At 34.6% G+C, this 72,089-nt stretch overlaps 4 protein-coding genes and 1 long non-coding RNA gene across 6 annotated transcripts; 4 read left to right on the top strand and 1 right to left on the bottom strand.

The window, feature by feature from the left end:
- The first annotated feature begins 1,600 nt into the window (after window positions 1-1,600).
- LOC26529822 lies at window positions 1,601-1,991 on the top strand. Its single transcript, XM_015178195.3, has 2 exons — window positions 1,601-1,662; window positions 1,721-1,991. Exon 2 carries the CDS (start codon window positions 1,736-1,738, stop codon window positions 1,874-1,876), a length of 141 nt encoding a protein of 46 aa, XP_015033681.1. The 5' UTR covers window positions 1,601-1,662; window positions 1,721-1,735; the 3' UTR covers window positions 1,877-1,991.
- Window positions 1,992-2,011: 20 nt separating this feature from the next.
- Window positions 2,012-2,613, top strand: LOC6643601. Its single transcript, XM_002066260.4, has one exon. The coding sequence runs from the start codon at window positions 2,068-2,070 to the stop codon at window positions 2,437-2,439; it is 372 nt and encodes a 123-aa protein (XP_002066296.4). The 5' UTR covers window positions 2,012-2,067; the 3' UTR covers window positions 2,440-2,613.
- A 1,433-nt stretch (window positions 2,614-4,046) lies between these two features.
- LOC111518781 lies at window positions 4,047-4,763 on the top strand. The gene is made up of 2 exons (XR_002724084.2): window positions 4,047-4,450; window positions 4,517-4,763. It is a non-coding gene; the product is annotated as an uncharacterized LOC111518781 (long non-coding RNA).
- Window positions 4,764-24,824: 20,061 nt separating this feature from the next.
- Window positions 24,825-67,532, top strand: LOC6643554 (toll-like receptor Tollo). 2 transcript variants are annotated; one of them, XM_002066257.4, is made up of 14 exons: window positions 24,825-24,839; window positions 33,433-33,455; window positions 57,214-57,346; window positions 59,458-59,658; window positions 61,286-61,413; window positions 62,189-62,332; window positions 62,441-62,545; window positions 62,686-62,812; window positions 62,941-63,137; window positions 63,755-63,910; window positions 64,388-64,534; window positions 64,921-65,083; window positions 65,160-65,291; window positions 66,410-67,532. In XM_002066257.4, exons 3-14 carry the CDS (start codon window positions 57,214-57,216, stop codon window positions 67,078-67,080), a joined length of 2,304 nt encoding a protein of 767 aa, XP_002066293.2. In that variant the 5' UTR covers window positions 24,825-24,839; window positions 33,433-33,455; the 3' UTR covers window positions 67,081-67,532. The 2 variants fall into 2 exon arrangements, with proteins under 2 accessions (XP_002066293.2, XP_046866969.1); XM_047011013.1 differs by lacking the exon at window positions 24,825-24,839 and having other exon boundaries at window positions 33,437-33,455; window positions 66,410-66,634; window positions 66,695-67,532.
- LOC6643599 (eukaryotic translation initiation factor eIF1) lies at window positions 33,457-34,139 on the bottom strand. Its single transcript, XM_002066258.4, has one exon. The coding sequence runs from the start codon at window positions 33,968-33,970 to the stop codon at window positions 33,638-33,640; it is 333 nt and encodes a 110-aa protein (XP_002066294.1). The 5' UTR covers window positions 33,971-34,139; the 3' UTR covers window positions 33,457-33,637.
- Window positions 67,533-72,089: the final 4,557 nt, after the last annotated feature.

The following is a 72,089-nucleotide window of genomic DNA, read 5'->3' as shown; positions in this document are numbered from 1 at the left end:
ACCTTCAGCATTCGAATTTGTTGTTGCAAGGCTTCAGACAGGTTCAAAGGTTGTTGACCCAGCCACATAAGGACTAAATATTAAAAATAAAATGTTCGAGTGCCTTTTCGAAATAATTTATTAAAATAATTTTAATTTGATTCTTGAAAATGTCATCAATTCAACGTTCACCAACACTATTTAAAAATCTCGCCTTTTTCCTGTGTTTTCCAACACGTAAATCTAAAAGAGCTAAAGACAATATTTGGCACATCTAGTGCTCATATTTTCATTGTTAAGCTGAGAAAATTCCTAAATGTTTAGTTAACTTTTGACTTTTAAACATATAAGATCTAAATTTTTTTTGTAGGCGCTGCCAATTATCTTTTGAAAATGAGTGGTCAAAATGGATCTGCAACGGGAAATGCAAATGGAAACGGTAATCAAGCAGCAAATGAGTATCAAGACGCCTGTGAAAAACTTAAGCGGATTGGTGCAGCTTGCGGTATTGAGGTAATTATTGTGGATCCGCCACAAACACAAAACCAAACGAATGGTGGACAAAGCGGTGCTGGTTCTGGCCCTGCAAATGGCAATGGAAATGGTCATATTAATGGTCAAGCTAATGGTAACAGTAACGGAAACGGTCACACTGGTAATGGTAACGTTAACGGTAATGGCAATACTAGACCCCCTTGCCCAGAAGTGCCATTCGGATCCCGCAACGGTCTAGGACCTTGCCCCCCCTGTCCATCTAGTAATGCTAATGGCAGTGATAATAAAAGGACCTCTTCGGCATCTTCTCCATGCATGCCATCGTGCCCGCCTTCTAATCTAACACCAAATACACAGGGAAACGACAATCATGGAGAATGCCCTTAAATCATATGTCAAATGAAAGCGCCTACTAATGTTAAAAAACTCCCATTCGAAACCATAGTGGAGACAGATCTTTCATAAAATAATTCAGTTGACTCTAGACACTCACAGAAACAACATCCAAAATTTTCAGTTAACAATATCCTTGCCCGACCAATTGATTTTTTTTAAGTACACAATAGTTCTTCAAAATGGACGTACCCAATAGATCAATCGGCGGCAATGGATATGATAAAGTGGAAATCCTTCAATGCACACCTGGACTAGACATCATGTCAATCAATAATGTTCAGTATCCATGCTCGGCGGCGCCGGAGATTCCCATGCAATCGACTTGGAATATGAAATCTTCTGGTTTCGATGCTCTACATTGTTACTGCAAACCGAATACTAACGGTTCGATGGCTGCATACTGTTACTCCCCAACTGCCAATGGTAATGGATCGCTTCGTGCCAGTGGCCATGGCAATGGATCCGGTCACGCTTTTGGAAATGGAGGAGGGCGAGGAGGAGGTTTACGTGCATCTTCCATTAACGGTAATGGCTATCAGAATCGTACAGTTCCACAAATTCCATTCGGTTCTCGCAATGGTCTCGGATTTTAAGCGCCGCCTTGTCCGACTGCAAGCAATTCTTTTAACAATAAGAAATCAATTCAAATTTGTTATCCAATCAGAATGCTAAGGAGATTTACTTCAAATGCTATGATGAAGGAATTTTCATTTCATTTTTCTCGACACATTTCGTCTGTACGAAAGCAACACTCACAAGTCACGAATTTTTCGCTTTTTCGGGATTTGTAAAGTAAGTTGTATGCCATCTTAATTCGCGATTCACAAATCAATTGAATTATTGTTTATAGCTTGCGGTAGACAAAATGTGTCAATCTTGTTGTAATCCGTGCGGCTTCAACCCCTTCTATATTGGACCATATCCGGAATGTGCCTGCAGCTGTTGTCCCTATGGGTGTTATTCGGGATACACGCCATGCGGTTGGAATTGTGGACCCCGTTGCTAGTGTGAGACATTTTGTATACAGCAGCAGACCGAATAGCCGAATAAGCGAAAAATACCTGAAATGTGCTCCAAGTTTTGTTTGGTCAACCGGAAATAAAAAGTCAAAAGAAAAACTACATTTCATCAGTCGAAATTTATTGTTTATTGTGTTTGGTTTTTAGCCCTTCTCTTACTCTTTTCTATTTCCGTAATATGCCGCCCTTTCTTATAAATGGTGTCGATATCAGAAGAGTTCCATCTCTGGTGATGCGCAATACCCAGGAAATGGTTGCACCCTTTACGATTTATATCTTGGATCGAGTTGTGCCCTTTGTTAGAGATATGATATGCATATTGCACGACTCCTTCATAATAGATCATCGTGAACCGGAGCCCGTAATGAATGTGCAACTCTTGGTGCCACCAGTCCGCAGTTTGATTGTCATATTCTACGATTCACATATTGAACTACATCGTTTACCCGAGCCAGTGGTCGATGTGAATATGGTTAGAGCCGTGAGTAGTATTGCCCATCTGGCCCGATCGACTGTCAGTGTATTGGGATCTTTGGCCAATAACAACTAAACTCGTATGTTACAATATAGCATGGCTTTTCCCATCAAAATTTAAGAGCAACAAATTTTCTGTACACATCTTTTTAACCATCTTTATCGATGCTTGCAAATATGGATTTAGTGCATGACTCGATTGGAATATTGGGTGTATTGGCCTTTGTGATTGTGGTCGCGCACTCAGCCTCCCAGGTGGTTGTGAATTCCTCAGGGCCTCTGGTCACATTTGTTGATCGTGGCACAAATGTGGTAGATACATTTTCGCCTGGTGATGGAATGCTGCCACTTCTGGATGGCGAACGTGCGACAACTGCTTTCCATTTTGTGCGCAGCATATTTCGTCGTTTGTATATACTAATCCAGTATTTTGCAAGTTCCGAAACTGAGAGTGACAGCGGCAGAAGTACCACCAACAATAGGACTAACAATGGCAGTCGGAGATCATCGATAAAGAAAAGCAACCCTCGAGGTTCCAAAGGGGATACCAATGAGGGGGCACAAAATGGTACAGAAAAATGACAGAACTTTGATTAAAAATCAGATTTAGTTTTTCATTATCCAAGTAACCCTTGAATCTAATTTCGACGATGAAAATACTAGGTGCCTAGTGTGTTGTCACATAGAAGCTCATTCCATTCCACCTCTCCCTTTGGTTAACATCAACAAAATTCAGTTTTGCCCAGGAACCAAAAAATAAATAAAATATCAACCGAAAAAAAAACAAAAAAAAATAGTAAAATTGACTTTTGGCCTATAAATTTACCAGCAAACAATAAAACATGTTCTGTAAGTTCGATCCTTTCTATGTTGGTCCCTGCCCGCCTGGCTGTTGTTATCCCGTTGGTTGCAGTCCCTGTGGTCCTTGTAGTCCGTGCGGTCCTTGCGGCCCGTGTGGCCCGTGTGGCCCATGTGGGCCGTGCGGTGGCGGCGGCTGCTGCTCTTCTGGCCCATGCGGCTGGTAATGATCCGAGCCTGAAAGCCGAAAAAGGAGATTGCAGCCATAGAGGTCAAACTTATGGTAAGATTCAAGCAAGATTTTCCCGAATGGGATCCAACTTATATTCGAAATATTCCCTTTCTAAAGTTGAACCAAAGAGCATCGAGCAAACTGATGGGTGGAGTGAGTGGTCTATAACTTTGCATGGACATACAATCGCAATTGCCGCTTAAGTTACAGAATCCTGGGCAAAATAAAAGTATTCCAAACCAAGAAAGTATTCCTTAAAGAAAATAAAATAAATAACAAGCAACAGAATATAACATTTTATTTTTATACAAAAAAAAAATGCATTCAAAAGAGTTGCAGAAATGAAAAACTAGCAGAAAGAAATAGCGAAATGAAATTGGCTTCAGACTTGCAGCTTATTAGCCAGATATATAGTGGTGATATAGGGGGTCATTGGGGTGTGTGGATGGAATGGTATAGGAAGGGATAGCCAAGTATGTGCAGCTATGTAAACAACATTGAGAACTAGCCTCGAGTCATAATCGTTTGGTTGCTAGGACTAGATGTAGCAATGGAAACGATACCATGTCCCATACGTCACACATACAAACATATATTCAATGTTGCCCTAGGTTAGGAATTGCCGTACAAAACAGCTGTTCCAACTTCCAACGAGAGCGCAGACTCCCATCGAACCTGGCCAAACAATGAGAAGAGAGTAAAACATCGAATGTAGAGCATTGTGTCAGGTCAAAGGTTTTGCCTTTACGTTTACCTGTGTTTGTTTTTTTTTCCTTTTGGCCAAATGCGATTTATGTCGACCGGTGGCAAGGAGATGATGTCCTTGCCATGCCTTTTGTTTAGGCCTTGCTTAGACTCGCGGTATTTATTGCGGTAGGTCGTGTTTTTTTCATTGCCTATGACTTCCCCTTTTTAGTTTTTGATTATTTTGTTTCTGCGATTTAAGTGTCAATAAAAAATGTGAATATATTTGTTTTGACTTAGTTCGGTCTAGACCCATATAGAAAAATAGTTAATCGTAAATTTTTTAAGGCTCCGAATTTGTCTGTTTTTTAAGGTAGATTATTTTTCTTATTTTTTAATTTATATATTTGTCTAAAGAATTTTCATTTTCTTCCTTAAGCTGATCACGATGTCTTATATATTCAATCCTGGCTATGTGGGTCCTTGTCCTCCCTGCTGTAGTTTCAGTTGCGGACCTTGCTGCGGGCCTTGCGGTGGATCTTCCTGTGGCCCAAGTTGTGATCCCTGCTGTGGATCCTGTGGACCTTGCTGTGGGCCCTGCGGTTCTTATCGCCGATGCTGCTAAAGAATTTAGACAAATTTCGAGCCTTAAATCTATTAAATAAAATTGTTATCGCCTTCCTCTATATATTCCTCTATATACTGATCAGCAGTAGCTTGTAAAAACATCGCCTCAATGTAAGTTGGAAGCACACTTGCAACATGTTGCAAGCTCGTGCTCAACATTTAACCCTCTTGTGGCATAGCAAAACATAAACTTCGTATTTATCAGCAGCCGCTTTCATTCGGCCAACTTCAGTATTCGTTTCTCTGTCGGACCGCAAGGTTCGTTTACAATCCGTTTTGTTAGTCTAGCGCGGGCTTTGAGCCAAGTCAAGCTTTGGCCAATAGAACTAATAGATTTTCGAACGTGATTCAAAACCCGAATGTGGATGAATGAAAGAAGAAACGAAACCATCAGTTGCCATTCATCTGAATGGGCAAAAGTTTTCGTATTTGACTCGAATCTAATTTGATTTCCAGACCGTAGATAGAAAGGGAAAGAGACGTTAAATCTATCAATGCGAACAAAATCAACAGAAATTACGGTTCATTTACTAAATACACGCGTCAAGGCCCCCGCCCGAAAATTTTAGGGCCAAAAAGTCTGCTACCAAACCATCTGCACATCTTCTATGCTTTACTGTGGGTGTGCGTGTCAGTGTGTGTGTTGATTTTGGTGTGTGTGTGTGTGGCAGTGAACCCTACAACAAATTTCATTTATTGACATCGCCAGCAACTGATTTGAATATTCACACTCCTCTCCAACTAGGACTAGATTGTGAGTGAGTAAGTGTGTGCGTCTCACTGTGTATTTAAGTGTGTGTGCGGTGTGTGTGTTTTTGGTTGTGTACGCCATGATTTATAGCTGCCACAGCAGGCGCGAGATGATGTAAATTGACATATTTTTTTTTCTTGCTCTACCGTTAATTTTTCGATTTACATGCCGTTGTGCATAAGGTAAGTTTAGAGATGCCAACTTATTTGATTAAACAAATTAGATTTTACCAAAAAAAAAATTTATTAAATTTAATAAGAGCAGCTACTAAGAATATGCATTTATTTAAAAAATTTTGGACTAAACCAAACTCAAAAAAAGTCGAGAAATTTTTGAAAATTTCGAGATGTTGCATCCTGAACATCTTTTTTTTCTCTTAAGACCTTCTTGATAGCGTTTAACTTGTTTTTTGTGTGAAAGCTTAACAGAAACAATTAAACATATTGGGGATAACTAAATTTATTTATGTGACAGTCAAAAACTTATAATTTCTTATTTATGATTTGGAATAAACTGCTTAATTTAAAAATGAAATTTACTTCTTTCATGAGAATATTTTTTGTGTAATGATACTATACAAACTATTTAAGGTTTAACTATCTGTCAAATATGAATTTGTTGACACGAAAATTACGTTATTTGTATAACTCGTTCATTATGTATTTTTTAATTTTTACTGATATTCTCTTATATCCCAAAGTTAAGTAAAGCGGCATTCAAATATTCTGTCCAAGGTCATGATATCTGATATAAGAATGATTTTTTCTCCCATAATAGATCGCAGCTTCTGTTCAAGATCAAGCTCATGTGATTTAACTGATTCTACACCTGCAGTAGATCATTTTCCATTGACTTCGACTGAGAATCTCGAATTTCTTGCTGCTTTTCTGGTTTGCACTCTGTATGATATACAGTTTAATTGCTTTACTTTATATGCAAATTCGCATAATTTGTTTTACTACTTACTCAGGTTTCATCTGCTTGCTTAGCCCCCAACCCTTCAATGACTTGTCAATGGGAGGAAAAACTCATTCCAAGATCTCGATTTCAATTTCAGTGTGGCCTCTCGTTGGACAACCACATTTCCGGCCTTTAATTTTACTCTACTCAATTCTAATTTTCCTATTATAATTTTTGCCTTTGTGCTGTGAAAAGTCCATAAATTAAAGCCACTTCGCAACAGTGTAGCCCCCTTGCGACTCTCGCTCTATTGGCTCCACAAAATATTAAGTACATAAATTTGGCGACATTAAGCAAAATTTTATTGGTTTCGGATGGGCGGGCGTGGATATAATATTTTAATGCTTGGTTGGGGATAATAAATTTCTAAACGAGTAAGAAGTTTTTTTGGCAAAACTTTCGTCTGCACCTGTGGCTGAAAACAATTTTCATTTCATTTTAATAAAATCAGCCTGCAAAAAAAGTTAAAAAGATAAAGCCAAAAAAAAAGAAAAACCATAAAAAATAAAACTCAAAACTCATTCGTCATGCTCAAGCAACTAGGGTTAATTTGGTGAAAGAACAGTTTCCTTTTTTTCCATTTTTTTTTTGTTGCTAGTCAGCGAACCAGTTTTTATTTTGCTTTTGGCTACTTAATTATACAGACCTGACAAGAGAAAAAAAACTGCATCAGAAAGGGTTAAAAGTGGACTTTTCCCTCACCATTTTTGGCTCACTTTTGAGCCGCCAAAGTTAATTTGTAATTATAATATAGAGTTACAGTGCTTGATTATAATAAAAATATGTAATTTATAAACACGGATAATACATATTTTTGATGTACATATGAGTGTATTTTGTTTTGTTAAAGAGGGAGATAAAGTTTCAAAGATTATTTTTAAATGGTGAAGAAAACTTAAGGTCAAAGGGCTATTAAAAAAAAAACCGGGCCATTGAGGGATTCACCTTCAATTAATTATAGAAAGGTGTTTTATCAAAGCTTCATTTAATCAGAAAGTTATTTGTAGACTTAATTTGCTAATTAACATTTGTCCTCATGAAGCAAAGAAAAAAGAGTTTTTCAACTGAAATGTGTTTCGATTAAGATCCTGACCTTGTATGATTAAAACGAACTAAAATTCTTTAGCTTCTAAGCCTTGAGTTTTCCTTAAAAAGTCTGAACTTTTTTTTCCTTACTAATTTTTGGGATCAAGTGTAAGTATCATGATGATGACCTACTGATCAAATGTGACTCCTATGACCCCTTTTTCCAATCACTCATGAGTCACACTACTAAGTATAGGCGACACTTATCACATTTTTACTGTTTAAAAAAGTCATTTGGAGTCTTTGTTGATCATCAAAACATCTTAAAGAGAAGAGTATGTTAGCAATCCAAATGCTTAATGGGATAAGGGCTAGCGCTTCTTTACGAGCATAAATTTAGCTGTTGACACTAACTAACCATTTTCAAATATTGTATATTTCACTCTTTTAAGTTATAGATATCAAACAGACATTAGTTAGACATTATTCGTTCCGTTTAATTTACGAACATATGAAATCATCAAGGATTAACCGTGTGTGGCCATATCATGATCCTCAACTACTCTTTTATTCTAGATAGCTCTATCGTTTCGCCCCATCATTTGATTTACTCTTTAGCATAATTTTCAAACATAAACTCTCATTTTCATAAGCATAATCCGCAGCGTTGATGACAACTAAATAGAAAAAATGTTGGCAAACAAGATGGAAAAACAAAAAAGAAAAAGAAACGGACAAAAAATAAAATGCAAAGTGGGAAAAGGTGTCGTACACCTTGCACTCTATCCTGCTCGCTCTGACTGGTGGATGTGTGTTTGTTTGTTGTGTCTGTGTTAAATGTTCAAAAAATGAAGCGTAGAAAAAGTTTCAAAAGTATTCTACATACGCCATGTGTTGCGGGGCCACAGGAGACGCCGCCATGTATAGGTGTAGGTGGATGGAAGGATGGGTAAAGTAGTAACATTGGATTATATGCTTGATGCTCATATAGTTAATGACATGCAGCTGCTACTACTACTGCTGATGCTGCTGCTGCTGCTTGTCTCCTCTTACTTCAGTGTTTTACTTGCGGCTTTCCCACCCAGCCACCAGGCTTGCCACATCCCCTGCCACTCATCCGACTCATCCTGCTCACCAGAAAACAACCTTAAGGTTGTGTGTATTTGGGTAAATTTCCCCTGACAAACTTATGAATTTTAAGGTGATTCTCATGTCGTCGGGCATTAAGTGTGAGGGAATGAGTTGTCAGGAAAGGGTTCGTTTGTTCGCTCTTCTTCTGCACATCATAAATCATATTTTCAAATTTTCCATCTTAGAGGAGTGGGTACGGAAAAAGGATTTTGAGGAGTAGGAATCGTAATCAAAATCATTTTGCGGCTTTCAACATGCTGTGCCACACTTTTTCCTCTTCTGGGGGGCATCAATTGTAATTAATCATGGCAAAGTAATTGGTTTTCTGTATATGTTTTGATTTGACATTTTGAAAAATTGCACCAAACCTGTGACACAACTCAGACCCCAAATACCAAATCGTTTTTATTTAACCTATCTCTATGCATATATCTAGACACAATTTCTATCCATTTAAGTATAAATTTAATTTGCCAGTTTTTTATGCAATTGCATTTCATTTAATTTTGATATTTGATTTTTTTAAATTAAATTTGAAAGCTTTGATTAAATGAAATCATTTTTTTGTTTGCTCGTATTCAATTGCTAAATGATTTCGATTCTCTTTAATACTTTATTATTTCGAGATTGGTATAAGTTAAATTGAAGTTATTTTTATTTCAATTAATAGACCACAAAAAAAATTTTTAAGACCAAACTCAAATATATTTTTTTCTTTAATTTTCTAATTTTTTGATGAGCTGCATTTACTTTTGCAACAATCTAAATAAAATGAAGAAATTACGAAAATCCAAAAGACAAAGTTGTTGAAAATTTTCACTCTCAGACTTAAGGACAAGCCAAAGTTTCACCAAGTAGATCTTTGTTGACAATAATAAAAAAATAAAAATGAAAATGCTTAAACCAAAATATGAAAATGAAAACGCGTTAAAGTCTTTAAAAAGAATTATGAGTTACAGTGGCGCAATGGCATCATCCTCATCATCCTCTCCATCGTCATCATCATCATCATAATCATCTTGATCATAAACTTGACTTTGAGTTTATTTTACTTAAACAAATACACAAAAATATTCGAGATGCTCCACTTCAAAAGGAATAAAAAGCGCGCCGAGGCTTCTGTATTTGAGAAACAAACAAAATCCGTTGCGGCATGGGCTGGGACTGAGTTTTGTTTTCGTTGTTGTTTTTTTTTTTTTTTTGTTTTGTGTGTTTGTTTTTGTTGCAGAAGGGACATGAGGGCGATGTCGAAAAGTGGCTTCTCTTGCGGTTTTTGGACGCCTTTAGCTCAATAATAAAATTTATGTTTTTGTTTTATTTTTCTTTTTGTTTCTGGTTGTTTTTTTGCTTGTTTTCAAGTGGCATTCATCGTCAGCTGAAGTGGCCATTGCATGTGCTTTATTTCAAACAAGAATATTCTCACTTTGACGTATATTTACCCCCCTTATGAGGTATGTTTTTTTTGACCTAAAGTGGTTTATAATGTAGTTCTCGGCCTGTACAGGAACAGTCTATTAAACCATTTGAAAAACCCACAAATTCTTAAACCTATTCTAAACTATTTCGGATAATTTGAAATTAATTTGTTCACTTAAGCAATTAACAGATAAAATCATAAAAAACTATATTGCCTTTTGAAATCAAATTCATATCTTTGTCTTACCATAAAAGATGGACTTTTTTGTGTATAAAAAATTATATTTTTTATTATTTTTATAAATTTATCAATAATTTAATAAATTATGTATACTGTTGGATCTTTAACCAATTTTCGGTCATGATTTACATTTGCATGAGCAAACTTTAAATATCTTTTAAAAAGTGTTAAAGGATTTTAAGTTTTATATGAGAAGTTAACATGCAAAAATTTAATTTGATATATTAACTTTGGGTAAGTTAGTTACCGATATCACATTTGATCTGAATTGCTTTAGAAAAAAAACGTATTATGTTACTAAGTTTTTTTGAGCGGCAGAAAATAGGTTGAACATAATTTTTATTATTAAAAACATTAACTACTTTTCTATATAGTATATATTATATGTATATTTTATATACATATATAATGTATATTTTATTACACTTCTTTTTCTAGCATTGGGCATCAAATATTCGATTATTTTTTTTTGGAAAAATTCTGAATTTGTTTGTTTATACGGTAAAGCTGTTTTTTTTCTTTACTTGCCAATTAAATGCCACTTTTGGCTGTCATAAATGCAATATATACAAAACACAAGCATACAAACCTAAATGTATAAATAAATATGTTTAATCTGGTATATATGTGTATGTATATCCGTATCTTTATAATATTACTTACGCATGTTTACTTCCCATATACATTTGTTTGCTTTCGCTGTTTTTGCACATAAATATTTATGCGGCTTTTAATCAAAGAGGCGGGAAAAAAAATACGGAAAAGAAGATAAATAAAGCACGGAACGCGTTTAGCCCAAAATCATCATCCGATGGCATTATGTTCTTCCATATCTCTCAACTCGACCGATTTCATCTCAATTTCATGTTGGTTCTATTTGATGCGTTTATTTAAACATTAAACGAGCTTACATTTGATTAGCATCGACTGTTTATTTTTATAACTTTGCCTTTTTGGATTTACTTGCGAATGAAAAATGTAGAAATAATGAATACCCCAGAACCTTTTATGCTGCTCGACAAATTAAAAATGTTTTTCCTTTTAAATGAAAAGCGAATCGTTAATACATGCACAAACGAAATGAAAGAAAATTGTCCCTTTGAAATATAAAGCGAAAAATGTGCCCCAACAATATACTTTTGCAATTAAATGAATATGCAAATATATATACTTAAATGTATGTGAATATGTATGTATGTGTGTGTGTGTGTGGGATACATTTATTGATTCTTAATTACATGTATTTTTCTGCTCATCAAAGCCTTCATTCAATTTGAGTTTATTCCTTAATTGTTATCCTCGTATCCTTGAGGCTTAAACAGCTGTAACAACTTTGGTGACAATTTTACATTTGAAATAAATGAACTGGAAACTCAATTTTCTTCTGCTTGATTTCTTTTGCATACTTTCTTCACACAAAAACAAACCATGAATATTATGAATATGGTACTGAAATATGATACTTTAAGCCACAATACATTGGCATTTTATGTTTATGTCTTGGTTATATAACCAGAGCAAAAAAAAAAAGGCTGAGAGAACGGGTGGTGGGGGATGGAGCCTAAAAAGATATGAGCTGACGATGCTGTTGAGTGAAAAGTTCTTAACATTGATCCATGTTGACAATCCCGCCTTTTGTTTGATACCGTACTCAAATGAAAAAGTACATTCATTTTACCACCGGATTGTCAGTTAACCTTGACAGGAAAAGATTGGTTTGATTCCGTATGTTCTAAGCTATTAATATTTTGAATAAATATTTAAAATAATTTTAATTATCTCAAGTTCATAACTGTTGAAGTGATTTAACACTCAACTTAAAACAAAATGCCATAGTTAGGGTATAGATAATTCGATTAAGATAAAGTTAGATTCGATGTTTGTTCTTTTTTTTATTGAGAGCGACAAAAATAAATAAACATTGGCAAATGTTGGCTATAGCCTGATTCTGTGTATCGCTCTGGCTCTGATTGTGCCAACGTGTGTGGCATAAACCAGCTTTCGCAATTTTTTTCCCTTTTTTTGTTGTTGTTTTTTCGACTTTTATATTTTGTCTTTTTTTTTGGTTTTGGTTTTTGTTGTTCTTGGCTTTGTTTCCCATGCTGACACTAAGATGGAACAGTTTATTTTTATGGCGGCGCGACGACGACTTTTAGGATAACCATATCAAGTGGAGAGGCAAAGGCAAATGATCCCATTTGTCATTTGTGAAAATGTAGCGAAATCCTTTGGATAAAATTGATAGCATGAGAAAAAGAAATACACTCTCTCTCTCGCTCTGTTTTTTTGTTACACTTCATCACAAAGTGTAATTATTTAGCCAAGACTTTCATTAATTAACAAAAATATTGTCCAAAACACTTATTCTTTTAATTTTTTGTTTACTTTTTGGTGAATTTTCATTAAATTTTTAAGTATTTACCACAATATTTTCACTACACTTTGACCGAAAATTGTATCCACTTGAAGGCTTGCCAACAATTCAAAAGCTCAGACGACACACCCACAAACATACGTATATATACACGATTTCTATATATACATTCCCATTGTATGAAATGTATTGTGTTTTGGTTGAGTTTTTCAACCGAGTTGCCGTTTTACGTTTTGTTTGCGGCCACCGACTTTACGTTCTTTTGCCGCATTTTCATTTTACTCGGCCCCGCCCACTTTTCACTGTATGCTACCGCCCAAACAAATTGTTAGTATTTATTTTTTGTGTGTGCTTGTAAAAGAGAGTTTTGCAGGAAATGAAATTATATTAAGTTTAACTAAAAATAATAAAAACGAAATATTTAAAAAAGAAGGAAATTGAAAATGTTTTTCAGATTATTTAGGTTCTAAAACTTTTTACAATATTTTTTGTATAGACCATAAAACGGATTGTTTTTAGTTTTAATGTATCTTAAGAAATCTAAGGCTTTTCCAAAGAAGCTGTAAATTTTACCTCTTCTATAAATTGTCTAAAATATTTCTACCACAAAAAAAAATAAACAAACTCCATTTCAGTTATCTGTTTGTAGCCAAAAGTATTTCAATATCAATCTGTTAGAAATGTTTTCTGGCCACCGTCGCCGCCGCCGCCTTGACCTGACCACAAACACACACACACACACAGATATACACTCACCAATTTGGGCAAGTTTTTTAGCCAAAAAACTAACTCCGCTTGCCAAACACCAAGCCAAATTTAATTAATGCAAAAATATTTTTGGCACTGGTTGAGGAGTAACAAACCAAAGTGTCTCACTCCCACTTCCTTTCTCTCTTGCCGTTCTCTTTCATTATCCTTATTTTATCTCCATATATGTGTTCAGTGGCAGTTGGAAGACCACACATATCGTAGTTGACTCGATGTCAGCCAGTTCCTTCTTTCATCTTCGGGGAATGTTGTCTTTGACTATCGATAGCCCACAAAACTTTGTTTACTTGGACATGGACATTTTTTCGTTTTGTGTGGCAGGGAGAAAGTTTTTCTCGATAAATATCACATACAATTTCAGTTAGTGAACGCCTGGTCCTGCACACTTTGGTGACCTCGATTCACTTGGAATCTGCATAACTGCATAACAATAATTTTTTTGTACATTTCCTTTAAATTTCTATTTTTATTTTGCATTGAGTAAATATTGAATTCATCTTGTTCAGTGCTCAAAAGGTAATCCATTTAAGGCTTGCCAAGAAAAATAAAATTTTTCCCCTCTTTATTGACAGCTATTTATGATGGATGACCTCCGGGTTTTCTGGCTCTGAACTGTATCTCTAACTAGTTAGCTGCCTGTTTGAACTTTTTAATTAGTAATTTTAATCATCTTCTGCTCCTGATGCTGATGATGTTGCAGCTAGTAGAGCCTGAGGCCTGTCCATTTGAAAAATCCCACCACCATCTAACAAAAAAAAAAAACCCAACCGAATAGTTGCATAATTTGCCACAAATGTGCAAAATGCACAAAATTCTAGGTTTTTGTTGCCTTTGTGAGTATCTCGATTTGTGTTTGTTTGTTTGCTTGCGGAAATTGAGCGCCGAATTTGGTTGTGCATATACACACACACACAACCATACACACATACACATACCATGTGTGTGAGAAGTCCGAAAATGTTCAACTATTTGGGTCACACAAACAAACAAAATTGGTGGAAATCCAATGGTTAAATTGGCTTCTGTGGGTCCATCATTTGAGAGGGGTGAGAAATATGAAAACCAAATTTCATTGAATGTCGCTTATTAGCAATAGATATATGCCAAAAGGAAAATTTGTTCTAGCAGCAAGGGAAAAACTTTTTTTCCACAACGGAAAATTTATTCATCTAACAAAAAAAAAAATATATATATGTATGTATAAATAGTGTCAAGCGAAATGGATTTGTGATTGCTTTATGGATTTGGGTAAACATACTGATCATTATACAATATGCCAAATTAAACAATAATCTGAATGATGTCAGTATTATCTCAATTATTCTTATATATCTTCATACAAAAAACAGTTATTCCGATTTTCGTTTACTGATGTGTTCATCCATTTGAAAGTTGAGTATATACATAGATTCTAAAGCAATGCCAAAAAAGCCTCAAGGAAGATAATTATAACTAAGATTAACGAAGCTCTATTTTGGTCTAACTAATCAAGTTTATAGTTTTAATGTAATGTAATGTAATGTAAAGTAGAATTCAGTGAAAGAGTACGCCTTCTTTTCATGTCAACTCATCATTATAGCTAATGTATGACTTTTCTTTCTGTTAATTTCGCCTACAGCTCAGAGAAACTTTGTGAACATATTAAGAACTTTGTTCATTCGATTAATTTTCAGCTGTATTTCGGTTTTCAAATTTGTTTAATAATGTCCTCTAAAAGTTTATGCCCACTCATATATAGACTTTGAAGAATCGATATAAAAAATCGTGACACTTGTGCAAATAGTGAGCAAATAGGAGGAAGAGTTTTTAACACAAACATTTATCTCTGTGAAAGTTTGTTATTCTTTCAAGTTGTCCCCATCGTTTGCGTTGTCAGCGAATCGGCAGTTTGGCAGTTTATTTTATCAGCTGTGCAGTGTATACAGCTAAAAAGGAAATAAAGCAAAAAAAAAAAAGGAGGGTCACTTTCATCTGTTCAGTCTCTTTGGTAGTGCGAACAAGTTAATTACAAACCAAAACACAAAAGAAAATTTTTACGAATTGCAGAATTGCCAACATTTTCAAGTGCTCTGGCGGTTCCGCATCAAGCATACGCAACGTAAGCCACAGGAAAAAAACTTTTGGTCAGTCGTGCTGCACTAATTGCATGACAACACACACATATACACATACACCACACAGACACACAGTCAAAGTCGAAGTGCAGTGAAAAAAAATTATACAACTCAATTTACTAATTGCTATCAAAATAATGAAGTCTCTGGGTTTTCGTCTGGTTTGGTCTGGTTTGATTGCAAGCCGCATCAAGTATCATTCGAGTAATTTAAAGTGCACTCGCTGAGAGACAGAGTCAGAGACAAAGATAGAGGCAGAGATGCAAAGGCTGAGACCGAGTCAGAGGTAGAGGTAGAGGAAACCTCTTATGCTCGTTTGAGTTCCAATCCAAGCGTAGGGATCTCATCGACTGCAATAAAATCAGCAGCAGTAGCAACAACATTAGTTCGAAAATTCGAGAGAAGAGGGGATGAAAACAAAACTTTGATGCTCTTACGAGTCAAACAAATAAAAGTTCAACTTCAGTTGAGTTGAAAGTTCGTCTTGGGTTCTCCTTCTACATTTGCTCATCTTCAACTTGCTTGAGGTGTTTGCCTCAGAACTTTATTGTATGAGCAAGTTTTTGCTTTCCTTTTTTTTATATACTCTACAGTCGAATAGAATGTTTGGATATAGAGCATATGTAACAAGCCAGAATCAGAGTTGACAATTTGTTACTCCAACTAAGGTCTATTATAAAAGTAAGTCTGATGTTTTTGTCTATTTTTTGTAGATCTTTGCGATTTTAAGAGCCAGTGGCAAATGTACATTGTTTGTGTGGAAAATAAATTTTAAAATTTTTTTCGATAATTTAACAGTTTTAAAATTCAAAAACTTGATTGACAATTAAAGTACAACAAATAACCGTCTTGGTGTGTAATAAATCAAAGAAATGATTAGGTATCTCAGAACTTGCCACACTTCATGGCCACCCATTCATTAAGCCGCTTAAATGTTGCCATGCTCTCATATGTGAAAGAAGTTCAAAGAGACTCTGTTACAATAAACTCACTAGCAAAATCTTGCAGAGAGTGACAACTTCAACTACTTAATTATCTAATTGCCAATTCGATTTCGAGTATTTAATATTTTATATTCAATGATTATAAATTCCTTTAAGTGTTACGCGTAACCGAATACTTAAAACAGACTTTTACAATTATATTATTGTTAAACTTTAAAGGGAATGACGCATCAAGCTAAATATCTACCATCAGTAGCTAGACTTCAGAATTTTAAAGCTAACATACTTCGTTTTGAGTACAATTGGATAAAGTGTTTAAAGTATTTTCTTGTATGAAGCAAAAAAAATTAAAACAAAATGCAATACAGAAATCGCTTTATACTCGACCACAAGGAAACGCAAACGCTTTGTATTTATCATAAAAACATTTACGTATTCAAGTTTTATGGGGCCATCAACCTTTTTTTTTCCTAAACACACGGTCTAAGACAAATTCTAGTTGGCATGAGGGTGTTGCAGCGGAAGTGAAAGTGATTGAGTGGGATTTGGAATTAAGGTATCCTAGAAGAATGCGGATATAAGTAGCACTTAGCTAGGATTACTTAACGATTCTTTTAAGAAACAGGGTATTGCCAAGTCGACTATAATAATTCGCTCAGACATTTGCTTCATGTTGCTGCATTCCATTCTCGCCAATCTTTTTGTTTTTTCCTTTTTTTGCTAGCATTTATGTCTTGTTAAGAGTTTTATATGCTTAAGTCTACATATATTTAGTTGAAGGAACTTTTTCTAAACTGCTTGCTAACTAAGCTTTATTTGATTTTGTTTCTACTATATTTCCTGTTTTGATTTTTTTTATTTGTTCGCAAAGTCCTTAAACGTTTTTGGCTATGGTTTGGATTTAACAACTGATTAATTTGCTTTAGCTTATGAATTCAATTTTATTTTGGGAAAAACAAAAAAAAATTGTCATGCAAATTGTATGGCTGCTAATTTGATTTAAATTCACGCACTCATTAACTTGCCAAATATGCGTAATGACAATTTGATTAGGGTAATTTAATGTTGATCTTTAGCATGGCGACAACAGAAACAACAAGGATACAGGACGAGCGCTTCCTGGCAAAGGAGCAAAACACAAAACATATAATCCATTTGGGTATAATTTGGGCTGATGAGACGGCTATGATGAGGCGGCATTTATGTTAAATTAATATGCAGTCTAGGAGCAGAAATTACGACCATAAATTAGATGAGCTGACTGGAATGAAAATATTTGGCGACAAGCACCCACACACCCTGACATCCTTCTACACACACACACACCCATAGACATATCTGTATACAGAAGGGCAAATGAAAAAGTTAACCACAACTTGAGGTATGAAGTGCCTTAAAATTATTCTTCATCCGCTAAAGAAAAAGCCTTTCTTTTGCACTTTGAATAATTGCACGTACATCTATATTTTTGTTGCTTTGAATTTAACCGGAGGCAATGTCTTCACTCTTCTTCTCACTCTGGCACCCTAACTCCCTCTTTTGAGCCCTCTGGCTGGCCTGAAGCCTGTCTGGCTACGTGTTTTGGCAACTTAAAAGCCAAACTCAAATCTGTTTGTTACTACAGCTGAAAACCGAGTGAACGGGCCCACGCTGAAAAATTTCTATGTCGTCTGTCTGGCTTCTTAATTTTATGGTGATGAAAGGCAAGATTTTTCCTCTGCCTTCATCCAACAAGTTATTCAATTTTCTCTTTTTTCCTCTACATTCTCTTCATTTTTTTTCGTTTTCCCTTAGGGTTAACTGACTGAAATTTCTGTGAAATTTTCATTTCGTCTTTCCTGTCATTGCCTAACTTGGCTTTGACTTTACTGTCAAATTGGCTAATTGTATTAAAAGCATGATTGTTCGTTCATAGGTTAACAGAATAATTTTATCAAAAGAATGCACACAGTTTCTGGTTTTTCTACCTAGAATGAAATAAAAATTATGACGGAAAAGTTTGCAAAATGTTTTGGATATGGTTTTCTTTTACGGTTTTTATGTTTTGCTTTTAAATATTGTCAAGATCATTTTGTTGTCATTCAGTTATGAATTGAGCTTCTTATCACTAACCATAGAACACATAGATGGGACAAACTCATGATTTTTTGATTGCAAACGCTAGCCTAGTCATGGAACCCCAGAGAACTTCGGGAAAACCCGAACGCTCGTACTCTCAATGAGAGCGTAAAGTGGGGAGAGGGCCAAGCAGCTACGAAAAAATTTCAGTCGAGCACAGACTACAGAACGACGAAGGCAGGCCTATGTCGTTTGTGATTTCGTTCTGTCTATGTATGTGTACACTCGTCTGTACATGCTCAGGCTTCGTAGTGTGAGTGTGACGTGAAGTTGTACAACATCGCATTTCAACAGCTCGCTCGACCAAAATTTTTAATTTTCGACAAAACAGCGACAATGCGAATAGGATATGCCCCTGTGGAAAGAATATCAAGAAATATTGGCATCAGCTTCATATGTATCCCGGTGGCTGTGCTGATAGAGTGTTCGCTTGGAAATAGGAATGTCCATGGTTCGATTCCCATTTCGAAACCGACCATAAGGTTTTTTTATATTTTTTAATAAAACTAATTTTATATATTCTATAATAAAAAAGTAAATTAAGCAAAAAATAAAGAAACAAATATGTAAATCAACGAAAACAAAACAAAATTTTAAAATAGAGAAAAACCTTATTTAAGCCAACGATTTTGAGTTGGGAATCGAACCATGGACATTCCTATTTCCAAGCGAACACTCTATCAGCACAGCCACCGGGATACATACGAGGAAGATGCCAATATTTCTTGATATTCTTTCCACAGGGGCATATCCTATTCGCATTGCCGCTGTTTTGTCGAAAATTACAAATTTTGGTCGAGCGAGCTATTGAAATGCGATGTTGTACAACTTCACGTCACACACACACTACGAAGCCTGAGCATGTACCGACGAGTGTACACATACATAGACAGAACGAAATCACAAGCGACATAGGCCTGCCTTCATCGTTCTGTAGTCTGTGCTAGACTGAAATTTTTTCGTAGCTGCTTGGCCCTCTCCCCACTTTACGCTCTCATTGAGAGTACGAACGTTCGGGTTTTCCCGAAGTTCTCTGGGGTTCCATGACTAGGCTAGCGTTTGCAATCAAAAAATCATGAGTTTGTCCCATCTATGTGTTCTATGGTTAGTGTTCTTATCGTTAAAAAACTGAATCCTATCTAAAAATATATTATAAATATAAAAGTCTTTTGAGAAGAAACGATTAAAAACTTATAGACTATAAGTTAAAAGGGAATTTTTCCATGCTGAATAGAAGGCTTTACTCCTGAAAATTTATACATAAAATATTCAACGAACCATTTAAGATTTCTTTAAAATTTCCGAGCCAAGACAACAATTTTCTTTTAAAATGTATGCTTGCAGTGTTAGTCTTGGCCATAGAATTTCAAAAGCCAAGCCATATATTCGTTTAGACATAAAAGATTAACAATGCGTGGAGGGAAAACCAGACGATAAAGTTTCCCGTAAAGTCCTTAACACTCCTTTGGCACTTTTTTTTTGGCAGCAGACCCCAAAAGAGCTGTGAATTTTTAGCATAAATAAACAAGGATATTCAACAAAAAAAAAAAGCCAAAGTGCCTTGGTTGCATTCTCCAATGCCTGCATATGTATTGGCAGGAAAATTCCCTTCGTGTGTCCTCGTCTCTTCTCATGCATCCTCCCCTTTTCGATACGCCTCATTTGCTTACTAGGAAGAAAGTACAGGGCAGCTGCTCAGCATCGTTTTTGCGGTCACTTGGCTGTGAGACTCTGGGCTTTATGAGACCCTCCTATGGCCAAGAAATAAAAATATGCTCTTTGGATCCTCTTGAATTTTATATGTGAAACTTCCACAAGGCTCGTAAGTGCATTTGGTATGAAATGGAATGGGATTATGGGTGGAGTCTTACTTTTCGTATGCTCCTTAATTGTAAATATGTGTTAATGTATTCCCTTTTGCAAGTTAACATTTTATTTCAACATTTAAAATACAACAAAAAGGAAGAAAAAAATGCCTGTCCAAAACTGACACGAGTCGACCATAGAGCATCAGTGAAAAGCCTGAAGGAGAGTGGGCGGCCAGCTTGAGTTGTGGGCGTGACCCAACGTGACATTGAACACGTTTTAACGATGAGGAGGCTTCTGTGTTCTGCTCGGACTTGGTCTCAGGCTCATAACTTATGCACATAGATAAGCGACTGGCGAATGGCGGCCATGTCCTTGTGGTTACTTCGCCTGCTGTTGCTGCTGATTCTGCTCTTATTACGGTAACTGTTGTCCATGTTGTTGTTATTACGGTTTCGGTTGCTCCTGGCTGTTGCTTGGTGGTCTGGCCTGGGTGATTCTGTTTTTTTTCCTGGTCGGACAGCAGTTTGTTCGGCTTAACGCTCACGGCCATTTAAGGCAATTATGAAATTTTAATAATTTCACATTGTAATTATTTAAAGCCATCTTAAAGTTGAGGTGACTGAGGTTCTGGCAACATGTTTAATTGAAAGGTGACAGGCTACAAAATTTGTTGGCTTCCATATAATTAAATAACTCAAGCCCAAGAGGGTTAGCCAGTGGAGACATTGAAGTTCATAAAGAACTTAACATACATATCTTTAAGAAAAGATAAAAGATTAAATTTGGTATGAGTCAGAGATACAAGTTTATTAACTCCATGCTTAAGAGATGTACTGAAAACGTTAAATAAAATTTAATACAATATTGCATGTAGTTAAATTAAGTAGTGTTTTGTTAGTTAGTTTAAGTTAGTATCACTAGATAATTTATATAAATTTTAGCTTGGGTTCTCATTAATTCATGGATGTATTGTTTGTCTTTAGTAACATTTGTAAAAATGTTTTTCTTTGAATTCAATTCGCTACAAAAGAAGGCCGCAATAACAAGCTTTTGATTAGTTGCCATAAGTAAATAAATGACAATTCAACATACTTTCTAAACATTGGTTTTTTATCGATTTCGTTTGAAATGCCATGAAACTTTAAGCATACACAAAAAGAACCCACATGAAAAGCCAAATATTTTCTTTTCAAAAAATTACAATTAAAGACTTATAAATGTTAAGCTACAAATTTTATTTCCTTTTACTAACGTTTTGTCTACAGATTACTTCAAATGTTTTGCTTCAACAGAACTTTGTTAGCACGAAACTTATTTGCCAACAAAATGTGTTATTTCTTTATATATGTATGTGTGTATGTGTGTGTGTATGTCTGTAAGGAGTCATTGCTCGCTTATTTCTATTTCATTATTTGCTGTTATTTTCCTTTAATTTTTCTTTCGCAAACAAACAAGAGCTGGCAAAAACAGCAAAAGTTGAAAAATGGCTAGGCAAGAAAAAAGAAAACACAGAAAATGAAACGAAACCCAGAGAAATCGAAATTGGGTGAATGGAATAAAAATGGCGGGGAAGGGTAAATGAAGGCACTGCAGACAAAACTGAAAAAGTTCGCTCTGTTACTTTTTCATTTTTTCCACATTTGTTTGCTCCTTTTTTTGGGGGTTTTTCTTGTCCCAACTGTTTTCTTTTAATGCCAAAGCGTGAAAACAAAAACCTTTTTCTCTCTTTCTCTCACTCTCTGTTTTTTCAAATTTTATTCTTTTTTTTTGTGTTTTTTGGGTTTTGTTAGCTACTTTTAAACGCCGCGACACTAATGGCTGGAAATTGAAATGGCACACTATCACACACACTCACACACACGTATGCCCAGAGCAGAGCAAATTTATATTTTTCTGTGGGGAAAAATTGCAAAAAGTTGCAATAAGTTGAAATTTAAATAAGTTTTCGTTTTATGTCATGTTTTTGTGTCCCATTTTTACGAAAGAACAAAAAAAAAACACAAACAAAATTTAAACTATTTCAGGCATAAATCGACATCATTTATGGTAAATAGCTTCATCGATTTTATGCGAAATAAAATTAAGAAGATTTAATCAACAAAAGTGTTTCCATAAGTGAAAACAATTTAATATTAAAAAATAAAATTGACCAGATTAACTTAAGCAGTGTTAAGCGAAGTTTTTATACTCTTTAGTATATTTTTACATTTTTCTGCTGTCTAATTTTATTTGCTAAAAATGAATATTTAATTAATTTTCTTCAAGGAAGTTTGGTTTGCAAATGATACAAAATTTATCCGAAATTTTGCGACCCTCTTTTAAGATATAGCAATTTTTGGAATTGAAAGAAAAAATCGTTTAAAATGATAATTATGTTTAATGAAGTAGTTTCAATTCCTAGAAAAGATCATTAAAAATATTTGAGTTTCAATCGCTTACACTTAATTAAAAAGTTTACTTAAAAGCATTGACATTAAATTTAGCTTGAATTTAGCTTTAGTTGTGTTTCCGTTTTGTACAATTTCCAGCTAAGCTCTCTGAATCGTCAAATTCTTTTATATTAACTTAAATTGCGTGATGTTAGTCCAAACTTTGTTTTTCAAACTTAAGGTAAACTGAAGTTAATGAGCTAGTGGGCAAGTCATTGCTGATATACAGCTGAAATTTCAGCTTAACTTTGTGGTTTGTATTCAATTTGAAAAGAAAAACGAAAAAGGTTACGGGTTTCCATTGTTTTCCGTTCTATTCATTGTATGAGATATGTTTTCTTTCGTTTGCTGAGATTTACCGAAATTTTCACCAATTTGCGACTTGTCTGCCCACATAAGTATGCAACTGTTTTTGACTTAACCACTTATTGTTTTTTTGTCTTTTAGTACAATCCCCGAGAAGTTTTTGCCTTTTATTTAATTAAAAATATCTTTTTCCGGGCAAAGCCAAAAATAAACTTTATGATGACTAACGATGTGTAGAAGTGGCCACTCCCATTACTATGCAAAAACTATACACTAAGCCACGCCCACTTCTAAGCTTTCAGTAAGCCAACTAACTAGTCATAGAAGCATCAGCATCCACGTGCCGCTGGCCCGACTGAATCCTTTCTCTTTGTTGCTGTTGGCCAACCCCTCTTCATGTGGGTCAAGTGGGGGCGGGTCAAGAGGTGGGAGGCTGAAGAGTTGAAAAGAGTTGGGTTCTATGTGGTCTCTGTTGTCATCCTGGTCTGGGTTAAGTGGTTTTTAATGAAAGTTAGCAGCCGTTTTAATGCAACTTGTTGTTCCTAATTGTATTATAGGTTAAGGGGGGTAAGGCGGCAGGTCTGAATGAAAACCTCACCACGTGACCAAGAATCAAAGAGTAACCCAAACCCAAAAGTTTAAACTGCAAAAGAAGAATAAAAATAGAGAGAAACAAGAAGGCTTTAATTCCTTTAAAGAGGCATCACGAAGCTTAACACATTTTATTTTATTTCAATTGAATTGAATATTCGTTTTGTGTAACCAATTTTGTTTTTGGTATACATCCAACTGTTTTTTGTTGCACTTTGCTGGGGCTTCCTGCATTGGTTATGCCGGTATTTCCGTTACGTCCATTACGAATTTTAAATGTAATTCATATGGCCTTTTGTCCTCTCGGGTGATACTCTTCACTCAAATGGGTTAAACGGTTAGTTAAACGAAATCAAATTGAATGCTATGGGTTGTTTATATCCATTTGATCAGCAAAAAACAAATCGATGCGGCAGTTGATGACGCTTTGATATGGTTAAAAAGCAAGCAATTTTATTGTCAACGATTCTAGAGATGTCAAATGTTAAATGTTCTTCTCGACTGTCCTTTTCGTAGTTTAGTGAACTCAGTTCAGATATTTTTACTTGATACAGAGTATTTTGAAGTCATTAAAAGGCTCGAAGTATAAATATTTCGGTTATTTCTTTTCTGGAATTCCTGTGCCATTTTTTTTGCATTACAATTTCTTTAGACTTTAACCATTTTGCCAGTGTCATAATTTGTGGTGGCAAATTAATTTGTTGCCAACTTTGGTAAAATATATGTTCGGCTAAAGGGAAATACCATTTTTGCCCCTTAAACCTCAGATTTCTTCTTAGTGATTTTAATTAACATTTCTGATTTTGTGGTTTACCACACATTACCTCATCTTTGTCTCACTGCGTGTGTATGCCAATCTACTTATGTACGTGTGTGTGTGTGTGTGAGGAGCGTGTGTGTGTTCTTTATTAGCACACACCTGTGTCCCCAGAGTTTTCTGTTTTACTTGTATCCCTAATTGAATTGCTACTTGTTTAATTAAGTCTACAACTTTTGGTTGTCGTCTCATTTAATAAGTTTAATACAACCAAATGTATATGGAAAATCTTTTATTCTTTGCAGACAAACTAACTGAAAGAGAGAGAGAGAGAGAGAGAGTGAGTGAGACACACACAGACAGAGGAAAGACTTAATAAGATATACAAAAAATATTCAAGGTAAGTTTATATTGCTGATATATTTATCAGCATTCTCTGTCGGTGATGACATGTTAGTTGACAGTTTTACTATTGCTTTGGCAGTATTAAAACAACTATCACTCAAATAAATTGCAATTGCTTTTCAAAACATTTATTTTTAGTTGCAATATTTATTTTAAATTTAAACTATGCTAACAGATTTACACAACCATAACTTGACTTAAACGGAAATCAGTTTAAAGAACGGAAAAATGAAAGAAAACTAGAGAAATTATCTTTAGTACTTCAAGCAATGCAATCTATTTCATCATAGGCAAAATCAAGTTTTTTTTTGTCCACCTTTTCTTTAACCTTTAACAGATGTTTCCTTTCCCTCCTTCTGGTATGTTAAATGTATTTTCTTAAAGAAAAACCCCTTTTTTCTCTTATTTTTTCTGCCTAACTGATGAACTTGTTTGAGATGATAACCATCAAAGTAGAAGAAGAGGCGCCTGGGAAATGCCTGAGCAAAGGGAAAGCAAAGGAAAATGACAACAAGCACGGAAGAAGCAAAATAAATTATGAAAAGAAAATTTCACGCATGTGCATAAGGGAAAACGTAGAATCCTTCGCCTTGGTGTTTCTTCAGCCTCATCATCATCATCAACCTCATCGTCGTTTCCTTTCTTTCTTTCTTTTATTATTATTTTTTTCCTGTGCCTTTCGTAATTAATTTGATTTCATTCATTCAAGTCAAGGAAATGTTCACAGAGAGAGAGAGAAAGGAGAAAAAAGAGTGGTTCGGTGACATCAGTAAGAAAGCAGTTAAATTCATTGAAAGGAATAAAAGTGAAAGAAAAACGAGTGGAATTTTCAGCTCAACCATTCATAATTTTCCAACAAGTTGGATCCTTTAAGTGAGCTACAACAAAAAAAACAAAAACAAAGCCCGATTCAACCCAAACTAGAAGTGTCGACAATTCGGTAGTAAAGACCTCACTTGCATTTGTCCAGTATATGTGTGCGAGTGAAATAAAAACACACACATTCTGTCTCTGTCTCTCTTGCTCTATATCTTCGAGCTTGGAATGAGGTTAAGAGCTTAATGAGTGCTGACAAGGCAGCCTGCAGTTGACATATGACATTTTTATGTTGGCATCGGCCCCAGAGGCTGCTGGCATGGACCTGGGCAAGTAGAAGATGAAGATGAAGTCTCAACGCCCCCAAGGTAAATGCTAAGGTTTCAAGTTAATTAGCACAGATTTGTTGTCTCCTCCACCAACATACAAAACGCACAACAACGTGGAAAATGTGATACAATTTTCGGTCATTTCGTTGTGGGCATTGGAATGCTCGTTTACCCAATATGAAAAGGAAATACCTTGTTCAAGGCAAAAACGTTGAAGCAACTAAGAGGAACTTAATGAAGTCTTTTAGTATAGATATAAATATTGTTTGTCGAATTAATGAAATATTAATTAATTTGTGGCAGACTGAAATTGATCCTTAATTTTTATACATAAATATTCATATATGGATTTTGGAGGTATGTTAAAAACACTGACCTATTCTTGATTTTCTGTTTCTTAAATGGCAGAGATATAAATAAAATGTAAAATATTAGTAGCAACAAAGTTTTTAGTCACTCAAATCAATACGTCACTCTTTTCACTAGTTAACAATTCATTTTGTAAACTTTACAATTAGTCACGAATCCCGGGCAACTAACTTGCACCATAGTTTTTGTGTTTTTATTTACCAACCAATCGCTGAGGATAGCAAACAGTATGCAAAATACACATGCCGCACCCTCAACCAAACTGACAGCAGTCTAAATGAACCCTCGTCCTCAACTAGCCAGAATGGCAACACTTGGCTAACAAAAACACAATGGCATTGTTTGGCATTGTTAACCAAACCACTTTGAATCATTGTTGTTATTTATCTGACTAAAATGCTTCATGTTGCCAGCTGATGACATTAATTGCTGCAATTTGTTGGCTTTTTGTTCAGCTTTACCTCTTCCACTGGCTTGCAATCGCTCTGTCTCAGGGGTACCTTTAAAAGCTCACACTAAACTTGAGCAGTTTTAATTAAATTTCAATTAATATTTCATAATTTCTAAGTGCAAACATTTGCAAGGAATACAAAAGAAGAAGAAGCATAAGATTAAGAATTCATATGAAATATGGAAAATGCTTTAAAGAGTTTGTTGCCTCTTCACCTGTTGGGTCGATGGAGCGAGATACAGGTGACAAAGCAAAAAGGCAAGTTTGAAGTCTTTAATGAACTAACTTGGCTAATTAAATAGCCAACAACATTGAAGTTCAGAGCCAACAAACCGAGTGAACTGGCCAAACCATTTAAAATCAACAAGTTCATTGAAAATGTAATGGGAACGGCTTTTCGAATACCTTGTAGTTACGGATCATTTCTAAGTGTTTGACCCTTTGGTGACTTCAGTTTGACTCTTTACTTCAATTACGATTTTCGAAATATGTTTTTCTAATGCTAAAATTTTGTATAGTTTTTAATTCTTTAAAAAGAAGATGCCATGCTTCATTTACTAGAAATAATTCAATAGAGTAGAAAACTCTTTGAGATAAAGCAGTCATAATACTCCGTTCATGCAAAGAAAGATAAAGACGAGCCTAGAGCAAGGGTGGCCACGGAAATTTAACTTGGGAGCCGGCTCTTTACCGGCAGAGGCTGGGCAGAGAAAAAGGTCACTTTTGCGAGTCGACGCACACAAAAATTTGTGTGCCTCGAGTTTTATGACGGGTCATAAAACGACCTTTTTTGGGTCGAGCGAGCGATCGTCGTCGAACTTGTGGGCAGAGGGACGGACAAGTCCCGAATTTTACGGGGAGGGGGAAAAAGGTCGCGATCTCGAGCTCGCAACTTGTGGGCAGAGAGACGGACAAGTCCCGAATTTTACGGGGAGGGGGAAAAAGGAACGCGATCTCGAGCTCGCAACTTGTTGGCAGAAGGAGTGAGGGACAAGTAAAAATAAGGGTTGTTTTTGATGAGTGCTCGAGATCGCGTTCCTTTTTCCCCCTCCCCGTAAAATTCGGGACTTGTCCGTCTCTCTGCCCACAAGTTGCGAGCTCGAGATCGCGACCTTTTTCCCCCTCCCCGTAAAATTCGGGACTTGTCCGTCCCTCTGCCCACAAGTTCGACGACGATCGCTCGCTCGACCCAAAAAAGGTCGTTTTATGACCCGTCATAAAACTCGAGGCACACAAATTTTTGTGTGCGTCGACTCGCAAAAGTGACCTTTTTCTCTGCCCAGCCTCTGCCGGTAAAGAGCCACGGGAGCCAAAAGAGCCACTACGTGGCCATCCTTGGCCTAGAGTACTTAAAGTTTGAAATACATCCACTAAAACTGTAATTACAGGGTATACCAAGTTAGCAAACCAACACAACAAAAAATTGTCTAAGCGCTTGACTGGACACTAAAGCGAACGGAACCCAGCCAAATGTAACGCTTCACTTCAACTTTTCTGCAAAAATTGTTTTATTTTTCCCCCTGTCTTTGTGTGTTTTTTTTTTCTTTTTTTCCTACCCTTTTCTACTTTTTTGTCGTTTTTGCCCTTCCATTTCCTCATATATGCCATGTTATCTGCACACTCATTTGGTTAGTTAACCTCCTGTCTTTGGACTGCTTCTTTTTTTAACAACTCAGCACACCTTCGTGGTAATTGCAAGAGTGGAGAAGGAGCAGGGAAAAAAAACAGAGCAACCAGAACGGAAATGATGCGGCTCATTTGTGTGCGACCACTGAAAAAGGGAGAAAATAAAAGAGCAGACCAAAGAAATATTTAAAAGCTTCGACCTTGGCTAGGAGAAAGTTCCATTTAACGAGCTGTAAAACTTTTATAAAAATTCTGGAATACTGCCAGTTTTTAGTAGGTTTTGAAGTATGCTTGTACCTTTTCAACTACTATTAAGTAGTTAAAGGCTTCTATTCTTATAAAGACTTTAGTTCTAGTATTTGTAAACGAATAAGTGATAGAAAATATTAAAGGAATCAGTCGTTTTGTCTAATAATAACTGCGAATATCAGAAATAAGCAAAGGACATAAGGATTAGTTATTAACTGCCCTGTTTTGACTGAAAAAATAAAAAATCCAAAGGTAATGTGTTTTTTGCGGCAAAATTTGGTATTTCATTGTGGATTTTTATTCTATTTGCAGAATTTTAGATATTTCTTTCTTTACCAACTAGTTTTTAGTTTTGTTTTAGCTTCAAGAGGTTAGAATGTCTTCTACAACATCAAATGTCAAATAAATTTTAGTTTCTCTATCCATTAAAGTCTAATAAGAAATATGATTTGACTTGAGTTTATGAGTGAATTACAAATGATTCATATCCGTTTTCCTTTGTAATTTATAATCAGCTTGCTAGGAGGGTTATAAATATTGGCAAATCATTTTTAACAGCCCTCTCAAAAAAATGCAATCATCATTCCGTTCATTCCTTTCAGTCAGTTCCCCGATTTTATTCCCCCTTCTTTCCATTGAATAGACATCAAACCGGAAATGACGTTGGCAATTGAATTGTGTGAATTCTGTATACATTTCCTCAACCAAGTCAAGCCAAGTGTGTCCATGTCCGAAAAGGAATCGATGAAAAAATGCAAAAAAAAGTCGAGTTCACTCCGTTAACATTTTCTCTTTGTTATGCACATGCACAGTGCTTTTGTTGTTGTTGTTGTTGCTGCACGGTTTTGTTTGCCGGAAGTTTGTGGTGGGAAATTTCATTTATGCTGACACTTGACTCACAGGGTGTGCTCGGAACTTTAATTTGCTGCAAATAAATAATGGCAACAACCGTTATAGTCAATCGACTGAGTGTGTGTGTGTGTATGTCTGAGAGTTTGATACTTTTGGCCTTGGCATGGAACTGAAATTGGAACTGAAACTGTAAATGTAACTGTGACTGGGTGTCGGTGTCCAATGAAGTGCCATATTATGTTTTTTTTTTCTTCTCATTTCCTTTTCGATTGGGAAAAGTGTATATTTGTGTGTGTGTATAGTGGGAAGGAAACGTCGGCGAAACAGACATTTGTTCTTTTGTTGGTTTTTCTTTATTTTTTTCGCTTTTCTTTTTCTAGTCCTTTGGCAATGACTTGGTTTTGCTTTGCTTCTGTTGCCTGTTTAAATGTGACAATTTAATTGTTTTATAATTGTTAAGAAGCCAACTATATCTTTGTTTTATGAAGTGAATTGAATTGAGTTTAAATTTCTCTTGTTACAGACACTTGACCCAATTTATCGAGCAAAAGGTTAGATCATAAATAATAAAAGATAAACACAATCAGGCTGTTTGACGTGAAATGGACAGCAGAATTTTTTATTTTTATCTTGAGTAAATTTACAAGCCATACTGAATTTGATTAGCTTTGGCAGAATATACTTACATACGTATCAAAATGTTTGCTGTGGACAATCCCGAACTAAGAACTAAAACGGACGGTTTATTAGAGAATTGTGTTCTTTGCATTAGAAATGAAGGACTTGACCTATCAGGTCCATAGCCAAAACACTGTCATCTTTATCCCTTTGAGTTGATAGCTCTTAAGGATCGATGAGAAGATATTAACAGGATCAGGTCATTAATTGTGTTATTCCAATTAGCAGATGGTATTACCCAAAATGCCCGCCTATTGAGCTGGAAAGTGTGAAATATCAGAAAATGCAAATGTCTAAACTCTTAAGAATAGACTAGGACAAGAAATCATCTAGTTGTAAGTTGCATATTATTATTATGGTTTATGAAAATAATAAATTTGTCCTTCAAAAATTAATAAATACTGGAAATTATGAACAACTTACCTTAAAAGGAATCTTCTTAAGCTTTTTTACTCAAATATTGAGTCCACTTTCCTATTATATAAATAATAATTATAAATAATTATTTCTCTGACATCTGCTTTCCTTTAAGTCTCTTGTTATACCCTTGCAGAGGGTATTATAAAATTGGTCAGATGTTTGTAACGCACAGAAGGAGACGTTTCCGACCCCATAAAGTATATATATTCTTGATCAGCATGAGAAGCTAAGTCGATATAGCCATGTCCGTCTGTCCGTCTGTCCGTCTGACCGTCTGTCCGTCGGTGCGTACGCGTTTTACTCAGCCATCTTAAGAGCTATCGGGATGAAATTTTTTTTGGGAGCTTTTTTTTACCCGGGTGAGATAAAGTATGAAAATCTTTGGGATCGGACCACTATATCATATAGCTCTAGAAGAAACATTTTTGCAAAAATTGGAGTATCCCCATGCAATTTACCAATATGATAGTAATAGATATAAAATCTCAGATCCCAAAATTTGAATCTGATCCGATAAATAGAACACAAGTTACAGTCAATATAAATCGGTTCAAACGCTGCCGGCAGCGCTGCTTGCTGCCTACTACTGCCATCATCAAATCAACAGAGCACACGCATACACACACAGACGCAACGCTACATGAACTGTATGTGTATGCGTGCCGTGCTTTGCTTAGAAAATGATGGAAGAAGAAAAACTTGTGGTAAAAAGAGAAATAATATTTTGTTTGTGTATTGATGAATTGAGTTGCAGGGAAAGAAATTTCAAAAAGGAAAAATATTATTGCCAAGTATACTGCAAGGGTATATAAACTTCGGCATAGCCGAAGTTAGCTTCTTTGATATTATTTTTGCTTAATTTCTTTTTGTTCCATCAAATGAATTTTCTATGCGTCTGGCTCAGTTTTCAATGCAGATCGATAAATTTTCAGCAATCTTCATCAAATAATTAACCGAAATTTGCCTAACTATTCCAATTCATATGAACTAAGTGAAGCAGAAAATTTATAGACATGTTAAACAAAAAAAAACATTGAAATTGTTCAATAAAGTTGTTGTTACTATTTAACCAAAATGAAACCATAAATTTAAATCGAAACATGTATCGGACAACTGGGTTAATGTGGTTTAACCTAATCCAACCTCCCGCAATTTTCCAGTTCCACAACCTATCCAAATGCTTTTGTCTGGCCATAAATCTCGTCTCTTTTCTCTCCATGCATGCTGCAACATTTATCCTAGGCAACTTTTAGGCGCAGCAGCAGCAACTACGTTCTCTGAGTGCATGTAAACATACAACTCAGTGTAATAGTATGGCAAGAGAGGGGCAGGGCCGTAGTAGTGAAGGAGTGTGGGGAAAGTTTTTGTAAAGGATTGCAAGTGAATGCCATGAAATTGCCTGGTAGATGAGAAGCTTAAAGTAAGAAGCAAGCTTCCGTAGCATCCTGCCAACATACAAAAAACTTCTTTACGGCCCCTAAATGAAGTTAGTAAAACTGATTAACTCTCGGCAGCTTGGCTCGATTTTGCTACCAGAAACAAGGATAATTGAATTTTCAAAGAAGCCAAAGTTCTGCTATCGTTCTTTTACTATCACACTCACTGCATCTCTCTCTCTCTTTCTCTCTTTTTCTCTGATTAAGCTTTAGTCTCTTAATGATGATTTTAATGGCATATCTGTTGCAATTTTCATTAAATTGCAATTACTTGACCTTTGCCAGTTTACTTCTTACGTACATATATATAAATAAATCTAAATCTTCCAAGGTTGGGCAACGCCTTCATTTGCTTTTAAAATGTTTACCCAGGCAAAGGAGATTCCACTCTTGATGCTTCAATGTCACCATACAACCAGTGTCCTTCTCAGCGTTGGCTTTGCCCTGAGCTGTTGTCATACCATTTTAGTTTTACTTAGTGCTTGCCATTTGTTTACAGAAACGCCCTAGAAATGCTTAGACAACTCTATGTAAATGCCACGCCCACAAATGGGGTGGTAACAGACAGCAGAAAGTTGGTCGCTGTTTGCGTTTTTGTTCAGCTAATTCTGGGTTTGCTCATGATGAATGGCCACAAAACCGCAACAAAATTTATAGAGATCTATGCAAACAGAGATAAAACAAAAGAGGGGTATACAAAAGTTCCATAAGTCGACTAGATGCAATACTCTACATGAGTTACTTGATGTGATTTCCAAAGTAATAAATCTTTTATTACTAATTTCGAAAATGCGTTGATTGTATTTTAGAAAATGGCCTTAAAATTTTAAATTGTTCATTAAAATGCGTTAGAAATGAATTTTATATACTATAATTTGGCAACTCCTTGTGTCCCACTTTGGTAAACATGTATGAAATTTATTGCTTTTTACTTTTTCCTCTTTAAAGTTTTTTGCCAACTTTTTTGCTTGTGGCCAATACCAGCGACAATTTCTCACTAGCTTGTTTACGTATGTAACCGATTTCACCTACATACATAGGTGCATACTATACATACAGTGACCTAAGGGCCAACACACTTGAGCTTGAAAAGTTTTCGTTGCCTTGGAAATTTAACATCACATTGATACCCCATGTATGCCTAGGGTGTATTTACTAATGTATAAACATATCAGCATCAAAACAAAAAGAACAAGTTAAGTTCCAAACTCACCTAATTAGTAGGTATCTTGGATACGACTAACTGACTTTTGATTAACATTAATATTTGTTCTGCTTACTTGAAGTGACCTCAAGTTGTTGTAGTAGCTAACCTTTTGAAACAAATATTAATATGTGGTTTTTCTCATTACTTTCTTTCAGCTCGCATAGAAACCATAGTAAAGGTAAGTGGCATTTTCTCCGTTTTATTAATATCAATAACGAACTTATTTGGTTAATTTATATATATTAAGTGATTATGTATTGTGCTGCAGCCCAAAATGTTTCTTAAAATGTCATCCTAACAAATTATTTACCAAGTTTTAGTTGAATTTGGAATAAAATTTTGAATAGTTTTCGAGTATTTTTAGAAGCCATGCACCTTGAGACGATCAGCACGGGCCAGTCCAGCCTTGGTTAGCCATTGACAAATATTTTCACGTTGATCACCCTGTAATTGAATCACCTCACCATGCTCAGGATGCTCAATTATTGTGCCATTGCAGGCGAATTCCTTTTTGCAAGATCGAACAATTTTCTTTAGATCATATTCGGTGGACAAACCCTGGACAGTGGTCAATGTTTTACGTCCATTCCTTTGTTGTATACGAATATGCACTAAGCCATCTTGTATATTATCATCGTTCCCATTTTTGGCATCCGCAAAGGGATCGCGAGTATTTAAATTCTGAATGGACATGCGAGTTACTAAAAAATGCTAAATATCTCTCTATAGACAAGCGCTGGAAATCCTTGAAAAGGTCTTTTACTCCACAAATTCAATATAACAGTACAATTTTTTTATTTTTTTTTATAAATATGACTCTGTGAATATTACTACTCTGAAAATAATACGATTGTAAAGACAAAGGCTACTTCAAAGAGCTTAGAATATATAAAGCTAAATTTAATAAGCTTACTAATGAATACAAATTGCCATTGGCTCATTATTTCATTACTTAGCATTCAATTAGTCGTTTAGATTTGCTCAATTTGTGGAAATTATCAATGCCTGCGCACTCATTGAAAGTTAAATAAAATTTAATTTAAGAAATGCCAATTTTTTGATTTTCATTTCTTTTATTTTCTTTTTTTTTCTTTTTGTGGTGATGGTCTGGTTTTCTGCTTGATTGATTTTGGCAATGCAAACAAAGTTGTCTGGCAAACAAAAAAATTTGCATATCATATGGCACAAAACAAAAAGTTTGTGTTTATTTCGTTTATATTTGATGATGATATTGTATACTAAAGCATAGGCGTCGGTAGAAACTAAAAAAGTATAGAGATACATGGATTAGAATCACAACTGGAATGATTATATAACTCCTAAGTATGGGCTTATATCTATTTATAAAAAGTCAAAGAAGTGTTGAATCTTTGTTAACTGACTTAATATTTAATATAAAAATTAAGTCATTAATTACAGTTACATAATTTAAAATGACAAAAAACCAGAGAAACAGTTTTAGCATAAGAATTATAGTAGAGAAGATCGATTCAAACCTATGAATATAAGCCCTATAGATTTTCTAGAATATCCATGCCTATTTTTTTATCCCCTTAGTTCCGGCCATGTTTGATGGATTTTTTCTTGGTTTGATAACTAAAAATTGAAAAACTTTTCCCATTGGCCCATTGGCCATTTCATTTATAATGAGTTTGTCATGGCCAAAAAAGAAAACTAAAAGAAAGAAAAAAAACAAAACGGTATGAATATAAAACAAAAACTTCTAAAATAGAATTTGTGGCAGCGAAATTTGTGTTAAATGTTGTATATAGTTCATTTTAATTGCCAATATCTTCCGAATGGAATGAAAAATGCCACACCATATGAAAGTTTTTCCAACCGTATGTATGTATGTGTGTAAGAAGCGTATGATGAATGTTCTCTTTCAAGCGGAAAACTGTGCGGGCAAATAATGAAATATTACCTCCACTGACTCGCTCTCACTCTTACCCCCTCTGACTAACATATAATTTCTCGCTCTCACACTAAATAACTAACAACTGTTGTGCATGCTGACACACACTACAAGGCAAACAAGCAAAATACATTCCCAAATGTTGCCATTGCATACTTTTGGGCGTTGTTAAATATAAAATTCTATGAATTTGTACGTACATCATTTGAAAATCGTAAAACTTGCAAGTGTTTCGCTTGTTTAGTCGCCCACCACTCCACCATCCCCCCCTCCACCATCACCCTCTTCAAATGAAAAGTGAAAATGTTTAAAGTGTGGGAAAGTCTGTCGTAAACAGAAGCCCAGGCAGAAGCTAAAAGATGACTAAAAAAAAGAAAATATAAAAAGGTAACTTTACCTTTCGTCTTTTATTTGTTCGCCTTTTTATTTTTATATAATTATGATGATGAAAATGCTGGCTTGATGATGATTACCAGAAAAGCCTCTCGAGCAATTTGTTCGCTGAATGTGTGAGTGTGTGTGAAAAGTTTATGACTATGCAAAATAAACATTTTATATACTGCGGCCAGAGCCATGTGTAAAAATTAATCAACTTCTTCACTCAGGCAAATTAAATTTTGGCAACAACGCATTTTCTAAAATAAAAAACAGCGTTTTAAAAACGAAAATTTATATATACTAAATGTATATATCTTTGCAATTTGCCATAAACAAGTTTAGCGAAAACGAAAATAAAAATCATTTTCTGCAAAAAAAAATCACCGCAGGCATCGTAAAAGTAAAAAAAAAAACACAAAACATAACAAACAGAAAGAAGTAAGATGAGAAGAGCTCAACATACCAAAAGATGTTGAAATGTGCAAAACATAAAACTGCCACCAATTGATTGAGATGTAATCAAAAAAGGACCACACCAGGAGAAAAAAAAAAAACAAGAAACGAAAGGACAAAAGAGCTCGATACTTACAAGAAAAAAAATCAAATACAAATGCAAAGAGAAAAAAAAGAAATGTCTGGCTGTAAACGCATAAAAATCATGCATGGCTGAAAATCGGAAGGAAGAAACCGAAGAAGAAATGAAAAATCAAATTACGCATACGCAAAAGAAAAGTTTTGGTCCTCTCGTTATGGAAATTTGAAGGCTCCTTTCTTTGTATACCCTTTGCCAAAGGGCTATCTTCATTTCGACCAGAGGATTGCTATTAAATGTCAAACTAAATTTGTTGTTTTTCTTAACCAGTAGAACGGCTCCTTCTTTTTTATCAGTTGAAATATTCATCTTTTTTTACGAAATTCAGCTGAAATCAGTTTTTCTGGTAATTGATAAGGAATATTGTTGAATTATTAATATGTTTTCCAAAATTTAGTATTAAATTTCACAGAAATTTGTCGTCATTTGACAGCAAAGTATATTTTAGCCTATTTTTCAAGTGTATTGAATATTCGCCTTTTTGCTTGATTAGTCTGGCCTTCTGGGTTTTTCTTTTTGCCAACATATGCATCATTTTACAAATGCTAACTGAGGTTAAATGTGCTTGCTGTTTGGCTTACATACATCAACATGGACATAAATTATATATGAGCATGACTAATTTGGTGACTGGTTTTTGCTCTGCCACATTCAAGTCCTTTGATGCTTAGAAGTTTTAGCATTTCATATTTTATTACCAACAAAGTCAAGTCTAAACAATTTATTAATCAAATGGTCCAAAGAGAACTACAAAGACACAAGCCAGATAGACTGAGAAACAGGGACAGAGATACAAAGAGTAAGATGGAATAAAGTTGATCCTTGTATGTGTGTGTATATATATACATATATATGATTTATCTTCGTTTGTATGTGTGACAAATTGTGTGGCAAAGGCCAAGTTTGCTTCAAGCTTATACGGAAAAGTGTTACAAATTTATGAGACATTTTCCCTTTTTCTATGTTTCTGTTTTTTTGTTCCTTTTTGCATTCGACCTTTTAAAGCCAAAGCCAAAAGGCAGCAAACAGACAAACAAACAAATGAAAGTTGAACAAAAAAAAAAAAAAAAGAAAAGAAAAAGGTCAACAAAATGCTCGAGGTTAGACGACGATGGAGACCATTCAAGTTGCTTGTTGTTTCCAAGGGAAGTAGTAAAAATTTTTTTTTTTTTTCTTTCGTTTTTTTTTTTTTTTTACTTTTACGGTTTTTGGTTTGAACATTTACAAGAAAACGCAGCGGTATCAGCAGTGGCAGTGGCAAAACCAAGACACTAATGTCGCTCATCTTTTATTAATATTTCTTAGAGATTTTTATGCTGCTGCTCCTGCTGCTGTTGGCGCTTTCGGGTCCCTGCCCTAGGGTAGGGACATTATCTATAGGAATATGTTTTCTTTTTTCCAAGTCCAGAGTCTGGTAGACATGTGAATGACCTTTTTGGTTAAATACTATGTTAAAAGTGCTTAGTTAGCAAACATAATACGATGTTTTTTTCTCAAAGAAAATAAAATTTAATTTGACACCTTTTTTTCTGTTTGTCAAGACTTTTTAAAATGTTTTACTAATTTAAGCAATTTATGTATTTTAAATTTAAATGAAGTTTTAGGGGCGTATCAAACAAATTGTTGGTTAAAGGAAGTGTCCTTATATCGGATAATAAACCAGAGTGAGCTTTTTTTTTGTTCCCCAATATCCTTTTTATTATTTGAGCTTTGAAGTAATTAAACTTGATAGTTCAAAATAAACTGCTATAAAACAATGTTTTCGATAATTTAATATACTTTAAAGTTTTAAGATTCTCTTCTCTGTTTTTTTTCGAATCCCTTTTTAGTAAGAACAAATATGGAACAAATATGGAATTTTTAAGTCCTATTTTTTTTAATTGTTTGGACTTCAATCAAAAAAAAAATACAATTTAAATGGTCCCTTGTTAAACATAAAATTTTCAAAGGATAGCATTTTTCAAACGCCCTTCTATGCTTAAATATTTATAAATGATTTAAAATCAAATCATTATATTAGCGAAATGCCCGAAGAAAGAGCATTTTCTTACTCTTCTAGAATATAAACATTCCATAAACCATTCGCCAAAAAATATGACAAGCAAACAACAAAAAAAAAGGGGGAGAGAGAAAAAAAAGTCGGCGGGGAAAGTAAAATAAACCCTCTGGCACTTGATTTGTTACATAAGGCTGGTCTGCTTACACACTTTACTGTCAGACTTTCTTCGTCTTCGTCGTTCGTTTTTCACTTTGTTGGGGTTAAGGAATTTCCGCAAGTGTCAGCTTCCTGTCTTCCCTTCCCCCATTTTATTCTTTTTCCTCATGCTCTTTCACTCGTTGGCCTGAAAAGTGATTTAGCGGAAATTGTTTTTTAATGTGGCAGACATTCTGAAACTATTTAACCTGTGTGTCTGTGTATGTGTGTGTGGTTGTTGGGGTGTGTGTGTTTGTGTGGGTACGGAGAGTCAGGCAGATGAGTCTTCAACGATGACAAAAAAATGTCAACCATTTGTCAATGGAAAATCAATAGAGACCTTAAACCTTTTTTTATGCCCTCTAATACGAAAGGTATATTTAGTATGTGATGAAGTTGCTAAAGATCTAAAGAATTTATTACTTCTTGTAATAAACTGAAAGCCTTTTGCCTTTGACTTTCAACTTCTTTGACTTTATCATCATTTTGATTTTATCTGTAAGTTTTTATACTTTCTTATTGTTCAGACCAATTTTCACTATATACACTTACTTTATATATAATGTAAATTTGTATACTTTCTTATGGTTCAGATCAATTTTCACTATATACATATAAGAAATAAGTGTAGCTATTGAAAAAGGAAATAAGTTTAGACAAGAATTGTGTAATGATTTCAATATTTCAAGAATAAAACTACAAAAAAATAAATCATACCTTGATTTTTTTAAAACAAATTAGTATAAGTTATGATTATGGTATTTCGTGAAAATATTTTTAGCAATCCTTCTATGTAGTTAGAAACCATTGCATATACCCAAAACTATACTCTAATTTAAAAAAAAATGTTACTTAAACTATAACCAGGAAAGAGTATAAAAACTATGTCACAGCTAGTCCTTTGCTTTTGCCATTTTTTTTGTACGCATTTGATAGCTGTAAAAGAAGAAAGAATAGGCCAACAACTGCGTGCCATGCGATAAAACGAACAGGTGAACCGCACAATACACCCACAGAAAACACACAAAATACATTCGATACACCCGATGAGATAGGTAAAAGAGTTCTTTCGTTTTTTTTCGTCTCGGCAATGCAATGTTTTGACATTTGCGGATTACAATAAAAACGTTTTTATTTGTTTGCATGACTGACATTCTGAGAAGGGATAAAGGGCGCGGCAGTAGAAAAAGACATGGCAATCATGTCCATTGGCATTCATTAGTCGCTGGCACATCGTCAGTTTTGCGGCCTCAGCTCTCACATGTCAAAGTTCAATTTAACCTGGTTTTTATTGATTATGTCATTTAACTGCTGCCAAGAGTTGAAGGCAACTGAAGGCAGTTTAACAGTTTAACATGAAAATCATCATCAGCAGCAACTACAGCATCTATTTTTAGAAATATTTCTCTAGGTTTGGCTTGATTTCTCAGAGTAATAGCCAGTCAACGCTACAGTTAATACAGAATTCAGCCAACAACTGCTAATGGGAAGGTCATACTATATTTAAATTGTATAAATATTTAACCAGGAAATTGCTTGAACAAATTTTCCTTAACGCAGAAACTTCACCTAGTCCAAAAGCAACAAAAAAATTCAAAAGAAAGAAATGAAATGGCCCTCGAGCCAAACGTCAGTCAAAATACAATTCAATTTTTGTTTAGGCAAAAGTTCACTGATCTGTAAAACAGAAAAGGGGCCCAAGTTATTTTATACAAAATATTGTGTACTCAATATGATGGGTCGACTTACCCAATACCCTATACCAAGAAATTCTGCTTTATTTCTTTGCGAGCTCTTAGTTAACTTCTTACTTAACTCATACAACTTAATCTTGTAGCTTTATCAGAAAGTCTTTCGACCATATAATAGAAAACTTAAGAAAATTTCCTGAAATGATTTTGAGTATACCCCAATTATCTTGGCAAGTCAAGGGTATAAATATTTTTCAGCTTTGGCTCGTGCAGGTCATCTGCAGACTGAGAAGGACTGTTGGCATAATTTTCATTCAATTGCGTTCATTCGTTTAGCTAGGTCCTTTTGCATTTATATATATATATACATATACATATATACTATATATTCCTAGTTCCAGTTTCAGTTCCATTATTTGTGTGTTTATCCATTTAGAAGGGAAAAAAGCCATTTGATTTCATATTTTTTTTTTTACCCTAACTTAAATGAGGCAATGCGCATTTTTTTCCCCCCGACTTGGTCTAACTAATTCTGTTGCAGCATCTTGCCCGTCTGCTATAAAAATATTATATATAAACTTTTGCCTCTTATTAAATCTTTTGGTCTGCTGTTGTGGTTCTCACTTTGTAGTGGAAGTGCACTTTTAGCACGAATTTCCTTTTCTTGTTTCGCAGGTTTGCTCTTCACTTCCTTTTGTTCATCTGGCATGAGTATGATGACGCAGTGGATGGAAGATGAGCTAGAGAATGGTCTTGGGAATGAAAATGAGGATGGCGATGGACAGGACGATAGAGATGGGATGGCTATGATGTTGGCGGTTTGTCGGTTGTTCCACTTTTCCACAACACTAAAGTGTTAAATCGCATAATTATGTCTCTCATAGTGCGCACTTCACTAAACTGGCAAAAAAAAAAGAAACCTAGGGACGGGAAAAAGTTTTTCTTTTTGCCATCTTCTTTCGTTTTGGTTTGCTGGATGCCTTTGGCTTTGGTTTTGTTCTTGCAGGTTTTCCTTTTTACTTTGAAGAGTTTCAACTAACGGGAAGACTCTATTTCCTGCAAGTTGTGGTTCAGGAACAAAGAAATGCGACTTATTATTAAGAAAGAAATTGTTAAAGAATGGTTCACTTTTATTTATTCTTGAATAAATGATTAATCTAGGTATATTCAATTACCGAAAAAAACTATTTTATCTAATATCGAGTCCGGATTGTTAGGATTCTTAAAAGAAGAAGTAATGAACACAGAAACTTATTTGGGGTTCTTTGAGATATAAAGATAGCAGAATCAGCAGAAACTTATCAGAACAACCTTCACTTCCCCAGTTTAGATTTTGTTCTTAGGGATCTCCTCAACTTTTGTCACTTGCCGTAAATAAACAAAATGGTTGGTTTTAAGTAATATAGTAATTGCTTTTAATAACTTAAATGTGGGTCTCTCAAAATTCTACAGTATCGCATAGTCGATTTCTTGGCTTCCTTAAATATTATTTTATTCTTTTTTCATAGTTTTTTGCTTTAATCTCATATGATGCCACTTTCTTTGTGCCACATGCTCTACGTCTTATCTCCTCCTTTCCTTTTTAACTCTTGCGGCATTTTTTCCTTGCACTTTGCGGAATTTTCTGTAGCCTTCTCCATGTGTTTGCCTTTTGCTTGTCGCTTTTGTCATAGCTTTAGCTCGACTTAATTATATTATATGTATAAGTTGACTAAGAAATATTTACCCAAGCTGCAATACTTGAAACTTTATTTTTCTCTATGTTAAATGAATAAAATTGAGAGTAAAGTTTTGAGTAAACTTTTTGTAACACATTAAAGCCAAATAATTTTGCATACTTTTGGACAACTATTTAAAAGATGTGTGGAAAGTGTATAAAATTGGCTGCTACTTTAATTGAAGGTACCCCAAATAAACAAAAAAAAGAATGCCTTGGTAATAAATCTCGGCAAAGGGGCGGCATACGAGTATCCTTAAAGAGAGAGATAAGTCCCAACTACAGGCGCTTATCGGACAGCGCAAGGAAAAGTAAAATGCCATGAAGCCAAATCCCTTGTTGGCAATTTGAAACATTTAAAGACAGAGACTCGGTGATTTCGGCTTGCTATTATGACCATCATGGACCCCAAACACGGACACTGATGCGAACGCGTACGGTTGTTAATCTATATATACAAGTATAAAAGAAGAAAAATTTGCCCAGCAAAACCAAAACCTACACAAAAGTGTGGCAAATCCTGACAACCAATGGGATGATGGTGTGCCTCCAACTGTTGCATGGGCTGTTCATTTTACTTGTTCTTTATTCCTGGAACCGAGCACATTAGAGGTATTAGGTTCTTTGTTTATTTTTAGCATTAACAAAAAACGAGTGTATGTCATCTACACGAGGCAAGTGTCGAGATATTACCATTTAAATTGTTCAACATTTAGCCACTTTGTCGCTCTGTCAACTCAAAAATATTGGCTGGCAATTACAAGATGAGAAAAATCATTTAACCAACTGTCACAAAATACAAAATGATTACAACGATGATGACGATAAAGATGATGATGACGATGATTCTGTCACTCGTGCGTAAAGACAAACAGAACATTAAAAATATCTACAGCCAATAATTTAAGGCACCACTAGCTCAGCTCCCCTTTTGAAGAAAACACTCCGGATTCAGTGAATTGTAATCAAAGCATTTTCTCATACCAATTTAAGCAAATTCATCAAAAGAAATTGAAAAAATTAAACTGAATGAAATTTGTGTTCTACAAACGAGAAGAAATGGAATTGAAACAAAAGTGAAATAGGATCTTAAAATAAAGGGCTTTAGGCGTGATTAAAAAATATTTTTAGAGTTTAACTTTAAAATGCCTAATGACGTGGATTTTGAAGTTATAACTAACGTTAATTAAAGTAATTAAAAAACAAATACAATAATATTAAAAATATTTAAATAAAGCTATGGTTATTGAAAATATATTCAAAAATTTAGTTCAAGATTGAATTTAGCAAAAGTTAATCACTGATCTAACTTTTAAATACAAATACCTAAAACCGAAAGTGCCACCATAGCAAGATTTAGTTAACCAATCAGTTTTTGCATAAATTTTCGACTCAAAAAAAACCATACGAAACAATTCGGGCCAATTCTATTTATCTGCTCGCAGCTTTTATTTTCATTTTTTTGTTTTGCTCTTGTCACAAACTATTTAGATGCTTCGTTCGTTGGTCTTTGTATGTGCGTCATACGCTTAAACAAACACTACACTCACTGGCACTCACACTACATATAGTTCTACCTGGTGGCACACGCGGCGTATACTTAATGCATAAACGTCAAAGTAAATTTTGCAGAATTCCGCTTGAATTGCGATGATGACGACAACGACGACAAAAGCTGCCATAGAGAAAGCAAAGGAGCAACAACAATTCCAACTCAGTTAGCGGAGGAATCGTTGAAATTGCAAAAACATGTTAGGAGCCGAGCTAGAAAGAAACAGCAAGAGACAACTAGACAGAGAAAGAGAGATAGGAAGGATGTGTACTATATGTATCTGCCTTTTGGAATGACTGATGAATGAGTTAAAGTGCAGCGAAAAAGTTAGAAATGCGAGAGGAGACTGAGTTTCATGTGTATATGAACTGTGAGTCCTGTCACGGCATGCAAACAATGCCTTGAGAGGAGAAAAAGAAAAATGAATAAATGCAAAACGGAAATCCTATCGGGACAATGGATGGATATATGAACGTAAACGTTAAATGGTACATGATACATTTCAGCCTTTTGATGTCAGACTTGCCAAAATTTCTACTGCTTGAAGGCAGCTGGGATACCTTTCTGCCTAATTAAAAAATATTTGACAACGCAACACCAAAGAAACAAAAACCAAGAAAATATAAGAGAAAAAAAAGTTGAAAAATGCTTGCAAATTTACACAGAAATATTGGCTTGGATTTTGGCTTGAGAAATTCGAGGTGTGTTTATTAAATGAGCGTGTTATTCTAAGGTATTCAAGAAAACTTGAAAACCTCTTAGAAATTTATTCCATAACATTTCCAGGTTATTTATATTAATTTACTATCTGAAATCGCTATTTTGTTAACTTTTGAATAGCAAAAAAGATACAAATTAAACTTTTACTTAGTTCCAAAGCACACCTCGACAGAAAAGCACAAAGTAGAAATATAAATGACATTGCATTTGTTTTCAAACAAATTTCCCTTGTTGTAGAAAATTCTTTAAATTTTCTTCATCATAAATAATGCCATTTTAAGCTTACAGCGAAATTGAATTTTTAATCATCATTTTCCTCCTCGTCTTACACACAGTTTCCACCCACTACATCTTTAAGAACGTGTGAGTCATAAAATGAAATAATTTCCTTTGTGATGGCAAAAAGAAAACCTATGAATTGTAGTTTTTAATTAAAACTGAAAGCTGGCTAATGGCCAACAAGCTAACAACCAGCAGCAGCCAAGCAGTTAGAAAAGTGTTAACAGTTTCCCAGACCAACCAAAAGCTTCTCATCCGCCACCACACACAACTGGAGTAACAAACTCATTTGGCTGAAAAACAGAGATGGCTAACTAGTTAACAGTATATTCAGCGAAGTTTGTTGAATGGGGGAGGGGAGGGTATAAGCAATATGAGCAATGATATTCTCTGCAAAAAGGGGATTTTGTATCTAAGCTTCGCGCTTTGACACAGAACTCACCATCCATACCACAGAATGGATTATTGGAGTAGGAAGAGGCGCACACATGTCGTATGCGCAACATTTCAAGCTGTTATGATTTCCAAAGGAAGACAACATATATAAGTAAGTATGTACGTATGTATATGTGTTGCTTATCTGTCCATCTGCACAATGCGAGTAATAAATGTGTGTAAATTAGTTATCAAAGTCTATGAGATAGTCAACTTGAACACAGAATGAGTCGAAGTGAGATAGCCACACAGCTACGCTTAATCATAAACTCATCTTAATTAATATGTGGGATTTGCTATATATGTGCTTTCTGTGTGCGTGTGTGTTGGATTTAGGTTTTGCTTTCAACTTGGTCTGGAAGCCACATTAAAGCTGAAGGGCTTACTCTTGATTAATTTTAGCTGCAATGCGGTTTTTGCCCAAGCGTATGATTAGTTCCAAATAGTTGACATACTTGCCAAGGTAAATATGAGAAAATGAAAATGAAATTGAACAGAAAATTTGTATATAATTTTTACCATGAATTTTTGAAAAATTCATAAATTTTTGCCTTATCGAATGGCCTACAAACACTTAATACAAGTTATTCATCACATTTTCACAGCCAATACATTTTATTACTGCAGACTTCATCGAATCAATGGCCGTTACTTTGGCCCTCAAACCATTTTTACGGCTGCTTCAATTTCATCACTGCACACACTCACACGCACACACACACCCCGACACCCACACACACACCCATCGCCACACATATATCCATTCAATACACACTCACTTTTCCAATATTTATTATTGCCTATTGACTTTGGCACAGGTTGAAGGAGCAGCTGAGGGGTCCTATATACTTTCACCATCTTCCTTTTTGTCAGGCTTTTTCATCTGGCCAACGAATGCAGTGCAAATACTGACGCAAATAGCAAACATATTATTGACATTTTATGGTTGAAAATTCATGAAAACAACGACAGCAAAAGAAAATCAAAAAAATAACCAACAGAATTAACGATTGCTTACAACGAAATTTCGATACATTATAGAAATTTTCCTACACTAAGTTGTTAATTTTATAAACCAACCGATTTTCCGGCAATTTCTTTTAAGTCGTATTTAAATTTTCATAAAATTTGTTTAAAAGTCTTCTAATAATTCCTTAACCAATTTTTTCTACATTTTTTATCTGATCAACCATTATTAAAAAACTTGAAAATCAAATAAACCATCCAAAAATTTAGATACGACTACTGCTATATAAAAAATTGAAGTGGTTAAAGAACAAGAAGATCAAGGCTTTCATCCTTTTTTTTGATCTTTTTAAAATTTTGTAGTCTAAACATTTTTTTAAAAGTTAAATATTTAATGACAAATTTTTGGAATAAGGGTATCGAAAATTTATTATTAATATAAACCGATTACAGTATTAAATGATTTTTGCTTGCCTGATGAAATGTTATTAACGTTGGTAACCAACTTCTTGCCGGAATCGGTTGACTTTACACACTTCTTAGAGTATATAGGGGGAAAAAAAAGAAAACAATCAGAAAAGGGATTCAACCCAGAGGCACGCACGAATTGACCTAGAGGTAGTATGGGGACAAGTCGATTAACAGTTTGATTGAGTTGCGGTATTTGCGGTTGATGTATTTAAAAGTCAATACAGACACACACACAAACAGATACATTTGCAAAATGCCTACAAATACACACAGCAAGCAGGAAGTGTGCTAAAAGAAAACTTCGTGGTTCGAGTACCTTAAAAAAAAATGTAATTAAAATTCTAAGACAATTGGAAGAGAGGGCAAAGTTTAATTATAGGCAAATGACCTTCAAATCGTTGGAAACGCAACTGAAAATTTACAATGCCATAAATATTAAAGCGCGGACACAATAAGCTTTCAATCAACAAAAAGTCGCAGTAACGAGTCCTTGGCAAGCTTTCAACTCTTTCTACCAAATGGCAAAAGCGCAACGCGGAGGACGAAATGGAAAAATTACTTTCCATTACAAAAAAATATTTGCAAAAAGCAAATGGCGGCCATTGATAAATTAGCTGCCGGGCAGCGAGAAGAAAAGTATTTTCTTTTCACACAAACTTGTCCCCAGGACCCAACCACACGATGAGGGTCAGGACACAGAGTCCAATGCAAAACGGTTCACTGATTTTTGCCATTTCCTTGCTTCAATTCAATTGATTGAAATAATAAGCAATGAAACGAACAGACCGCCAGTCATTCGGGTAGCAAATTGATAAATGGAAATTTAAATAAAACTGTTTGTTGGTTTCATTTTTTTTTTTTTTACCATTCGATTTACCCAACTTAAAAGTATGTCATATAGTAGTTCTTTTATTTTGTGTCATCCCATCTGAAGGGTCATCAATGACAGTTAAATTGATAAATTAATGAGCAAATATTTGTTTGTCGGATTTCCTTTTTTTCGATTTCGTTACGAAAGGGAGAAAATTTCACGGTTTTGACATTTCAATTGAAAAATCTTCATTTTGAAAATGACATCGTGAGATAGGCAGAAAAGGGGAGAATGCAATGGAATGGGATTGAAGTTTCCATTCAGAAAAAAATATGATTAATTATGGGCGTCATTTTGTGGGCAATCATTTATGATTGATTTCCAAATGGTATTAAAACATTTAATTGTTTGGATTTGATCCTAAAAACAATTCGCAAAAGTAATCAATTTTAATTTATAAATTTGCTTAACTTCAAAAGCTAACCAATAGTAAATAAAATATCTAGTTATGGTTTGTTTTTGCAGAAAGTTGGAAGATAAAGTAATGTATGCAAAAAATAAGTAACTGTTAGCTAAATATTAAGAAAAGAAATTTAATCTATGATTGAACGGTAAACATGGCTTTGAGCTTACTATTCGTTCCCTTAGGAAGTTCATTATAAATGAATATTCGAATCATTTGAAGTTCCAGGATTTAAAGTCTCCAAGACAAAGTTACTTCTACTTAAATATTTGAAGAATTTAAATTTTAAGTTAAAGCGGTTTTAAACTTTTGAATTCTTTTACAATTGGGAGTTTCGCCTAACAACTTAGCATCATGGGCTTTAAGCCCCTCCTATTCAATTTTTCAGTTTTCATTTTTAGCAGCCTCCCAGGATCTTCAACTTGGTTGTGGTTTTTAGGTGGGCTGCCAGCCCACACGTGGCTAGTTGCGGCTTCGCTCAAAAATCTCATGCATTGCACGTTCTGTAACTAATCGCTCAAGTCTTTTATGGCCAGGCTATGGAGCATTTCCGTGACCATGTCTATCATCCTCAACTCAAATTCATCCGCCAACCTTTACCCCTTTGTTACAGTCCCTCGTTATGGCCGGGGCATAATCACGCGTCGCTTGGCACTTTGCTCAATCCGGACAGCTTACTGAAAGATTGCCTACCGCTCTCTCACACAGCTAGCAAATTGATAAAAATGTTGGTCCTGTTGGTCGTGTCTGGCCATGCCTGGAACATGTGAATGGCTTCTAAATGGCAAAATTGTGGGGAGGAAAAAAATGCCAAGTGTGGCAAAAAGTTCGTAAATATTTGTGCGAATGGCTTAAATATTTAACTTTAGCTTATTTAAACAATTTAATTGGCATTGAAAAACGACTCATTCAATTACCTTTTCAATGAGAACATCAAGAATGGTGTAAAAATAAAAAAAAACAAACTATTTCCACTGATTTATTTTAATGCACTTTATATGTGAAAAAGTATTAAAATATTTATTTAAATGGTTTTAAATGGCACTTCAGCTGACAGGTGGGAAGCACATTACTGTGAATTTTTATTCCAATGCGAAAAAACGAACAAAAATTTAACATTAATTTTACCAATTAATTGAAAGTGCAGCGAGGACAACCCAGCAAGCAGTATTCGACATATACATAACCATATAAAGGTTTTGCATTAACAATTCACAAAATATTAGAGGACAAGGAAAGATTCAATCTAGTTTGAGCAGTAACACAACAAAGCCTGAAGATGTGGTTTAAACATGCAATAAAATTTAAAAAAGTAACCAAGATATCAACAATATGTATCTTGAACATTTCGACATTTATTTTAAAATTTTGCACACCATAACTGTTTAATATAAGTATATTTAATATAATATACTTATGTACTTGGCTGGATCTAATTAGGATCGAATAATAATCGAGGCTATTTAACTTATAGATACGAATGGGTTTCAAATATAAGGTTTGATTTATTAAATTATTTGTTTTTTTGAGTTGTCGCAACTTAATTTTTATTTTAGTTTTAAAGTGTTAACATAAAAATTTTATATATTACATTTACTTAATTTCTATGGAGTTATTTGGTTGAAATATTTCTCTCAAAACCACTTGAGACTGTCTGGGCAAAGGTAAAGGTAAAATCATTCATTCTATGGCCAAAAGATGTTTTTCCATTTAAATTTATCATTTTTTAATGAGTCTCTTAATTACAGAATGAGCCAGGGCAAACATTACACAACACAACGCTAATTGTTTCCGCTTGTTCATTTTGGCCAAAGACGTCGACAACGACGACTCAAAGTTAGACCGAAATGGCCGTTAATGTTGTTTTGTACCTAAAAAGGAGGCAGTCTCTTTCCCTCTCTCTTTCTCTCTCTCTCCCTCTACCTCTCTCTCTCTCTCTCTCTTTCTATATCATTTTGAAAAAAAGGTAGACCAGAAATTACATCATTGTCTTGTATTTCCCTTTCTCGGTCTGTCTCTATGTGGTTGTCCTGGATAAAGACAAAGTCTTCTATATATATTTTTTTTCTCAACATGCCATTCTGACATGGATACTTCACTCAAGCACACGTCCACATATACACTTACATACATACATACATTCATCTTTCGCATCACACACTCTCAGTCTCTTCATTAGATTCATTTAATTCAACTTATTTTCCTCTGACACTCAGTCAGACATTAAATCACACACTTTAAGTTGATTTCTACTTATTTGGCAGACAATTGAAATCAAAGAGACAGAGATAGAAACGGACAGTAAGAGAAATAGACAGAAACGACTCTTAATTCAATGCCAAAATTTAATTGATGTCAATTGTTGTAGAGATGGATGAAGAAGCAATGCTTTAAGGGCAATTGAAAGTTGTGTGAATATGATTGACACAAACATCTATTAAGTGATGGAGTGAAGAAATTTTAATTATTAATTAATATGTAGTTAAGAGAACTCTATAAACTATGCATATTCAATAAGGCAACATTAAACATTACAAAAACGAACTCTCGAAAACCATCAGCTGATTTATTCAAATCGTTTGATAGTTTCAGATCCTTGACGATTTAATGGCCAATTGGTAATACATTGGACGTGTATAAAATGAAATATTTAATTATTTTTATGATGTAATATTCAAGTTTTATTTTTATAAAAAATTGTACAAATCCGTAAGAGTTTCGACTATTTTCAAATACAATCCAAGGAAAATCCAAGTAAAAACTGTTTAATCTATTGCCTCTGAAGTAGTTAATTTGAACTCACTACATTAACCAATTATGATTGAAATCATTAAGCAACATTTTTTGATCAAAATTGAAAGATACACTGAAATCTTTGTGAACATATTTTACCCAATGCTAACCCAATATTAAAAGCTTTACAAGGATCCTATGACTCCCACTAAAGGGTCTTATTAAGCCAATTGCTATATTATGTATCAAATATATTTCTACTTCAAATTATTTTTCAGTGTAATAATTTTGTGTAATTGGTTAAAAACATGTTGTTAACACAGGCTTTTTGTGCACTTGTAGTATTTTATTTGATTTATTTCCACACTCAGTAAATGTAAGGGGACGAACATTTTATAGAAATTACCAGGATAAACTTCTCCGCTCATTTCTCTTACCCCACCCTATTATATTTGTGCGTGTGTGTGTGTGCAATCAGCTGCAGATTTTGTCGCTTGCTTTTTTTATTTTGGGTCATTTGGTCAAATACGATTAGCTCTTGGACCACACCCTCCACAAAAGCCCACACACATACATACACACACGATTCTGTACGGAAGTGAAACGAGCCAGAAGAAGCAGATGACCAGTGGAGTAGCAGAGGGAAGGGAGAGAGGTGGAGCTGCGATGAAACATTAAGCCGACATGGGCCAATTAAGTACGGCAAATGAGCAGCAATCTTTTGAGGCATTGATGCCTAAAACAGGCAACAGGCTTACACCTACAACCTGAACCAAAAAATGCTCTTGAATGTACCTCTTAAAGATGACAGAAGAAAAAAAATACAACCAAAAATATACCAAGAATCAAATGTAGTTTTACAGAAATCCCTTCACTTCCACTTAAATGTTTCATATTTCAAAGATATTAACTTTCAACTGACCGGCCGTCAAAAAGTAACAAAAAGCAGCAGAAAACGAAAATGAAAAGAAAATAACGTCATTGGCCAAAACGACCAAGAGAGGATGCGGTTTTATTTGTCGCCTGTCAACCCGTTTAAGTATCAAGCTGTCCCCTTGCATTACCTTAGTATAAGGTAAGGTAAGGTAAGGTAACCTTAACTAACCTCACCTGTCCGCGTCTGGTCACGGTCACAATTTGCTTTTGTCTCTTCAGGTTTTTAACTCTTGTGTTGGCTTTTGATTGCATTTTTAACGCTTCACGCCAGCTTGTTTTCACTTAACCACCACGAAAAAGAAATCCAAGCCTTAAAGTGGAAGCGGAAAAACCTTTAACTCATCCATACCAAGCCAACAACTAATGCAAATGTATTAAAAATCAAATTCCTATTAATCACAAGCAAATTGTCTGAACTGTAGGTATATAATTTTTCACATTGAAAATCAGAGAATCTGCAAAATCAGCAAAAGAAAAAATTCCAAATAAACGAGAATAATTTAACACTTTTTCACTGCCTGAAAACACGTGCAATAGCAATAAATTACAGGCAACTTTCAACTAGAGAGTAGACAAGTCTCTTTAGCTGTAGGAATGATTCTATATTCTGTGATTCTATATTATTCTCAGAAAAAAAAATATTCTTGAGCTCAAAGAAATTTTGTAAAAACTATGTCAAATTTTGGATTAGAATGAGAAATTTGATTCTAGTGAAGAATTAAAAGAGGTAGTAAGTATTTTTGGGGTACTTTTAGAAAAAATTGACTCAGGTATAAACCCTAGATTTACTTTACTAAGAATTCACAGAGTATTAAAGAAACATCCATATAATGTGACGAATTTTGATCGTTTTATTATTTTACTCAAAATGTTTTTTTTAATAAAAGTAAAGAAGAAATTATCAATGGGTACGAAGCGTGATTGTTTTAAATAATATAAGAATAATTATTCTTTTTTAAATTTTTTAAATATATATCAGAAATTCCCTTCTTATGTACATAAAAAAATAATATGTTTCATTCTCAATGTCTATTCTAAAGCGTTTTTATTAAAGTTAAAACTTTTAACAATTCTCGCCGATTGAGATTCTTCAAAATATTTAAAATAAAAATATGATTGGGTACCAAAAAGTGTATAACGTGGCTGAGCAACATCACAAATTTTAGAATTTTTTTAAAATTCTGCGGTAAAATAATAAAAATACAAATCTATTGTAATATAATTTCTCAAGCGTAAATCTAATTTATCAATTTGTGGGTGAACAACAAAATGAAAAAAAAAACCGAAAAACAAAAACTGCCAAATCAAATCAAAACAAAAAAAAAAGATATATATATATACATATATACGAAAATCAGAAAAGCATTGGCCGCATTTTGTGTGGGTGTGCGTTGCGTATGTGTGACCTGAGGCTCCCTTCACTCCCGCGCTGACTTACTTTCTCCTCACTTTTGCTCTATATAAAACGTGCCCCGTTTTTCGGAGCCTTTCCAGTAATTGGCAATAAATGTGTTCATGAATTTTAATGTCGGTCAGCAGTGGCAGCAGCCACTCCCCTACATCTCCTACAGACTCTCCTACAGAACGCACTTAGAAGCCCCCTTGAGGCATAACTCATAATATTATTCTCGCAGATGTTTCCAGTTCAGGCTTAGCCTTTGCCTTTTTCTTTTCGCTTTCTGATTTACGTAATTTGATTTAGCTCCGTTGGCAAATATTAAGATTTATTTGATTTTGAATTGTTCATTGTTTTTCGTTATTTTCTTCTTCGTTTTCGTTTTGTTTTGTTTTGTTTTAGTTGAAGCATTAAATTTAATACAATTTGAGTTACTCAAATGACCAGCAAAATTAGGAACAACACATTTGCTGTAAGTTGTAATTTGAGATGCAGCAGAACCAACAGCAAAAACCAAAGAGAAAGGAAGAAAAATGAGAAACAGGAACTAGAGATGAATAAGAAGCACTGCCAAAGGAGAAATTGAAGCGATGAATGGAAATGTGATAGCTATAAGCGAAAGGTGTCTTTGGAAATTATTTAAACTTTTATTTTGAAACTAAAATTTCTTTTTTAAACATTACATTTAATAATCCAACAAATATAACTAAAAACTGAATTTATTTTTAAATTGGTGAATAAATTTAAGGACATAAACTGGTATTGGCTCTAAGACCACATAAAAAGTTGTTAAGTTTATCACTTAAAGTTGCCATAAATTGTATTAGAGGGAAATATTTCCATAGTTTCGTTTAAGTGCAAAAGGCCAAAAAGTAAAATAATTAAAAAAAAAAATTCAAATTCTTTTAATTTTCTTTAGTTTTTTAAAAAAAAAAAATTCAAATTCTTTTAATTTTCTTTAGTTTTTTTTTACTTTTTTAAGTGCCACAATAGATAATAATGACCATTGAGCTATTCGACTTTGCGATTTAATCCCATTCTTAATTTAATTTTTTTGTATTTATTACTTGTTTTTTGTATTTATTACTCCTTCTCCTTGTGACTTCACGATGCCATCTCTAAATGAAGAGACCACCTTCAGTGGCCTAGTTGAAGCGAATTGAACCACTTCCGTTTGCCGAGTTTCATTCATGCCTGATATGAGCTTTACCCCATGAACTCTTCGTTTGATTTATCATATTCAATTACAAAAGTAGCGAACGTATTAAATGCCACATCCGATGGCTTGTGCGTTTGCTTTGACTTTTTGTCCCAAGTGGCGTATGAGTAATTTAGTTCTGGGTAGATGATTTAACCCACTCTCAGTTCGTTTTTTCTCCTCCTCTCCCCCTGTGTTCTTGTGTCTTTTGTGTTTGTGTGTTTAAATAGGCAAAAAGAAGGAAGTCAAAGAAGTAGAAGAATGTATATGTTGAAAGCTGATATCAACAACTACTTTTAGTCCAAGTGGTTTTTTGGGTTTTTGTTGTTTCCTTTTTGTAGCATTTCTCCTGTCTTTGCCCACACTCACACTCACACACACTCACACATAGACTTTGTATATACACACCCACAACTTTTGCCCATTTTCGCGTGCGCCATATGCATGCCCGAATCGAGGAGGCAAACAAAGTTTTTCCTATTACCAACAAATTCAGAAAATGGCAAGGAACCGTCAGCTGGTCTGGTCTGGTCTAGTATAGTTGGGAAGAAGATTTTCCTTTTTGCCGTTGCGGTGAGTGGATTCCACGTTTCGCTAGCTGCTTGCCCCATACCGAAATCTGCCACAATCTTTGTCTTGGCTTTGACAGATGCTGATTTTTAGGTTATCATCCATCCGCAAATTTACTTAACTTGGTGTGGAAAAGTTTCCGTTTTTGTGTGTATTTAATTTCAGATTTAAATTTTTCACAAAATAGTGGACAAATTTATTGTTTAATCTTAATACAAATTTTAATTACAGTCGTTAAACTTGTATTTTTTATAACTCACTTGCATTTAATTCTTGTGATTTGCCACAGGGTGATTTTTACTCCACATCTTATGATATTTCTTTAGGATTATTCAGAACTGTTTTTATATGCATCTTGAACATATGTCTAGTGAATTAGGCATAAAAGAAGTCTACGAAACAATGTTTGATCCGTCCTTAGATATGGCACTTGGAACCGCTTTATATGGGGTCACCCTGTTTCCGTTTCCAGATGCATTCTTTTCATGGTGGTTTTCTTTGGAGTATTTTTTGCTCCCTCAGCGATGAGATTTTTATAGTGAATAATGTAGCCAAGTTAAATCGTGTGTGAGAGTTAAGAATATGGCAATATTGCATGAATATGAGCACGAGCATACTATGAATATAGTTCTTGTATATATTTTTTTTTTGGGTGGCAGAAGTAATTTTTCACTTTTACCGCAACAACTTTGCAGAAATATTACTCAACTGGTGCGCCCAAAGGCAATATCCTGACAACAAATCCGGCAAGGACACAATGCATAAGGTGACAGGCTTTATGACGCTCTCTCTTTCTCTTCCTCGTCCTTCCTTTATTTCTTTATCCGCTTCGCTCTTTTTTGTATATGTCTGTCTGTCCCTTTTTTATGCACTTTGCCAAAAAATATATATATGAAGAAATGCTGCACATAAATCCTTGCGGCTTTCCCATGTTTTTCCTGAGAACCAAAGAAATTTTTGTATTTTGCTTTCAAGCAAATTGAATCCTTGATATAATCCCTCTTACATTAAAGTAAGTTTCGGTTAGTTGATTTTTAATTCTTGCTCCTGTAACCTCTTTTTCTCTTCTTCTGTTTTTTTTTTGCTCTTTGGTTTGTTATTCAACCACATAGTGCTGCGGCTAATTTATGCAGACGAAGACCACAAGAGACCTATGCATGTATGTATGTGTGTGTGTGTACATGGACACACACACTAAAAGAGCGGCCACAGCTTATCGCGGCGCTAGTGGCCAGTGGCAAATGGCGACCACAAATCACCCAGGGTCAACATGGCGCAACATACGCAACAAACAATACACTCAAACACACACACAACAATACACAGCACACATAAACAAAATAGTGGAAAACTCAACTAAACTATGTCGGAAAAACCACTGAACTTTACTGTGAAAACTAAACTCAAAACAAAATGACCAAAAGAGCAACAACCAAAAGTAACAAGTGAAACAATGTCAGCATGTGACACCACGTTGATTTCAATTTGAATGGCTGTTCACTTACTAAACTGTGCCACTGTGTTTTTGTGTGTGTGTGTGTGTGTGTGTGTGTGTGTGTGTGTGTGTGTGTATATGCATACATATGTGTTAGGGTGGCTTGCTAAATAGATTAGCTCATGAGACTGACGTAAGCTCAAGTCTAATACCAAATAGTATGCTCTTGGCTAACGTTTTTATTTTAATCGATTTATATGATAAAACATTTTGTAAAAAGGGTATTAACAAAATGTTCTTCTATTTGAATATGTGTAAGACGGCCTAGAAAACTGTTCTCACTCTGATTTGGGGCACACTGAATTATTAAAAGGGCTACTAATTACAACCACGTCAATCTCACTAGTCATTTTGCATTGCAACTTGTCTTTTGGTTCCGCTACGATTATATCCTATAAGTGTATTTTGAATCGTAACTTATACCTATACACAATATAAAACGGCTGTTCTCAAATTCTAGCCTTCACGTGGGTGGCGTTTCTTCCGAGCTGATGCAATACTTAAAGGTAGTTCAATTAGGCAAAATAGATTGTACATAGATTAACTAGATTAACAATTTCGCGAAAAACTTTTGATTGTAAGATGGCTTTTTTATGATACTTAGTATACGAAGAATCCAAATCTGTGATCAAAAAATTATCCCTTTTTTAGTTCTGGCAAAAGTCGACTTTGAAGTTAACTTGATATAATTTTTATTTTGTAAGCGGTGTAATTTATTTATTTTTTATGATTTTAAATTATATCGAAATTTTTGCACTATTTGCTATAAATAACACTATTTTTTAAATTAAACCTATGCTGATATTGTCAAACTAAGATACTTCTAATGAAACTCCCAAAGAAGAAGACCCCAAAAAGTTAAAGTTAGGAAGAAATAGTATTTTATCTTAAAAGTCGACAAATCAGAATTTGTGTGTTCTTTCTTTTAATTTAAATATAATTAAATTTAATCAGAATTTTTAATAACATACTATTCGAAAAATCGATCAGTGGCTAAATGTGGCTAAAAAGTGGCTAAAAATAGATTAAGTGGGCAATTAGTAATTTGTATTTAAGGCAAAGGACACATAGAATAAAAGATCATCATCTTATTGAATAATTTACTAAAATAAAGAAACCAAGCTTAGAAAACAAAAATATTAATTAATGATTTGCTAATGGTAATAAATATTCCCAAGAATTTTTAAAGCACAAACAATTAAATTTTGTTTTGCCAAATTCTGATTAAACATTAACAAAAATTATATTAGCTATTTTTGTGTTTTTCGTTACGAAATCTTACTAATTTTTATTATTGCCAATTTCAAGATTACGCACAAATAGAATCTAAAACGAGAAAACTAATTGCAACTTGTCCTTGAGTCGTCGACGTCTGCTCTTACCCACTTTTCTCACCTTGTTCAATTTCCTTCTGTCTCTTGCAGATGCTTCTCAAGTGGCTGCTGTTCAGCCTGTGCATAATGCCGGCAATGTTCAGCAATACAAGAAGGAAATGCCCCATGGAATGCCAGTGTGGCATGGATGATTTGGATCGTTATCAGGCCATTTGCACCAAAGGTAAGTGGCATAATAAATGCAAAAGGCAAACCGCGCATACGCCCATCCGCCCATTATCAATGCAAATGTATAAGCGCGGGAAAATTTGCGGCAAATTATGCAGAAAAACGTGAAAAGCGCCATAGAGAGCGCTAGTCTCTAAAGTCGAAAGCAGTCGAGTGGTAGTAGTTGTAATAGTAGTGCGCGTATCATAATGATAGCATCATTCAAAGCGTTTTATTCAAGTTGTAATAGTTCGATTTGTAAATGCTCAGCACACACGCAATGCTTTTGCTTCTGTTTAGATCTCCCCCCATTCATTTCGCTTAAATGTCTGACAATTTCAATTTGTACAACTGTCATTTGCCGTTGTGAGACTGCCGAAGGTCTCTGTGGCAGAAGTATCTATAAAACGAGTTTTGCAATCCAAAAACGAACAAAACGAAAAAAAACCCAAAAAATTCGTATTTGTTCAGCTCATCTTCGGTTGCTCCTCTCTATTTCTTTATATGTAAGTATTATCTTTTTTCTGTGCTTGCTTTTAGCAAAAAAATCTATAATTTCAATTTAACGCTTGTTTGGTTAGCACAGAAACATACACACACTTACACTCACACACTCACATGTTCAGTAATACCCCCAATGACTTTGAATGTGTTTGGTTTTTGTCGTTTTAATTTCGGGCCTGAAGAGAAAGAACTGTCAATGGCAATAAGATTTAAGAAATTTAATTAGAATGAAATGTATTTTCATACATATATAAATACAAATAGCATAGAGAAAACTATTAAAATTCATGAAGAACGTAATGTTTATATATTGAAAGAGTAAATGTTTGAACTGGCAATAAAATAAAACCAAATGCATTTCACAACTTCATTTTAACTCAATGAAAAGCAAATGTGTAGTATTATTTTTATGTTTTAGAAAAGTTTGTTTTACTTTTCTCGCAAAAGTATATATTTGGATATTTATTTTAGATTGCTCCAACTTCATTTCACACATGAAAATCTTTGTTTTTTTTTCTGATGTTTTCCAAATTAGCTCTAAGCAAGAGGTTTTTTTGACTTAGGCTACCAGTATTGACCTATTTTATATCTTTTAAGAAAGAGCGAGTTTTCGGAGAGTTCTAGTCTCATACGAATGCCCATCCAGATGTAAAATTTAATAGAGTTTCTAATTGTTATGCTTTTTTACATTTCTTGTTATTTTCCTCAACAATAAGACCCTGATCTACCTTAGTAGTTTCTCAAACTCCATTTTAATTGACTTCTGAATCAAATTATTGCTTGAGAATTAACCATAGAATAGAAATCTTCCCTCTGCGACTTGTAATAAGGCAACTAATGAGCAAACCTTTAACGTTTTTCGTGAATAACCCCATAAGGATAATCGTGGCATAAAAAAAAAAAAAAGAAAAATCTATTGCAATCAGTGTTAATGTTTTGCATTTTTTATGAATAAAATTCCCGCAGCGTGTTCAGTCAACATAAAACAGCGCCAAACAACGGAATTGTATAATAATGCAAAGCATTATAATGCAACTACACACCAACTCACATACACACACACAAACTTATACTAACACCCACACAGAGAGTCATAGGAACACGACCCTGAACATTCATTTATGTATATATAAGCGGTACTGGTTTGTGTGTTTGTGTGTGTCTGTGTGTGTGCAGGGCCAAGCGAGTATACGAAAAACACAATAGAAAAGTCGTTGGACTACAACGAGTGCTAAAAATTCTATAGCATACAAATGGGGGCCAGCGTGAAGCGTGAAGAGCGAGTCGTTAACGGTAACTGGAAGAACTGGGAAAACTCATTGCATTTATTTTATACTATTCTTCTTCTTCTTTTTTTTTTTTTTTGTTTACACATCTTCTCTTTATTCTGCACCCCGTTAGACCACTCTATCTGGCACCGTGTGACTATGCTCGACATTGTTTGCATACAAAAAAGGATAGAATAGATAGAATGAATGGAAGTACATGAATTGAGGCCACAAGTTTTTGTCTGCAATTAATGATCAGGCCAGGCTACGTGAATTTCTGTACAATTAAATTAGTTCAAGTACCTACCTAACTACTTGATAAGATTTGCTAAAAAATTTTCATTTAATTTTGCAGGCGGCCTAAACTCTTTACCCTCACGCAATGACCTGGATATCGACGTGGAGGTTATCATAATACGTGGACCAAGGAATTCAATTACCATCGGACCGGCAATGCGACAGTTTATGAAATTAAAGGTTCTACGCATAACCGATTCCAATCTGCCAGCAATTGGCTCTGAATCGTTTTGGGGTTTAAAATATCTACGCATATTAGGTGAGTTTATGACTTGTGACGCCTACTTCAAGAAAAGTACGTTGGACCATCCTGACTGATATGCAAATCAATTGCGAATGATTGTCAATAAAAATGCGGTTGCTTGCTATAAAAAAAGAACCAAAGAGTTATAAAAAGAATTCGTACGAACTTAACCCTTGATAGCAGACAAGGAGTTCAGTTTAATTACCCAATATTCTGTTTTACTCTTTATATCTTTTGTTAATACGCATTTCGTGAAAGGGCATTCCGGTTGTCTACTTGCCATCAGTTTCTGTTTGTGTGTATGCGTGTTTGTTTTCTGAATTGGTCTTGTCAATAAAATTGAAATTGATGCGTCAAACCAAAAATAAAATAAGATTGCCGAAATGGTACAAAGGCAATGCTGCTGGGTGGAGCATTGAATTGGAATTGCTTGCTGGGGCGAACTTTGTGGTAGGAGGCCTTTAAACTTGTTTATTTGTATGCCCTGCTGCCTGTTTACAGTCCTGGGCCAAAAATCATCCACCAAACCAACTCTGCATGCCTCCAACCACCAACCAAAAAAAGGCAAATTTATTTGCTTCTACCAAAAGTCAGAAAAGTTGTATTGCAGTTGAATATTTTTTTCTTCCTTCATTGTTGTTCTATTTAAATTTGATTTTGATGCATTTTCAAACATGTACGTATGTACATATATCCTGGCAGAGAAGGGAATGGGAGTGTTAGTTTCTGTTAAAGCCTTCCAGCCTTAAATTGAACATCAACTGCTTGGAGTAAACTAGCAGAAATCTGACAGAAGCTTAAAGGATAATAAAAATCTAAGCCCAACAGGAGGTAATTGAGAAAATCATCAATTCAGGATCTGCGCTTCATTTCTATAGTGTTCTCGAAGGACTTGATAGCAGCGGCTGCCCCTTAAAATACGCAATATAGATTTTACAAATCGCTATTTGTAACATCTTGAAAAATTATGGAATGATGATAGCAATCAATACTGTTCCAGCTTATTGCATACTTTAAGTGGCAAACTTTCCCTATTTCATAGTCCTAGATCCGACATTGCAAAGGGTACTAGGGTACTATCATCCCTCAATCTACATGACAATGAAATCTTCAATGTCCCATAGGTTATCTAATTTTCCTTTAATTAACAAGTTTTCTTAATTTTCTAACCGTCCATGAACAAATTTTCTTTTGGAGTCCAAAGGTATTATATAATTAGCGTAATATATTTTAATAAAAATTAATGCTTCACGATAAATAATCAGTCATGAAATACTCCTCTCAACGGAAAATATTGCGTAAAGTAAAAACACAAAAATAAAAACATTTCGAATGCGTAATGTATTTTTGCAACTTTTTAATCCAAAAATCTGTTAACCATTCTGTTCGAGAAAAAAAGAGCAAGAAAAGAATAAATGGAAACCGAATATTTATATAACCAGCATATGGATGAAACCAATGATGACTTATTTCCATTTTTCCATCTCTGTGTGGTATTTTTATACTTTTTTCTTTTCTCTTTTTATGATGAAATGCCATCAACAACAAATAAATAACAAACAAACAAACAACAACAACCATTTCGACCACCATCATCATCATCATTCTGATGATTTTGTTGTTTTGTCACTGTCACTGGCAGACCTGTCGAAGAATAATATAACAAACATTACGGAGAATAATTTTCGCGGCCAGGATAATCTACATGAATTGGATTTGTCAAAAAATAAAATTTTACGCATGGCCAGCTCAACATTTCGTCATTTGACGGTGAGTATAATGCAATTTAATTATGCTAAGCAGTTTTGTAATTAGCTAGAAATTTTATCATGTCTAATTAAATCCAAATCCAAGTTCTCGAAATGGGCTACCTTTGACAAGAGGTCACTATGGGGAAAAAAAGGCAAATCAAATTTTTAGATGCAATTTTTGTAAACCAAAAGAAGATATTTTCCTTCTATGCCTTTACTGCTTTTTTTGCCCTCTCCCTCTCTCTCTCTCTCTCTCTCTCTCTCTCTCTCTCTCTTTCTCTAACTATCTTCAGTATTCTATCTTTTATGTTTCTATGCAGTTTTGTAATAAATTTTGAGGAATTTTTAATAGCCATGTCCTTAGACTGCAGCTAAAAGAACCAAGAACGAGTAGTGAGAAAAAAAAGAAACTGAAAGTTCTACGTGCTTGAATTTAAGTTATCCTTTTCATTTTTGGGGGTTTTTTCTCGGGGCCAGGAAGTTCCTGAGCATAGGGAGAAAGCAAGAACGTCGAGAATACAGAAAGTTAGTTGCTTTCGTTGTCTTCAATTTGCTTTCGATTTTGCTTTTGCCTAGTTATTTCCCCTTTGCCTTTTTTGGCCAGTTTCCGGTCTCGAGCAGTTTTGCCTGATTTATGAATTATTAGCCAGATTGCCATGGATTCGTTGGCTACGTTGTATTCGGACTTGAATTTTGTTTTGCCAATTTTATGTTCATAAACTTTCTAACACAACAAGAAAAAAAAGAAAGAAAAAGCGGACACCCAAATTATATGTATATTGTGCATCCTGTAGGATCTGCGTCGTCTTAATTTGGCCGATAATTCAATTGTGGAGCTGGTCCAAAGGAATTTATTCATGCTGAGCAAACTCAAGTATCTAGATTTAAGCGGAAATCCTTTGCAGGATTTACAGCCGGATGTATTTCGCGATGTTACGGTAAGTGTGTACCTCAAAACAAAAACCTTCTTTTGCTTATCATTAAATGATTTTCGTATTCCTTTATTTTGTTGTTTCATTTTCGAAATCGTTTCGATTCGTTTACAGGAACTGAAAGTACTCAAATGTCGCAATTGCCAGTTGAAAAAAATCAATCCGCAATTGTACAATTTATTGCCGCTTTTAAGCGAATTGGATTTGGGACGCAATGAGGTTCGACTTCTGCTTTTCTTTTTCTCTTTATCCGCCACTCCCCTCCATGCACACCTTTTTCAATTATATACTTTCTCTGTCTCTCCACTCTTTTTTTTTTTGTTCTTGTCTCTCTTTCTCTTCGATACTCTTTGTTGCAGTTCAAATTCCTTGACAAGGATGAATTTCGGGATGTGAAGCGTCTTACAAAAGTTTTACTCGATGGCAATCAATTGTCTGTGGTCGTCGACCAACTCTTTCGCATGCAGAAAAGTCTTAATCACTTGGGTAAATTATACTCATTTAGCTTATTTGTGTTTTTACCATAAAAAAAAATAAATAATTATTTGTATACACACAGATACTATGAAGAACTCTTAAACTTTTTTTACTTTTTCTACTTTTCTTTCCTTTAGATTTATCGTACAATCGTTTGGCCAAAGTGCCCAATGATTCGTTTTTACAATTGACCAATTTAACATTTTTGGACTTATCCTATAACAAATTAGTCCGTCTGGAGCCGCAATCTGTGCGTAGTTTAAGCAATTTACTAACATTAAACATAAGTGGCAATGTACTGATGGATCTACTGGAGATGCGTGAAACTTTTGAGGTAAGCTTGAATCAAAAACTGAAAGTTATTGAATTGTGGTTTCAAATTAAAATATTAAAAGAATTAATAAAATAAAATAAAAAAAAGAGGTAAGTCCTTTAGTTATTTTAGGCCAAAACGGTTTAAAAATTAAAAAGCACCACGGCAAAATATTAATCGGCAGCCTAAAAATTAAATTAAATTTATTTTTTTAAGATATGTAAGGACCAAGTCCGAATTAATTTATTAAAATTATGTTATTTAATTGAAAATCTATGTTAAAAGCAAATTCAGTTATACTACAATATACCTACAGATCAAAAAAGATTTCTTTATGCAAATTTTCTTTAAGTTCTATGATAATAAAACCCTATTTACTTAGAATTTAAAGTGCCAGAAATTTTTCTTAAGAACTCTTTTCAACCTTTTTTTAAAGTCAAAGTAAGTTTAATCATTTCTAAGAATCTTTATTTTCATATACGTTAAATTCAATATTATATTAGACTTTCTTTAGATATAATCTATTTTTTAGAAAATTCGTTAAGGTATAAACATGTAAAAGAAAAGTGGACAAAATACTAAAAAAAAAGTCAAGTTTTAAACAACTATTTGGTTTGTTTTTCTTTATTGTCTCACAGGTTATACCACAACTCACACATTTGGCCATTGCGGATATGGGAAAATTGCCAATTGGCCTGCTAACTCCTTTCAAACAATTACGATATTTGAATATCTCGGGCAACTCATTGGACAATATGGCATTGCAAGTTATCGATCCGTGTCGTGAGCTAGAGGTAAGTTTTGAAACACACCAAAAATACCATACTCACAAAACAAAGCAAAACCAAGAGAAAGACAAGGATATCTATCCAGGATGAAAATGTGCAACAGAAATAATGAAAAAGAACTTTTTGATGACTGACAGGGTGGGTGGCAAATCATGTTTTTGTCCTACATTCTGTGTGTACGTGTCTCACATACAGTTAAAGACAGAAAATATCCCTTTGTTTTGCACAAGAAGCAACAATTTATCATTTTATAGCCATTAAGCCTTTCATTTTAATTGAATTTAATTGTGTAAATACACTTCAATCCGAGCCCTTTTGGTCCAAAGGCAGCTTTTTGGGCCATTGTATTTTGGTGTTTACCACAAAATTGCTGTTTGTCTTGGGCAACTAATTGCCTTTTGATGGGAAGGAATACAAATTAAAATTGAATATACATACATAGTACATACAAACATATACATATATTTTGTGTTCTACTTACAGTTTTTGGATCTATCACGAAATCAATTACATGGCATCAATGAGGATACAGCAATGCGTATCCAAGGCATTCGAAATGTGCGACTCGATAACAATCCTTTAATATGCGATGAATGTCACATGGGGAAATTAATAAACGTTGTGCGACAAGTAAGTTAAAAACCAAAGAGTTACATGGGCTGAAATAGTCACGACGAAGTTCCTATACCCTTAAAAATACACAGCAGAAAAAAGTCTTGCAAATTTAAATAAGTTGAGCACACAAAAACAGAAGAGTATGAAAACTTCAATTTGACATCCACCTTTACTTGACACTTGCTTCATTTCTAAGTGAATGTACCCCTTCACTATAGGGCTATAAAATGGAAACCCAAGAAAAATTCAATTAGTTTGTTTTTTGCTCGAACCTTGCTCTGATTGATGATTCCAACTGAAATGAAATAAAAAAAAAGAAAACGAAAATGAAATATATTTTTTACCATTTCCAATTGTTATTTTTCTTTCCATTCTCTCTCACTTTGGCTTGATGGCTGCAGCTGCAATGGAAATGGGATACATATCCAATTTGCTTTCTACCCAATAGTTTAAGAGGTGCTGAAATAAATAATTTGGATATTGGCGGCCTACACTCGTGTCTGGATTATATCACTGATGAGGAACAGAATGCTGCCAGCACTTCGTATAACTTTCTTGAACATGGTAAGAATTCCTTGGGCAAAATTGTGAAGAAATTTCGTTTTCATACGCCCGTCTGGCTCTCTTTTATTGCTCGTAGGTGGTCTTAATACTCTGGCCATTTTGGGTGGCATCATCTTTGTACTAATTGCCGTCATTATTCTGTCGCTGGTGGCTTGCTTCTCAAAAAATCGTGCTCGTTATTATACCAGAGAAGATCATTTAAGTGGCAGTAAGTAAATTCCATTTATTCAATTTCCCAGCCAGCAAAAAAAAAACAAACGAGCCATGAAACCAAGACGAAAAAGGTAAACGTCTGAAGAAAGAAATATAGCTAGCCTAATCCTTCGTCTTTACTTGTAGTAATTTCGTTCTTTTTATTTGGCATTTTTCCAACTTTGAAGGCGCTGAAATGAAAAACTGACTATTCTCCCCCTAAAGACATTTTCTTTCAGTTTTCTACAGAAATTAAAAAGAAATGTACTCTGGCACACTTAATTAATTACAAGTACGTGCTTCATTATGCTCCCTCAAACTTAATGGTGGAAAAAATAAAAGTTCACACTGACCAAACCAAACTTGATGTGCCCACATGAGAAATGGCATAGGTATCTATGGTACATACTGCTTGGGGGGTACACCTGTCAGACTAACTTGGTTACTTCACACAATTGGCCCTGCGGCCCTACACTGAGCCATGTCATTCAACAGAAAGCACTCAAGGGAAACCAGCAGCTAACAAAACAAAACGCAAACTTCTGAATTTGCGCAATTGTGCCTAAATTTGTTCTCTTCTTTTTTGTCTGTTTCGCAAAACAATAAAAACAAAAATGTCCTTGGCAGGCTAAAACAATCTAGCGGATGTCTCTCTCGGCAACATGTACGAAAGAACAAATACCCTTTCAATGTCATTCTACCCAGCTCTCTCTCTGTCTTTTTTTTTTGTAAGCATAAAGTCTGAACAAAATGCTGGTATAGGGTTAGTCAGGGGGACAAAAGTTTTTTGTCTCCTAGAAATTTCAATTCCTGCTGCCGCAAAATGAAAGTGAAAAATACTTCTCACCGAAGGACAATGTGAGCGAGCAAAAAAAAAACTGCATCGATTTGCAGTGAAAAAACAAAAATATTGGAGCAACAGTTTACTTGAAAAATCGAAACCTATTTTAAAGAGATGTGAAACTGACTGCAGCAGGAAAAAAATCTGTTAAAGTGATAAACTATTTTATTACTGAAAATTAAGCTAAAATCACTGAATTTTTATTAAACTAGTCTACATTTAATATATGTAGCTTGGAAATAGCTCATCTCTAAGTACATATATATTTTTCTGTCTTTATACCCATTACCCAGGCGATAGCAAATGTTTGGAAAAGAACTTAGAGGCAGCCACAATTACAACTCTGGGGAATGGCAACTCACAAACAACTACAACCACACTGACATTGGCCACAACGCCCACAAATGGAAGTGGAACTGCAACTGGAGCAGTACTTTCTAGTGGAACTGAGGCAACAAATGGCACATCAAATGGCCACAGCTTGAGTCTCAGTCCATCTAATGCAGGTACTCAGCCAGGTAGCCAGATAGCCAATAGTGAAGATGCCGGCAAGGAAATCAACTTTACATTTCCCATAGATGATCGTGTTTGCACCATTGACGAATTGGTCTTGCCGCCAGCTCCACCGCCTCCGGCTGGCGTTCATCATCATCTTCAACACCAGCAACAGTTACTGCACCCCAGCATGGGAAGTCTTATGTATAGCGTTTCTCCTAGCAATGGTCTAACTGGAACAGCAACAACTTTGGCTGCTGCGGCTGCAGCAGCAACTGTCATACCACCCGGAGCACCATCACCGGCTGAGGCTGTGGTTGTGGTATTGCCACCACCGCCGCCACCACCGGGAGCATCGTCGTCTCTGTCCACCCATCAGATGGATGGCAGTCTGGCCAGTTTGCGCGAGGTGCAACAGCAGCTAGTGCATCTGAGTAGCACTCTGGAGCCATTGGTCAGCGTTAACTGACCCAAGGGCTTAACGGGAACAGCAGCAGGAGCGGGCTCAGCAGCCTCAGTTTCGGCCTCAGTGACCGCAGTAGCTGCATCAGCAACATCAGCTGCTTCGGTGGGTAAGTTTGCCAAGCAAACAGTAAGTACGACACCGACATAAGCCGCAGGAGAGTTGCAGCTGTTGAGTCCCGGACAGACTGGAGACTGGATTCTGAATTGGTTGGAGCTGGGGCAGGTGTAATTAATCACAATGCGGTAGCCTAGTTTTCTGGGTTCAAATTGAAGTGCAGTAATTAGGACTTGAGTTTGTATGTAATTAAGTTCATTAATCACGAAAATGAATCGAGAATTTCGTTAGTTAAACTACCTAAGGGAAACTATTAATAATTTCCTTTAGAATTTTAGTAACATTTCCTTTCAACTATCAAACAATTTTGGTCATCCAACTTAAACTGCCATTTTTTACAAAGCAATTTTATTCATTTTTACATAATTTTTTTTTTGTATATAAATTAAAAAACAAATAAGACACACATTCAAAAAAAAAGAACAAAAAAAATTATTACCAACTAAAGATGTTCAAAAAAAAAAATTAATTTAATTTTAAGAAAAATACACATTTAAAATGTGATAAACAAAGAGAACAAAACTTCATCAAATGTATGTAAATAATATAAAAAAATAAACAATCTAAAAAAGGAAAATGACAAAACAAACAAAACATAAGGAATCTTTGTATATTTTTGGCCAATGCGATTCAAAATTGAGCAGCCGCTCTTAGCACTTAGTTAGAGGCTTAGATTATCATAAACGGACACACATAAAATCTAGGAATTAAGTGAAACTTATATGCAAAATACATATATAATAAGATAATATTACAAAAATAAAAATTAATTACAAAACAAATTTAAGTTTCAAATTCAAACAATCAATTCAAAAACCAAAATACACCCAACTTAGCAGCCCAAACGATTTTTATTTTTTAATTTAACAGAATAGTATATACACATACATATATACAACACTACAATACAAGTATAAGCTCAAATAAACCATAATAAAGTGTGACTGTTAAAAGCAAATTGCAACAATTTGGAGAGCTCAATTATTTAAAAGCTTGTATACGAGGTGTGGTTGGTAAGTAATGCAATTTGAGGTCAACCAGAAGATATTGACTGCATCTGTTAGTGGTTTCGACTGCTTATACCAAGAGGGTTTTGAACTGATTAAGAAAAGTTAACAATTATAATTTTGATTACATATTTCCTATATTACAAACTCACAGATTTAAAATAAATTAAGTGTAGCTAAACATGAGTTAAATGGATAAAGTTTAGAGTTTTCCTTTACCGAAATTGAACTGAGGTCTCGAAGGATGATGTCGAAGCTTATCAGATATCTCTGATTAGAGACAAACGAATCAAGAGGATAATTTGAACTTTAAAAACGATCAAAAATGCAAAAGAAAAATAAAAGAAAATTCGTCAAAAAGAACCAGCCCAGAACTAATCAGTTATACAAATTCATTTTACACCCCTTTAATTACAACTTTTTACTTTTATATATTATTTATTTATTCAACAACCACACCTCGTTGGTTGGAAATTAAAGATGACCACACAAGTAAGTACAAAAGAGACCATATGGGTATTGAATAAAAAATTCATTCATTCTCATACCCATTTCATTTACCACACTCAGTTGCATCATTTGTGGTTCTTCTTCTGGTTGCATGTCGTTGTGCTTCTGTTTCTCCAAGTGCCACTTCCCTACTGCCCTCCTCTGCCATTGTGTGGCATTTTGAAATTATGTTTGTAACATGTCGCTAAGCATGTGCTGCCTGACTTCCCTTTTCCTAGCCCTACCACATCACCCCCCATCTACCATTCCTTCCATACATATGCCATTCACACATTATGTAACCCAAAAGTGTGCTCTACTGTTCCTTTTGCTTAGCAGCGACCAACCATTTTAACTCAACGCAAATGAAAATTGCTTCCGTTTCCGTTTTCCGTGGCGGTTTTTTTGGTTACGGATTACGGATTTGGATTGCTATTGTTACTGATTTTCGTTTGTGTCTGAATTCAAGCTGCTTCTCGACTTTGATTTAGATTGTCGTACAAATATAATATAGTAAAGTGGTGAGAATAGCAAAAGTGATACGGTTAAGAAAGTATTTAATGGCTGCGTATGTTTTAAAGCCAATTGAGAGATGGCAAACTTAAAATTTAAAGTATTGTTGCCACTTAAATTCATCCATAATTATAATGATTGAAATGATTTCAAAACTGGTTTATAGTAAAGTGTTATATTTTTATTTAAAAAATTTTAAAAGAAGTCGGTTTAAGCTAATTGAGCTTACCTTAAAGGAGGGTGGGATCTAGCTAATCAATTCTGGGAGTAAGTCCAGTATTTAAGAGGCAAAACTGACCGAGGGGTATAATCTCCGATATCCTGATTTGAACTAGATACGATTATTAAACAATGAACTTACAAAACTATATAAATTCATAAACTTTTGGGCTAACATTAATAAAGGCAATTTCAGAATGTCCCTCTAAGCCTTTATATATAAATGAGTATATATCATAATGAATGTGTATATAGAAAATATGTAGTTTGCAAATCTTAATTTTAATATCTTTTGTTTTTAAGCAACATTGTGACAAAATTTATGTAAACAAGAGAAAACAAGCATAGTAAAGTTGGAAAATAATCGTTTTATCCGGTCTTCATCAACATTGAAAAATGGGCAGGCATGTCCTTAAAATTGATAGACAATTTCCATACATACATACGTAGTGTGCCATGGTCTGGTCAGAACCAAAAACCAAGACCAGCTGAAACAGATGCCTTAGATTGCTGCCAAGTCAAGTTGCTTAGTCTTGTGAGTTAGGGGAGTGGGCAAAACGCATTTGAATTTATGCATGAACATTGGGGTAAAGAGACTTTTCTATGGGAATGGCGTGTACAGTGTTTTGTTGTTGCATTGAAAATGCATTTCAAATTGCAGTAGCAGCAAAGAATGGAGGATGAGCGAAATGGGTGGGGAGCGTGGGGCGTCGCATGGAGTGAAGTGAAACGCAAGTGGTCGTCGCCCTCTTGGCCATACAATCCAAGTGCATGCAAATTGAGCAATGCGGTTGGAAGTTCGCTCTTGAGATTGCACACATCAATATTGGCTACACTTGACACATGCCAAGTGGGCCCAGGGATGAGCCTGTCCAGCATTGATTAACATTTGAAGTGAGCAATGGTTGTAGAGAAAAACTCTACTAAATTGGCATTGCATGTCCCCATTCGCCCACCTATCGTTTTTCTCTATCTTTCTTTTCCTTTGCTCTTCTCATATATCTTCTTAGCTTAATTCACTTGCTGGCTCACATGAAATTGCTCATACGCAGCGTGTTCCAGGGATTTGAGAGTTGTAAAATATTTTTTTACTACATTCACTTACAAGCAATTGACGACGTAAAAGTAGAAGAAGCTGCACAATATGTGCAAAGCCCCCCATCAGCTTGGCCATCAATTGATTTTCCATTTTAATGCTCCTCAACTTCAACTTTTTGTCTGGGTTGTAAAAATTTTCGTTTCTTCAAGCAGCCAACTATGCTTTTTATTAGGTTTACTTTACTCCCTCTTTTTTATCCCATTTCTCTGATATATATTTTTTTTTTTTCATCTTTTTGGATAGGGAGCAACAGTTGCGGTTCAATGTGTAAATTTAATCAGTCAGCTTACTCAAGTATGCTGCAGTGCAGCAGGAGTAGATGCAGCAGCACCATCTGCAGGAGCTCTTCTTGTTTTATCCTATACCTACATATATGTATGTACATATACATGGTTGAAAATGTTGTGGAAATTTAATTAAATGAATTTAGCTTTTCTGCTAGGTTAGGCATGTGAACTACTTTATAGAAGAGCAGCTCATTGTGTGTAAAGCTTTTATTTAGTTTACTTAGGAGAAACTAAATTAGTTTGATGAGAGGAAAACGATTTTTAAAAATTACATGAAAAAATATTTACCTTTTCCTACATATATGTATATTTTTCAAATTATTTAAGGCATTTTTTAATTAAAACATTACCAAATAGTCAAACATTTCTGTGCGTTTGGCAAGTTGGTCTTTTTAAAATATATTCAAAAGGACTTTATGGTTTGTTTTAATTTAAATTATTTTCACAACCTATAAGCTGTATTCTTGGGAAACTAAAACTAAATATAGCAAAAAGGGATAAAGCATAATTTGCATATCTAATGTTTACCTTAATTTTGCATACTCATTTGTTTTGCACAATCTTGTTAGATACAAAATAACTTTAATTCTGAATATTTCCAATAGTTGTTGAAATAATGTTCATTAGCTAGACTTGTGATAAAAATAATTATTGAAGCATATACAAAGTTACACATGCGTTTAAACAACCAAATAAAATCTAAAGAAAGGGTCGTAAATTATTTATTTATTTAATTTTATGTATATTTTTTCGACTATCCAAAATATGTCTACCGATGTTAATAAGAAAAAGCACTCTCTTTAAAATTTTTTTTTTATTTATTTTTATTTCCGATCTATTCCAAATAGATTCAGCAAATATTGTCAAAGGTAAACATGACATGGGGCTTACGCCTGTCCGTCTCTGGTCTAAATGAGAGGTCAAGGTGACTTCTTTTCAGACGTCTAACCTGCATGCCGTTGTCCAGCATTATAACGGGCTCTCTGTAAGTAAAATTAATTAATTTAAATGAAATGAAAATTAGTAAGAATTCTGTTTTTTTGTTTTTCACTTTTATCAAGTGTTGCCAAAGTCAGATTCTAAGAAACAATAATGAAAAATATATTAGTTGTCTATGATGAATGACGACACCTTATTTTACTGAATCGCCTATACATAAGGTATCAATAGAAAAAATCTACATTATTTAGACTCCTACATTTTTTATTGCATTTCATCAACAGATGTTTAGTCATTATGTTTACTATGTATGTTTATATGTAGCGTTGATTTAATGATCGTAAC

Source organism: Drosophila willistoni (assembly GCF_018902025.1).
Source record: "Drosophila willistoni isolate 14030-0811.24 chromosome 2R unlocalized genomic scaffold, UCI_dwil_1.1 Seg200, whole genome shotgun sequence".
NCBI classification, from domain to species: domain Eukaryota; kingdom Metazoa; phylum Arthropoda; class Insecta; order Diptera; family Drosophilidae; genus Drosophila; species Drosophila willistoni.
The sequence above is the reverse complement of the archived record's forward strand: the minus strand, read 5'-3'. Positions and strand labels throughout refer to the sequence as shown.

Coding starts and splice junctions, on each gene's coding strand:
- LOC26529822 (XM_015178195.3), top strand. CDS start 1,736: ATGTGTCAATCTTGTTGTAATCCGTGCGGCTTCAACCCCTTCTATATT.
- LOC6643601 (XM_002066260.4), top strand. CDS start 2,068: ATGCCGCCCTTTCTTATAAATGGTGTCGATATCAGAAGAGTTCCATCT.
- LOC6643599 (XM_002066258.4), bottom strand. CDS start 33,970: ATGTCCATTCAGAATTTAAATACTCGCGATCCCTTTGCGGATGCCAAA.
- LOC6643554 (XM_002066257.4), top strand. CDS start 57,214: ATGCTTCTCAAGTGGCTGCTGTTCAGCCTGTGCATAATGCCGGCAATG. Junction 57,347..59,457: donor TCAGGCCATTTGCACCAAAG/GTAAGTGGCATA, acceptor TTAATTTTGCAG/GCGGCCTAAACTCTTTACCC. Junction 62,333..62,440: donor ATGTATTTCGCGATGTTACG/GTAAGTGTGTAC, acceptor ATTCGTTTACAG/GAACTGAAAGTACTCAAATG.